Source organism: Pinus tabuliformis, chromosome 6, assembly GCF_031772625.1.
Source record: "Pinus tabuliformis cultivar Carrire ecotype Pingquan chromosome 6, CPIR1, whole genome shotgun sequence".
NCBI lineage: Eukaryota > Viridiplantae > Streptophyta > Pinopsida > Pinales > Pinaceae > Pinus > Pinus tabuliformis.
This window is the reverse complement of record NC_142292.1, coordinates 828,777,024-828,849,112: the sequence shown is the minus strand read 5'-3', so window position 1 is coordinate 828,849,112 and position 72,089 is coordinate 828,777,024. Positions and strand designations below refer to the sequence as shown.

Below are 72,089 nucleotides of genomic sequence, written 5' to 3'. Positions count from 1 at the left end.
GGGGTCAGCCCCTAGGTGAGCGGAGTGGGGGCTAGCCCCAGGGCACATGCGCCTACACATGACTACACTCTTCCAGAATTTGGGCGTGCATGGAATTTTTAGCACCAAGCCCATTTCTATGCACTGATATGACCAAGTGTAGTTCGGTTGGGGGTCGACCGACAGGGGCAGGCAGTTAGCCCCTGCCCTTGGGCACGTGCCCCCATATGACCAAATTTTTTGGAAAATGGGGGTTATTGGGTATTTAAAGTGTCTGACATCATGCACCGTGGGGCATGATTGTAGGTTGAAATTATGCATCAGTTCTAGGTTTGGGGTGAATTGTAGTATGGTTAGCTGTGGAAAATTGAAAAAACTTGGAAGAAGCATAACTTTCTCAGTTTTTGGTCAAATGAGGTGCAGAAAGAGCCCAGATGGGGGTGTTTGATAGTTTTGAATCCACAGGAGACATAATCTTTACATTCTGAGAACTTTAAATCCATGTAAACAAAAATTTGAGCACTAAATGAAAGAGGCCCATCATTGGAAGTTGGACCAAGAGATGTAGCCCAAGAGGAGTGAACTCCTTTATCATTTTTTTTGTTATGTGTTTCTGATATGGTCTATTGTCTCTATTTTATGTTGTTAACTAAGTTTAAAAACCATAATTTTATGTGTTTTTCAAAGTGATCCATTGCCTACAATACATAAAAATTTACTTGCAATTTTACCATCACCTTCAAGTTTGCATTACAGATCAAGCAGGGTGATTGGGCTTTGTTTTATGACTCCATATTTAAATATTTCAAGGGGAAGTTGTGTACCAAGTGGCTAGGTGTTTATGAGTTGGAAATAATCTTTGACAATGGGACTGTAAAATTGACAACCATTGATGCGTTTCAGATACCTTTTCTTGCCAATAGACACTGTCTTAGGTTGTTTATCATAAGCCTACTTCTAAGGATTCATTTGTCAACATTGTTTCGGATGTAGTTTTAGACGTTGAAGCTGTTGGGGAAAGCGAAAATTTTCCTGCACTACCAGCCACTTAGTCTTTTCATTATTATAATAAATAAATAACTTAATAAAAATGTCTGATGGTGAAAACCCCATTGGGGTGCCATTGGATGAATGTGGTGGCTGAAAACCAGCTTGATGGAGGATAACATATATTTTTCTTCCTCTATAACAATGTTCGAATATATTTTCTTCTCTATTACTAAATGGTTTACAGTGTTCAAAAAACTCAATGTTCATCAATTATCACAAGTTGCTACACTTGTTACATGCTTTCTGTTATTTAAAGATATAGAAGCATTCAACAACTTCTCTTGATATAGTTCCACAAAGTTTTGTTGATACATCTTTCTACATTTGCAAGCCACACTATAAATTCACACAGTTTCATTGATACATATAATAGACATTTTCATTTGTTCACCATCACAAGCTGACATATGTGTTTTTGCATTTTCATGGTTTCCAATTATAGCCTTGTGCTGATACACCTGATTTTATTGATGTGTAATTTTGTCACCACATCATTATAATTGAAGACTTCACCAATAGACATTTGCCATGAATCATACATTGCACAACATTGATCAAGTCATTATCACTTGTACAGTTTCCACATCATCATAATGTTAATCGATGAGAGGTACATTTTTTGTCATCTACATGCATTTCTAGATTTGAGGTTGACATGACCCCTGTCACATATGCCAAGAATGGTTATTATCATTAAGTTGGGGGGGAAGGTGAATCGTATCTATCATACGATGCACCATACCACTGTCCCAAATTAGTAACTACCAACTATACCTTTTATTAATAATGACCAGCGGGCGTTACTCCTCAAAACCTAATGTGACAACCTTGAAATAATTCCCAATACTTTTCAATTATGGCATAAAACCGTCGAAAGGGTAAGAATTTCCAATTCTAGTAGATCGACATTTTATGTTCTAACGAACATTTTCATGAACCAAGTATCGACCTTGTAATATTCTTATGAGCAACCATGGGAGGAGCATCAATCCACCACAAACTTGATTCTATCAATGCTCTGTTACACCATATAGAGGCCCTAGAAATATTTTAGCATGTGGGTTTGTTGGCCTATTTCGAGAAGTTGGAAGGATTTAATGAGAAAATTTCTTTAAAATTTGTACAGGCATTGAAAGAGCAGGCCTCAGTAATAAGAGCATTTATGGTTGTTGTTATAGAATAAGTAGTTTCTAGGGTGACAAGTTTGCCTTAGATGGGAACACACTAGTTCTACCAAAAAATAACAATCCCAAAAGCCAAAGCCACATTCTTGCAAGAAGGTGAGGAGGTAAGGCATAAGGGAAGAGCAATTGACAAAACCTTCCTTCCTCATTCTTGGGACGACATGTATTATTTTATTTAGAAATTTATAACATGTGAAGGTTGCTTTGGGATTGTGTTTCATTACCACTTTCAGTTGTTAGCACATTTGCGCAATGGGCAGATGATAAATATGCCCTATTATTTGTTAAATTCATAAAAGCATATGGAAGAAGTATATGTAGGAAAATCATATTGAAACCTGCATAACTAATTATGAGTTGATCAAATTGATTATAATTTACTCATTGCAATATCTAGGGAGCACATGGACCAGAATGCTAGCAAAGTTATATGTTCTAGCCCTTGAGGAGGAAAGGAGTGGAGTTGAGGAACAAGAGGAGAGTTTTTAAATAGAGAAAAAAGCGACGGTTACACCTCCTAGGCCTTTTCGGTGAAGTCTCTGAAGTAGGCATTTTGTAAAGACTATTGTTGACATACTTGTTAGGGAGAAAAGGGAGTGTACTGAGGAACCAATAGATATTTCTAGTGGGCAGTCTGAAAGTGTCATGGGTGGATGCCTTGTTAAAGAAGAAGCATCTAAAGAAAAAGCACCCATTGAGGAAGAAGCACTGGAATAAGTACCTAAGAAATAAGCACCTCTATAAATGATGATAGGGAAGAGGTCACTGAGAAAGACATTGGGGGTAAAAACCCTAAGAACAGAATAAGAGTAATTTTTATACCATCAATTGCCTCAATGCCTGAAGTCCATGTTGCTACAACTAAATTTAAGGAAGCAAAGGAACAATTGAGTGAAGGAAAGAAAGAAGAATCCATGCATGAGCATAAAATCTTCCCTTCACTATGTAAGACTAAAATTGACCCTCTCACTCAATAAATTAATGAATTAAAAGAGAAAAATGAAAAATTGAAGAAACAACTTGCCATTTGCAAAGAAAAATTACAATTTAAGAAACAAACAACATTGTAAACCTTAGCAATGGTGGCACCTACTGACACAACTAAAAAACTATGCATGGGTTATAAAAAACTCTTAAGTAGGCATGTTGTGAGGGGCCAACAACTATCTCAGTTGGAATACAAGTGGAAGAATAGAATGTGGAGTTCCAAACCACTAATCCACAAGAACCTATTGACAATGTTGTTGTTACACAAGAACCAGCAGTTGAAGCAATGTGGGACGAGGAAAATCAGTCTGTTGTTCCACAAAAACTATTGACAACTTTGTTGCTCCACAAGAACCAATAGTTGAAATAGAGAAGACTGAAATAAATCAAACTGCTACTCCACAAGAACCTATCACTGATGCTACTAACACATAAGAACCAACAATTGAGATAGTGTAGTGGAAGGAGAAGGAAAATGAATAAGGATTACAAGAAGCTGCTAAATTTTCTGTTGTAACAACAATGAATATAGCTCAATCAGAACGTGAAGATCCATTGAAATCAATATTTTTCTTAAGGAGTTAGATAAATGGAAGAGGTTATAATTCTCATTGAAGAGTGAGGTTATCCCTCTAAGTAAACATAAAGAGATTGTCAACAATCTTAAGAGAAATTGGGTTGAATAGTTGTTGGTTCAAGATTTGGTAAAGATTCAAGAAGAAAGGAAGCAAGAAATACTGCAGGTAGGAGAGTTGCAAGAAAAAGTAAATATGTTACAGCAAGAGAAGGATTATATGTATGACCTTGCAAATAATGCACTGAGTTGTAGAACCCCTTCTCCTTCCTACTCTCTCTATCTGCAAGTAAAAAAAATCCCCCTTCCACTTAAAAATAATCAAAGAGAAAAGACCATATGTGATAAGAGAGGTTCAATCCTTCCTGGAAACTTTCTAGAGGGCCAATTTTTCAAAGAAACACCTACTATGTGAGTTGTATCTACATGATCATGCTTGTTTTGGAGCATGAACTTTTAATATTACACCCTATGTTGGAGATATCCAGTTAAGGGCCTTCACATCATTTATGAAAAATCAAGTCAGCTAGAAGGTCACTTGTAATATTGTAACATCAAATGAGGAAGATGTGAAATTTTTATCTGAGATGAACCAGGGCCCGCTCAAATAGTTTCTATGGCATGCAATAGAATGTGGCAATACCTAGCCACTAAAAAGTTGTTGATGGAATTCAGGACCAAGGTCCTGGAATATTGTTTCAGGAGTATAAAGGTGTTAAAACATGATGCATTAGAAGGAAGTAGGCTCATATGGGAATCCTGTATAGAAGGATTGAGGAATGAGGACCAATATTTTTTCCAAAAATTTGTACATGCACTTTCTAGGTCACATCAATATGTGGAGTGTATAAAAAAATGTGGGCTTGGTTGGCCCTGGACGTAGGTTTAGGTTTGCACTCATCTTGCTTCCTTTCTACAAGTATTAGCGCCCATATCAGATATATGATAAATTGTGGGAATTGGAATTATTTATCTCCCAAGGATACAGAGCACCCGACGAAGATACAATAGGGCATATGATTTTTCAAAGTTCCATTGAGAGCACATCAGAAATCAGTTACAAGGATCTACATGAGGACATGCATATGCTTAAGTCAAGGGGAGATGTTAGGACGCAGGGTTGGCATTCTTTTACACCTATTTTCCCTATATTTTCCTACCATTTTGAATTTAAATGTTATTCCTTGTCATTTTTTCAGCCATTATTCACTGAAGTATGTACCCTTTTGTATGTCATCCTTATTATCTAGTTTTGCTTTTAATTTGACATAAAAGCTAACTGCTTTAGGCTATTTTATAATGAATTGACGAAGGTTTGTTTTAGGTGGTTTGGCTTGTTGATATGTTGTTATAAGATGATATCTTCCTAGTTATGCCTTTCAAAAGATGGAACGAAGACTCTACAAACATTGTCGGATACAACACCAAGGTTATTTTGGATATTGTGCTCTCCTATGATTAGCAACAAATACCAACATAGACAGATACATGTTCAGATCCAATTTTATCATTGAAAGGATACATTCATGGATAACGCAACTGACTTAGTTGAAATAGTTAGTATTTCCAAATGATAAACCATTGTAGTTTAGAAAATTTGTTACAACTTTGTTTCAATTAAGATAATTTGTTGAAATACATATTTTATATAATCTTGATTTGGATCATATGAGAATCGACAGATTCTCATGATGATCCTACTTTTCAAAAATAGGAATGTACTTTGAAATTATAAAATACTATACTCTCTTCCTCCGAGGCATGCATAGATAAATAGTAGAGGAGGGGGTACTAACATTGTAATATTGTATTGCAAATTTCATTAATGCAAATATTTAACATTTGTGGCTCCATATTTTTTTCCTGATTAGCTTGTGTATTGTTTAATTCACTGCCCCCTACTAAGGAGGAAGGACTCTCATTCTTAACAGGGATCACTGGTTAGAGAGGTATTGAGCAGTATATTTTTTTCCTCTCATTTGCAATTTATGTGTGATATATTGTCACTATTACAAATCTTGTTCATGCATTGAATAGTTGCAGGATTGTAGCCTCTATTATTTTTTAACAACATAGGTATTGGACCGATCCCTTAAATAGGTGTGATGGTTATTTGATTACTATTATGGTTCTTTGGTTTGTTTATTAAATTTAATGGGTGTTTCAACAATTGTTTAAATGTTGAATGATTTCCAGGAATGTTGTTTCTTCTTAATAAGAGTAAACATGTGACAGAGTGTGATTTATTTTGAAATGTGTGTTCCTTTTCTTTCTAAAGTGTAAGCAAGGTTGGAGTCTAACAAAAAGTGTGTTGGAGTGCTGATATTGATACTTACATTGATTGGTTTTGAGCTTTTTTTAGTGCTAGTTCCCATTTGTTCCTACACATATTTTTCATAGTAGCCTTCAAACAAAAATACTACCCAGATTGACAATTTATGTGTGATTCAGTTTGTTGTTCCAAAATAAAAGGATAATTGATCTTTCAAACAATGGTGTCCTTTAAATTAAGTTACCATAATTAAGAGGTATAACAAATTATCCTCTGAAACGTTATTTACCTTGAGACTCAACTTTAAAATTACTTAATGTATTCGATAATTGGACCTTTTTGTTGAAGAGTTACTAATTGATTAAAGAATGTATTTCTCTTAATATCCCCATAATATATTATCAATTCCTCTGTAAAAAGGGACCAAGACATAGTACAATGTTTTTTCCTTTCACAAATCCATTGGTACCATACATGTTCATTATGTTCTAAAAACATGAATGTAATATTTACATTTTCTAAATTTGCCACTTTTGTAGATCAAAGCATTTCTCCACCTATAATATCCATGTTATGGTATCATTACCATTAAACTTACTCATATCAAATTTCAGAATGTAGTAGTTTGTGCTGACTTGAAGCCCTGATGAAGGGCATCATTGATTGAAAAGTCATGATTATGGTTTTGTGATTCAATATTTGTTCTCTCCAATTGTGATAAAATAATCCCTATATGTGATTGAGTCTCTTCATGATTCTCCTTATGTTCATTATTCCTTAGATCTCCATATCCTTTTTAGGGAAATTCTATAATAGCATGGTTTGTATTTTTTTTCTTCTTGATTTTCAGTCATGCATTTTTGTATTTATACATTGACATTATATATTTCTTCTTTGTTTTCCTCCATCTTTTGTTCCATATTTCCAACTGATCCTTTCACCCCTCATAATTCAACCCTCATAGTATCACTTATTTTCTTAAACTGACTTTCCAACAGTGATAACCAGTACTCGAAGTCTTTTGTTTATTCATATGTCCTGAATGATTCTTCAAGAGGTTTAATTGGCCTTGTATATTTTAAATCTTTCTTTGGAGCCATGTGAGAAATGATAATAGTACTCTTCATAAATTTTAGTCACCAAAATAAATGGATCTTTTAATAAAAAAGTATGCCACTTGCAAGTTACGTGCCTTTAAAACCTTAATTTGGAGACTATTTGGATGGCTAGCATTTTTCTTGATATGTCTTTGAGATTTGAGTCATTCTAAATATGAAATTTTGTCATGTATTACTTTGGTATGTCTTTTCTACAATTCCAAAAGTCTAAAAAAAATATGATGTGCCAAGTGAAAGTTATGGTAACTTTCAAAACTTGATGATTTTTCCCTCTTCCCAAGAGAAAACTTGTATAGCATGCCACATGTCCAATTTTTTAGATCTGATTTTGAAATTTTTACTTGAGTCGCTTCGGTATGTCTCCTCAGATTTTTGAAAATTTCAAGTCTGAAGTGTCCTAGAGAAAAGTTACAATGAAAAATCCATGATCACTCTTTTGAGATTGATTTCAAGATCATTCACAAACCCTTACTTCCACGAGGTATATCTCCAATATATGACAGTGAAACAGAATATGATTTTTTTATTAGAAGTACCTTGATATGTTTTTTTAATATGTTCAAAATTTCATTGTTTATGTCTTCACATAAAACATATTATAGCAAAAGTTCCATGTTCACTTGTTTAAAACAAATATGGAGACCATTCACAAACCCTAACTTCCACAAGGTATATTTACAAATGTATAACAAAAGAGTATTTAATTTTTTTAACAATTGTACCTTGAGATGTATTCTAAATACAGTAAAAATTTCATGGACAAAAATGTCTTGGAAAGAAAATTACAATTAAGATTCCAAGATGACTCATTTGAAATATATTTTAGGACCAACCACAAACCTTAACTTCCATAGCATATAATGTTTAGAGTACAATTAACCAAATCTGAAATTGTAATCAGATGTTCCCCAATATCTCTCCTCAATATGTTCAAAATTTCATTGTCTAAAATGTCCCAAAACAAAATTATAGAAAAAATGCCAACATGACATGTTTAAAGCAGAAAAACCCTACATTATTATGCTTTGATACCAAATGTTATGAACAATGCACCTTCAAAATGATAAGAAGTCAATAATTAAAGTCCACTTTGAAGGAGAAACCTTATTTTACAATGAATACAATGTATAGGATAATATTTGATGATCCTGGGACTAGGTCTCCTTTGTGTATATTGTTGGATTCATAATTACATTGAGAGATGAGGTGAATCAATATAATACAATTCTTTTACGAATTGATAATATTCAAGCATCATAAAATATCAACCACATGATCAAACCACAAAACACAGTATATATTTGGAAACCCTTAAGGGAGAAAACCATAAAAAATATTTTAATTAGCTGTACTTTGTAGGCACCAACATGATGGAGACACCATTCCCCCCACCTTTGTAAACACCAACCTGTTGGAGACACTAATCCACACGATTTAGTAGGAAACAACCTATAGGAGACACCAAGACCCTCATATTCAAAGGAACCAACCTACTAGAGACACAAATGCCCACTACTTTGTAGGAACCACCCACAGGAGAAACCAAATCCCTTATATTTTCAAGCAGCATCCTGTTGGAGACACCAATACCCACTTATCTCTGATCTAGAATTTTCCTTCTATGGTCCACTTTTCTCTTGTTTAATTCTTTGCAGCTACCTCATCATACATTTTCTCTTCTTTAATTATTTATAAGCAACACAATCCTCTCAAAACATTGATCTTCTCTCATCTCCTCACTCCATCTTGGAAATATCATATGATCTCTTATAATTTTGTAGTTCCTTTTCCTCTACACAACTCTATGTTAGTGTCTCGGCACCTCTCTCTAATGTCTAATACACATATTACATGTATAGTTATCATTTCTTTTATTTCTTCAACAACACCCTTTTCACACTTTGCACAACAATACCTCACACACTTCTCAACACTACCACACTACCCACCACTCTCACAATTCACTGCAGACTACTCTCACACTTCACTACACACCATTACCGCAGTGCACACCACTCTCATCCTTTAACAATGTGTTTTATATATTTAAACTGACATCGCTTTTAGTTTTATTGGATATCTAGCTTGGTGGTTTTCAATATGAGCTCATTATTTCATGTATAATGCTTTAACATATTTTGGCTCCCTTAATTCCGACCTCTTTGAAACATAGATGTTTGAGCACCTCACATATGCCCACAATGTGACCAACCTCTTTATCACATGTCCATGTGTTGTATTATACCAAGACATCGGAACGGTTTATCACCTAGGCATTAAGGCAACTAGGTGCATTAAGGCAACTAGGTGCCTAGAACTATATGTTGTGACCAAGTTCTTATCATATTAACATCCAGGCTATCAAGAAATTTTAAAAGTTTCCCTTGTAAAAACATCACTCCAGGATTCTTATGCTCTAGGGGTGCTTAGACCTTAGGCGCTACACATTAGCACCACATGACCAAGTGTTGTGACTAGCACTTACCATATCATACATTAGGTTTCGCCTTATATCAGGCTATCATATCTCATCCCATATCGGGTTTTCAAGTGAAAACAACTATATGGAGGAGTGTTGCGAAACCCCAAAATGGTGATAAGATCAAAGACCCAAGACTACCACCTCATTCCTTTATTTCCTAATCATAGTCCAATATGTGGAAAATGCTAATGTGCCCTCTACCACATGGCACTACTAATACATGTCACGTGTCACTAACCTTTACATAGCTAGCAAGCCAAAACTCTAAATGCAAGTGACATGTGTACTCCACCTAGCACTTCTCTCCCTAAAATTCCACATCACCTACTCCACCTGACATGCCATGTCAATTCTCATGTCATCAATCCATATGGCATGTCCCAAGCATCAAGATATTGAATATTGGGAAAATCCATGAAAATTTGCATACCAGATGTTCTAAGGCCTCGATGGGTCTTGGACCTTAGGTGTTGTACCATAATGCCTCGTAACTAGGGTCTTTTTTGGGGGCATGTCTATCATATATCAAGGAAATCTTGTGAATATTTGTATTGAAAAAATCTCCTACACACCCGATGTTTTGGGGGGCTAATGGGTGGAACCTTGTATTGAAACTTTGACTGTCGATTCCATCAACTTCCATATAAAAGGTATGCTTGTTTACTAATGGTTAAACCATAAAACATTACATTTTTGGGTCACTTCATGTGAAAAAAAAAAATTTGTTTACACTGAATATGGATTTTTCTCCCTATATTTCTTATTGGCCTTGAACTCGCTCTATCTGTCACACCTAGCCCCACCAATGCCACATCACCCTCTGCCAGTTTTGTATCACCTCAAGTGGTTTCAAGGGAGTCAATGGTGATTTTGGTAAGGACGGGGGGGTGGTCAATCCCCTTTATCATATGCCACGTGCCCTCAGCAATTTACTACATTAGTGTCATTTTAGACCCCCTCTTTGGTTAAGCTTCGAGCATGTTGGGACCCCCCAAAATGAATAAGAGTCGTTGATCTTTGACGAATTGTGATGCATTGATTTAAGCTACTAGATGACTTACCTTAACCGGTCTAAGAAACTCACCAACTCAAGATTTGTTGATCAAATATGTGTTGATCTACTAACTCCCCCTAAACTTAACATCAATGAGAATAAATTGTTCAATAATGTCCCCCTTCGTCATTGATGGAAACCCATGAATTTTGAGCTATGCTACTGAATATTGAAGAGATCTCCCTATCTATAATCTCTCCCCTGTTTCCATCAATGGAAAAGGGTTATACCTACTAAGTAAGAGACTCCCCCTATCTATCAATGATAAAAAAATTCACCTAATTGTATGCAATCCTTCTTCACTTTGTCTATTATTTTTCAATCTATGTAATTCATCTGACCATAACTTCACTCCCCTATCAATAACTTATATTTTCTGACTGCAAATACTATCCATGTCTACAATTTCTCCTCTTTTGTAACTATTTTCCTTTGAAACTTCTCCCACGTCTACAACTTCTCCTTTTTTTTCATATTCTGCTTTTCTTGAAACTTAAATCATCTTTGACATCAAATGGTTTTTTCGAACTTACACTTTTTCTCATATTTACTTCTCATTTATTGTAAAGTGATTCTCCACCTAAATTGATGGTTCTACTTAATAGCAACTCTCCTTGTTTTTATGATATAACATGAGCAAGGAACTACTCCCCTTGCACTTATGCTTCAAGATTTTTTATATTCAATTCTTTTTATTTTCTCAACTAGCTTATTCTTTCGCCTTATATGTCATTGTTTATTTGAGAATTTTTCAATAGCTAATTTTATTTCCAATTGAATTTAATCATTTACTTCACTTTCTTTACACAGTAGCTACTGATTCATATCCTACAAACTTTGCATTTCATCTTTCTTCTCCTACAACTTATACTATGATGTTATAATATTCTTAATGTGATTTGAGGTGTTGCAGTGTTTCACTTCTTATATTTCTGTTTTACTGATCAAATGAGAGGGATAACACTCTCATATAACAATATTTTCCTTTACCTTCATCAAGGACATGTACATTATTTGAATTCCCAGTTGATTTTTCCACCAATCTTATAGATACTTCATTCCTTATTTTACAACCTTTAGGATAAAATGTGACCTCATAACTTTTATCAACCATTTTATTTACACTTAGAAGATTGTATTTCAAACCTTTGACAAATAGGACATATTGAGCTTTAACTTTTTCATTATGAAGGGTAACTATTCTTTACCCACTATTCTATATGATGTATTATCTCCAAGAGTGACACTATTGTTGGGTTGTGTTATATTCTTTCCACGTAGTTAACAGGGGGTTTGAGGGGCACCCTTAACCCCACTTTATGGGGTCTAGGGCAGCACCCCAGAAAATTTTGGTTTTGGACCCTATGTTAGGTTGGGCGGACCCACCTATGGTTTTGTGCATGGTTTTCGCACATGTTGTTTTTGGACACGATGGTTTTCGGTCCATGGTATTGGACGCGATGGTTTTCAGTCCATGGTATTGGATGCTTCGGCATGTATAAATATGTATTATAACATTGAAAGGAACATAATGAAAAATCAAGCTGGTAGTCCCGGTTTTGGGATCTAGGGGAAAATCTCTGTGTATATGTGTTTTATGTGTTCTGCTCTCGCATTATTTATTTTTTGTGTTTTAGAATTTGTATGCAGGTAATTTTTGTACGGGGTTAAAACCAACATTTGGTATCGGAGCAGTTTTGGCTTCAAGGGGACGCTTTTGTTGCTGAGGGGTTTCGCTCGGGCCTATGGTAGACCCTGTTCAGTGAGAGATCTGCGAGATCGATTCTAGTGGTGAAAGAAGATGGCGAGCAGTGGAAAGATAGAGATTGAGAAATTCAATGGTCAGAGTTTTGAGTTGTGGAAACTCAAGATGGAGGATCTGTTGGTGGATAAAGATCAGTGGATCGTGGTAGATCCGGGTACTAAACCATCGGGAGTGTCCGATGAAGAATGGAAGAAGTTGGATCGGAAGGCAAAGAGCACAATATGATTGTGTGTCTCAGATTCAGTATTGCTGAATGTATTAGGGGAAGCTATGGCAAAGGCTTTGTGGGACAAGTTAGGGACTTTGTACCAATCTAAGTCTTTGGTGAATAAACTGTTCCTGCGGAAAAAGTTGTATAACCTGAGGATGAAAGATGGAGACTCGGTGACAGAGCATTTGAATTCGTTTAATACTGTGGCAAGTCAATTAGCATCTGTTGATATTAAAATTTCAGATGAAGATAAGTGCATCAGTTTGTTGTGTTCTCTACCAGATTCGTGGGATAGTTTGGTTATTGCAATAGGTAGCAATGCAACTGCCTTGCATTTTGATGAAATAGTCTCATCCTTGCTGACGGAAAAATATGGAGAGCCAGAATGGTTATGCCTTGTCTGTACAAGGACGGTCCCAGAACAGAAACAAAAATAAGTCATCGAGTGGGAGATATAAATCTAGAGGGAGATCTAAATCTCCAGGAAAACCTGTAAAGGTGGTGTGCTAGAAATGCGGAAAGGAAGGGCACTACAAAAGGGACTGTAAATCTAAAGCTCGTGATAAAGGAAAGGGATCTGATGATGCTCCTTCTGCAGAGGCGAAAACCACCTCAGATGAAGGTGGGGACGTGTACTTGGCTTCTTCAAGTACACATGTAAATCATGAGGCATGGTTGATTGACTCAGGTGCATCCTTTCACTTCACTCCCCATAGAGAGTGGTTCTATGAGTATGAGAAATATGATGGTGGTGATGTCTTCTTTGGGGATGATAGGAAGGCTAGAATCATTGATCACGGAAAAGTAAAGTTGAGGTTGCAAGGTGGAATGGTTATAACACTATCGGGTGTTCTGCATATTCCTGCATTGGCCAGAAATCTGATTTTTGTAAGCAAGATGGATGATGCAGGTGTAAAAACAGTGTTCAAGAACGATACCTACAAAATGGTTCAGGGAGCACTGGTATTGATACGGGGAGTTCAAATTGGAACTCTGTACAAGCTATAAGGTAGCATTTTTATTGATGGGTGCAACAGTTTTGTGGTTCCTGAAAGTGGGATAGAAAATATAGTGGTCTCTGGAGAGAAGACCATGCTATGGCATCAAAGGCTTGGATATAATTGAGAGAAGGGCCTTCGAATACTTCATGGTAAAGGTACAGTAGAAGGTATGAGTAATAGCTCTCTGGATTTTGATTTCTATGAAAATTGTGTATATGGGAAGCAAAATCAGGTGAGTTTCCCCTCTAGTGGTAAGAGGGTGAAACAGATATTAGAACTTGTGCACAGTGATGTGTTTGGACCTGTGAAGGTTCCATCACTCCGTAAGTCTGTGTACTATGTATCATTTATAGATGACTTCTCGAGGAATACATGGATATATTTCCTTAAGAAGAAATCTGAAGTCTTTGACAGGTTTAAAGAATTTAAGGCTCTGGTGGAAAACCAGACAAAGAAGAAGATAAAGGTGCTAAGGACAGATAACGGTGGAGAGTTTTGCAGTAAGGAATTTGAAGAATTTTGTAAGAAGTGTGGTATAGCACGGCAGAAGCCTACTCCATATACACCTCAGCAAAATGGAGTTGCAGAAAGAATGAACAAGACGTTGATGGAAAGGGCAAGAAGCATGCTCAGTGGTGTCGGGTTAAGACAGGAATTCTGGGCAGAGGCGGTGGATACTGCATGTTACCTGGTCAACAAGTCACCTTCATCAGCGTTGGAGGATAAGACTCCTCAAGAGTTATGGACTGGTAAGAAACCCTCTCTTTCACATCTGAGGGTATTTGAATGTGATGCATATGTACATGTTCCAAAGGAGAAACGAACCAAGTTGGATAGCAAATCTGAAAAGTGCATCTTTATTGGGTATAAGGATGGTTTAAAGGGTTATAAGCTTTGGAACCCAGTAACAAGGAAGGTTATGTATAGCCGAGATGTGGTGTTCAGAGAGGTGAAAGATGTTATTAAACATGAAGTCCAACCAGAGGAACCTGAGAAGATAGAGTTTGAGCTAAATGAGGAAGAATCAAACTCTACAGCAGAGGAGGAATCAGAAGATGAAGAGCCACAAACTCCGGTTGTGAGAAGATCAGTTCAAGAAAGAAGGCAACCAGAAAGGTATAGTCCATCTGCTTTCTGTTCAAATTTTGATTTGTCTGTTACTGATGATGATCCTAGAACAATGAAGGAAGCAGTGGATTCAGAGGATGGAAAACTCTGGAAAGAGGCCATGGTTGCTGAAATGGCATCTTTGCACAAAAATGAGGCTTGGGATCTGGTGGAGTTGCTGGCTGGAAGGAAACCCATTGGCAGCAAATGGGTGTTCAAAAAGAAGACAAATGCGGAACGAAAAGTGGAGAAATGCAAAGATCGGTTGGTAGAAAAAGGTTATTCCCAGTTGCCGGGAATTGATTTTGGTGATATTTTTTCTCCTATTGCCAAGGTAACTTCTATTAGATTACTTTTATCTGTTGCTGTTGCTTTTGATTTTGAGGTAGAATAGATGGATGTGAAGACAGCATTTCTTCACGGGATCTGGAAGAGGAGATCTACATGAAGCAACTTGAAGGCTTTGCGGTGAAGGGTAAGAAAGAACTGGTATGTAAGTTAAAAAAGTCTCTATGTGGGTTAAAACAGTCACCAAGGATGTGGTATCAGAAATTTGATACATTTATTCGGGGACTTGGCTTCACCAGAAGCAAAGCAGATCACTATGTGTATTTTAAATTAATTGGTGACCATGTTATTTATCTGGTCTTGTATGTGGATGATATGTTGTTGGTTGGAAATGACAAAGAAGTTATCTAGGATTTGAAGACCCAATTGTCCTCCAAATTCGACATGAAAGATCTTGGTGCCGCAAACTATATTTTGGGCATGGAAATTAAAAGAGATCGGGAAAAGAGGAAGCTTTGGTTAAACCAGAGGAAGTATGTCGAGACAATATTGTAGAGGTTTAATATGCAGGATAGTAAACCGGTGAAGGTTCCTATTCATGTAGGTGTGGGGTTATCCGTTGAACAGTGTCCCAAGACACAAGAAGAGGAAGAGGACATGCCCTGTGTTCCATATGCAAGTGCAGTCGGTAGCCTGATGTATGCAATGGTCTGTACTAGACCAAACATTGCACATGTAGTGGGAGTATTGAGCAGTTTTATGTCAAAACCAGGGAAGGAGCACTGGACAGCAGTGAAGCAGGTTTACAGGTATTTGCATGGCACTAGTGATTATGGTTTGTGCTACCAAGGAAGACCAGGATTGGGCAGAGTGTTGGATATTCATGGCTTTGTTGATGCCGACTGGGCTGGAGATCTGGATCAGAGAAGATCTACAAGTGGGTATATGTTTAACCTATTTGGAGGTGCAGTCAGTTGGATGAGTAAGAAACAATATGTGGTGGCACTGTCAACTACAGAGGCAGAATACATGGCAGCCACTCATGCAAGCAAGGACGCAGTTTGGTTGCAGAGATTGTGTTCAGGTATGGGGTTAGTACAGTAAGCTATAAGGATAGAATGTGACAGCCAAAGTGAAATTTTCTTGGCAAAGAACCCTGCATATCATTCAAAGACAAAGCACATTGATGTTCGGTATCACTTTGTGAGGGATATGATAGAAGACAAAAAGGTGTTGCTGGTAAAGGTGGACACTTTGAAGAATACTGCAAATGCATTGACAAAATATGTGAGCTCTAAGAAGTTCTCTTGGTGTAGAGAGACAATGGGCATTTCAAGGCTAGAAAAATGACTAAGCTCTATTGTGGCCCCCTGTGGAAAGAAAACAACAAGTGGGAGAATGTTGGGTTGTGTTATATTCTTTCCACGTAGTTAACAGGGGGTTTGAGGGGCACCCGTAACCCCACTTTATGGTTTTGGACCCTATGTTAGGTTGGGCGGACCCACCTATGGTTTTGTGCATGATTTCCGCACATGTTTTTTTGGACAAGATGGTTTTCGGTCCATGGTATTGGACACGATGGTTTTCGGTCCATGGTATTGGATGCTTCGGCATGTATAAATATGTATTATAACATTGAAAGGAACATAATGAAAAATCAAGCTAGTAGTCCCATTTTGGGATCCAGGGGAAAATCTATGTGTATATGTGTTTTATGTGTTCTGCTCTTGCATTATTTATTTTCTGTGTTTTAGAATTTCTATGCAGGTAATTTCTGTACGGGGTTAAAACCTACAACTACTACCTTTGAATTCCTTTAGAGAGAGAAATTGTCTTTTATCTCTTGTCATATGATGTGAACACCCACTATCAACATACCACTAAATTTCTTGGTTTCAAACATATATAGATGATCCACATTCTTCTTGATTTTCTTGCTTTCTTCTTGCTTATTTTGCTTGGGAGGTATTATTGAGTTGCTTCTACACTCATTTGCATTGTGTCCATAGTTATTGCATTTGTAACATTCAACATCATCTAATAGGGGAGAAAATGAATTGTATCTTCTAACAACACCTTCATAAGAATTTCTATATTTGTTTCTTACATGGCCATTCATTGAGGTTTTATGAAAGCCTTTGCTTCTATTTCTAACTTAATCATTCCTTTCATGGGCTTTGCAATATATAACTTTATGACCAAAATTATTACATGAAAAACAATAGCCATAGAATAAATTTTGATACCTGGATGAGAAGGACCTTCTTGGGCAAATAGTTCTTCTGAACCCATCCTCACTGTCTTTGTGAGGAAACTCATATCTCTATTAATTTTTTACTTCCTCTTTGGTGCTACTTGTATTGTTGATGGGGGCGTGTCTCTTCTGGTCTTAGATTTATTTTTAATTATGCCTACATTACTACTAAATACTTTGAGCACATTAGCATAACTACTAGGTTCTTCCTTTTTTGGTGTCTTTGAGCTTGATTCTCCTTTGAGTGTCTCATGATCTTATTGATTTCCAAGACCTGTTTTGATAGAATGAGATATTTGGAAGTTGAGAATGGTATCAAATGTTTCAGTCCCTTTTATAAACTTTAAGTTCATATTCAATTGAGAGTTTTAATTCTTTTGATCCTAGGGATACAACCTCTACTTCTAGCTTCTCACAATTTCTTTCCTCTTCTTTTAACTGACTCATCAATATATCTTCTATTTTCTTAGCCACTTCTAGTCTATCTTTAGGAGGATGATAGATGCTTCATCAAAATCAAGATCTTTCTTCTCATATTTTTGCAATGGATTCTTCTATTTTTTATTCTTTCTTATAATTATTTCTATTTATTCTAAGGCACCAATAATTTCTCCCTCAAGATCTGCCTCTCCATCAACATTTTCTTCCTTTGCATCTGATTTCTCTTGATTAGTGTATTGAGTTTCCATGGCCATGAGTATGAATTCTTCTTTGTCTTCATTAGATGCATTTTCATCATTCTCTTCTAATGAGCTAACATCTTCTTTGAAATAAAATCATTTCTTCCTAAGAGATCATTCCCTTTTTTGGTTATAAGACTTGCTTCTATCTTTATATTCTTCTTTGTTATTACCATCTTCTAATTTTTTGTGTGGACATTTAGAAGTTCTACAACAATTAAAACATTTGAATGACAAATTAAATTTATATTTACCATATCCTATTTGCAACTTTCTCACAAATTGAGTTTCTTCTTCATCTGATTCAGAGTTGGGATGATCATAGTCCTTGTGTTTTTTTTTCTTTCTTTGATGCTTTGAAGGCTGCTTCCTTTAATCCTGAATTTTCTTTTCCTGTTCTCATCTCATATGTAATGAATATTCCATGTAGTTCATATATCTTCATATGTTATAGATATTTCATGTATTCAATGGTTGGAACCCTTGCATTAAATTTCAATGGAGGAGATCTCAATACTTAGTGAACAATTATTGATTCAGCAATATTTTCACCAAATCCTCTAATAGAATTTGCAACCTCATCTACACAAAGGAAAAATCCTATGATATATTCATTTTCCTTCATATTTAAACTTTCAAATTGAATTCTTTGAGTTTGAAGCTTTTCCCACTTTACCTTTTCATCTCCTTCATAGATGCTTTGAAGCTTGTTCCAAATTTCTTTAGTGAATCCACACTGAATTACCTCAAAAAATTTAGTTTCTATAAGACCACATAAAATTGCATTCATGGATTTGAATTATTTACAAAATCCCTTTACCATCTGGATCCATTGTAGGAGTTGTTGGAACTTGATAACCATCCATTACAAATAGCCAAATATTAGCACCAAGAAACATTAGGTATGTCCTTATCTTGATATTCTAGAAGGAATAGTTTGTCCCATCGAAGAATGGGGCTCTTTTTGGTAAAGTACCATCCTGACTGCCCATTTTGTCCCTCTGAGATCTACCTTCTAGTAATTAGATGAATTCTGAAGGAACCCACTCTGATACCAATTGTTGGATTCACAATTATACTAAGAGCGGGGGTGAACCAATATAATGCATTTTTTTTTACTAATTTGTAAACATTTATGCATCATAAAATATCAATCACATTATCAAACCATAGAACATAGGATATACATGGAAATCATTAAAGGAGAAAATCACAAAACTTATTTTAATTAGTTGTACTTTTAGGCACGTTACAATATTTTCAAACACCAATCTACATGAGACACTAGTCCCCTTATCTTTGTAAGCACCAAATTGCTAGAGACACCAATCCCCACTACTTTGTAGGCACTAACCTACAAGAGACATTAATCCCCTCATATTTCCAAGCACCAACATCTTGGAGACACCAATCCACACTACTTTGTAGGCACCAACCTATAGGATACACCAATCACCTCATATTTGCTAGCACCAACCTATTGCAGACACCAATCCCCACTGATATCTAATCCATAATATGTTCTTATCTAGTCCACTATGCTATTCTTCAATTATTTGCGGCTACCTCATCAGATATCCACTCTTCTTTAATTCTTTGCAACCAACTCATTCCTCTTGGATCATTGATATTCTTTGACTCACTCCATCTCAGCAATCTCCTACAATCTCTTATAATTTTGCAGAACTTTTCCATTGCACAACTCTATGTTAATGTCTCCACAATGAGGCTTTTTTGTTTGATACACATCTTACATGTGCAATTATTAGTTATTTTCTTTCTTCACCAACAACTCTTCAGAACACATATATCACACACTTCTCAACACTACCACACTACACATCGCTCTCGTACTACACACCACTCTCGCACTACAGACCACTCTTGCAATTCATTGCAAACTATCTAACAAACCAAGCCATTCTCAAACTTCACTACACACCACTCTCATCCTTTAACATTATTTATATATTTAAGAAGGTGCCACCTTTAGTTTTCTTTAATATTTGGCTTGCACTTTTAACATATTTTAGCTCCCTTCAGTCAAACCTATTTAAAACATAGGTACTTGAGCACCTCACATATGCCCATATATGTGACTAGGCTCTTTATCACATGTCCACTTGTATTACACCAACACATTGGAATTGTTTAGCACCCATGCATTAAGGCAACTAGGCACCTAAAACCACATGTCATGAGTAGGTTCTTATCATATCGACATCTTGGACTATCGGGAACTTTTCTAACTTAGCCATGTAAAACATAACCCTAAGATTTCAATGCTCCATGGGTGCTTAGTCCTTAGGATCTACACCTTAGCACTTTATGACCGATGGTTGTAATTGGGAACTTACCATATCAATATCGAGTTTCACTTGTATTAAGCTATCAAGCGAAAAGAACTACCCAGGAGAGTGTTGCAAAACTATGACATGGAAATAAGCAAGAGGACCTCAAGCCTACTACCTCATTCCTTTATCACTTAATCATAGTCTGACACATGATCAATGTCGACATGTCGTTTTCCATGTGGAACTACTAACACTTGCCACATGCCACTTACCTTTACACAGTTGGCAAGCCAAAAACTATAAATCTAGGTGACACATGTCCTCCACCTAGCACTTCCATGTCACTTGCTCCACCTGACATGCCATGTCACTGCTTTTGTCATTTATCTATCTATCATGTCCCAAGCATTGATATACCATGTATTAGGAAAATCCATGAAATTTTTCATACCCGATGTTTCAAGGGCCTAATGGCTCTTGACCCTTAGGCATTATACCTTAGGGCCTTGTGAATGGGGTCTTGGCTAGGGGTCATGTCTATCCAATATCATGGAAATCCCATGAAACTTTGTATTGAAAAACTTTCTTACATGCCAAATGTTTTGAGGAGTTCAATGAGTGGAACTCTATATTGGAACTTTGACTTCCACTGCCAACAATTGTTATGCAAAAACTCTATCCATTTACTCATGGTTGGACCATAAAACATTGGATTTTCAAGCCACTCTATGTGATATGAAATTTGGTGTTTTCATTGAATTTGGAGATTTCCTTCCTTTAACTTTCATTGGCCTCGACCTCGCTCCATCTGTAGCACCTGGCCCCACCAATGCCACATCACCCGTTGCTTGTTTTGCATTGTCTCAAGTAGTTTTGGCGGGAGGGGTGGGTGTCAATGGTTGTTTTTGTAAGGAAGGGGGAGGGGGGAATGAATCCCTTCATTGTATGCCACATGCCCTCGGTGGTTTATTGCCTAATGTCATTTTGGACCCCCTCTTTGGTTAAGCTTTAAGAACGTTTAGACCCCAATACCAGTCGTCGATCTTTGATGGCTTGTGATACATTTATCCAAGTTTCTCATTGATTTCCCTTAACCAATTCAATTTGATAGCTAACTCAAGATGTGTTGATCTAAGATGTGCAGATCTGCTAACTCCCCCTAACCTTAACATCAATGACAACACAGTGTTCAACATATATATAGGAGACAAAGGGTGAAATTATAACGAAAGGTTCTAGCCGGCATTAACAATATAAAAATAGAAATATAAGAACTCAATATCTAGGGCTTAATAAGGGTTTCAAGTTTAATATGGGGCTTATATAGGACCTAGCAAAATTTTTGCTCCTCATCTATGTGGTGAACACTAAAATAAATTACTAATTACTGCAACCTGTGATTTAATTTCAAAATATCATTCTCACCTTGATATGACTTGATGTCCACCTTTGCTTCTATCTTGAAGAGGTATTGTGAATGGTTTAAAACACTTAAAATTGGCTGCCTTTTATAGTTTATTTCTTTGACTCCTTTGGATCCTTCTGATCCTCGGATTTTCCATCTAATTTGACCTTTGAGTTGAAATTTCTATCTTCATTTCCAAACTTGTTTACTAGAGATGCCATAAGGAGGTTCATATTAAGGCTAATATCTATGACATGTGCTTCTATCCTTAATAATCTCTCCTTTGTCAAATCTTGATGGTTATTATAAATAGATTCATTGGCCATGGTTGGGGTTTTATTGCTTCCCACTAAGACCTTTTCTTAGATCTCATGCAACTTCCCACAAACACCTAAAGAAATGTGATCTAATACCAATATGATTTATAAACTACCACATATATTCTATTGGACAATCCATCATAATAGATCTATTAAAATAAATTGAATCTATACTATGAAGGGTTAATTCCTTTAAATTCCAATTCTATTATTATAGATTCTTTTGTTTATGCTTGCAATAGATTAAATGCAAAAAATGGATAACAATAAAATAAAAACAAACACCAACCACAATGAACACTAAGATATGCTTTGAGAAACCCCTTTCAGAGGAAACCAAGTTGGAAGTGGAGGTTTCTTTACTCTTTTTGTTTGGAATGGAAATAATGCAAATACAAAGGAGAAAACACTCTTTATGGAGTTGCATGAGACATTTGGTCCATGGGAAACCATAGAATAAAAACCCCCTATTTTCTACATTCTCTCTATCCACTCTCAACTACTATGCTCTACTATGGAACAAAACACACTCAAATAGAATGAAACCCCTTTGATCCCTAGTGGCCCGATTATAACATAGTTGAATAGCCAACTAGCAATTAAGTTTGACTCCTTCAACTCTCAATTAGAGTTACAACTTTGACCCTTCTAAAGCTCTTCACAGTCTCCATTCAGCTAGCCCATTTTCCATGATTAACGAGGTTGACATGGAATACTCTTATATCATAGTGGACAAAATAGGAAGATTATCTTCTAGGTGGTATAACTTTTGCATATGGATTTTGTTTGATGTCTTCATTGCGCCACTTGAAATGTATATGAGTGTATAACTATGCTAGAGGATCTCACACAAACAATAAGTCTTGGCTAAAAAAAAGCTCATTTAGTGCCTCAAACTATCTCTAGAAGTTTTCATACTCTAATTCTCCAAATTGGGGCCCATTTGTAAAAGTGGCCCTCTAAGCTACTTCCTAAAAATTTCCCACTTTGAAAGCATAAATATGGACGAAAAATAATATAATCCATATAAATAATACTTAGAAAAATCGATGTATTGGATTCCCCTAATCAAGACCTCTTTCCTAAGAATTTCTTCCACAAGTCCATGGGTGAAATTCAAGGCATTGATCAAAAATACATTAAAAAATAACCTTTCCTAAATATTTTACTTTAAAGATGAAGCATATTTCCTAATCAAACATAAACAAACTATATTTATTCAAGACTTTTCAATGTAGGTCAATCCTTGACATTGTTGATATTTTGGGAAAAGTTGAATGATCTTAGAAAATATTAGTTGAATTATCCTCACAACACATGAGAGATAGGAATATAGTTAAATGCATGAGGTTCCTTTTAGTATAAATGCCTCCCTCTCCTCTAATGGATTGGTGATTACATAATAGTCAACAAAGAATTAATAGATAATATTTAGGGACTTGTCTTTTGTTGGTAAAATTGTAGTTCATAGCAAAGTCCTTCATATAAACCACATTTATTAGGTGTCTTTTTGGTTTCCTTCTGCTACCCAATCCAATTGTCTAGGAATACTACTCACAAGTTTTCTCTAGTTGAAATTTGGGGGCAAACATGTTTTTCCTATAACTTTATGGAGAACCTATACCTTGCCCAAACACACAGAGGACATAGTTTAACTAATTTCATGCTACAAAGAATGTCCTATTAGTGAAATGAATTTTGAGATCACTTTTGGTAAGGAATATTGAGAAAGATTGATTATAGACAAAAGTGTTATAGGAAATTATAAATTAAAACCAAGGGACTGATCAATAGTGGCTTGTTGAGTCAATGAAAGTGAGGCAATGGGATCTCATACACCAATTCAGTGTGTAACTTGGTTGTGACGTTAATTAGATTATTGTACAACTTGAGTGGGCCTAACGGTTAACAACATGTGTTTCTTCCTAAGAGGTCAGATTTTCAAATCCAAAGGCGAGGTAGAGAATGTACACCTCTATAGACTTTAGTAATCAAATCACTATGTATAGGTGCTTCCTTTATCCTATAAAAAAGAGGGTATCATACAACAATTTGATGTCTAGCTTGGTCGTGACCTTAAAATTATATTATTATTATTATTGCTCCCACCAAGGCTCCAGTCTCACAAGACTTGAACATCATAATAAATTAATCTCACCTCTCCCCCAACTCACACATGACATTTTATTCGAAGGGTGACCTCCTTAATGTGGTGAGGCATTCTATCAATTAAATGTCTCATGTAGAACAGTTTTTGCTTGTGTGTGTTCATTGTGGCATCCTTACCCAACATTTCTACCTAGGAGAAAACTAACCACTAAACTAGCCATTAAAACATTAGCCCTCAAATGACCATTCCACCATAATAACAAAATTATGGTCTTCCATAGAGGCTTTGAATGAATCAAATATGTACATGGTGAAAAGTAATAAAACACATCGAAACATATATACATGGAATAACAAGAATCCATAAAGTCCAAGACTAAATTTAAACATAATCACAAACAATATTAAAAATGCATATATGCATATATTTGCATAATAAAAACACAGAATTAAATCTTGAATTCACAAATACATATATAACACTTTTCTTTTAATAGAATTTAGTCAAAGAAATTGGTTGTGTGCAAGCAATTTTCCACCTAATTGTATGCACCTAGTGCAAATTCCACCCCCAAGCTAGACTATGAGGCCACCACAACAAACTAACCAAGCTACAAACTTTTTAGCTCACTCAACCCAACTCATTTTCTCTCATATCTCAATCAATTTGCTCATTTCATAATGCTCCAAGCATCTCATCTAACCATTAGAAAACCACGACACTCTCTTCCACTACCCTAAGCAACATAAGGAAGATTTTTATATTTCTCTACTCAACATTGGCTTGGGGATATATGTTCCAATGCTCTTCGGAGTGGATATAACAAGTCCAATTTGTTTATTTCCCTCCAAGAATAGCCTACAAGAAATAAACTTAGCTCTCATGAGAACAAGGAGCAACAATAACATGGTGAGTGAAGGCTTCGTAACTTGCTCAACCTCTTTGCTCACATGTTGTCATCTATCTCTAATCCCAAGTTTGTGATTCTGCATTCACATTATGGATTTTGTTAATTCCTAGATTAATTGTTGGTTAGCAAGGAAGAAGGTAGCATGAGAAGGATAGAGAATGAATGTAAGAGAATTTTGAAAGAATGAATGCTAGTGAAGGGTTGAGGGAAATGATAGTTGGCATTCCTTCTAACAAGAGAACAAAGTACTCTCACTATAATATACCTAAAAGTATATTACAATAAAATTAAGCTAAAATGATGTAATGATAATTGTAGGTAGATCATTATTAATATGTAATAATGCAACGGATGATAAAAAGACATAAAATCTTAGGGTGTCATTTGGAAATAGAGCATCAGTTTCTCATAGGCCCCCTTTCTCCACCCCTTTATGGAATCATAGCCCCTCTTTTGATTTTCACATCCATCTTGGACCAAGTTTGACCATCTTATATTATATTCCATCATTAATATTTCCATATATTGAGTTCATCATGGCAAGCTTACCACATATCAATCCATCTAAGTATATTTTCATTTGTACATTTCTAAGGCCATTAGGCCCCTTTCATTATTGACATTGAACTATGGCTACTATTTTGGATTATCCCAATGACCATAATTGTTGTAGTGTAGGTTGATTTTGAAGAGAAACAAAGAATTGGACAAGGCAAAAGTTGATTATGATTCAAAATTTTCATGAAAAGGATTTGCATAATGTTAAACTTCAAACACAAATAAGGAAGAATAAATTATAAATGTGTGGAGTGTCATAATTGTAGATCTAAAATTTGTTCTCATTTGTCATGGTTTGCAATAGTGGATAAACCTACCAAGTATTGTTACCTTAAACATACAAATATGTTAAAAGAAATTATGGGAATAAAGAATCCCAATGGAAAACTTATTGAAGACTTTGATGAAAAACCCTAAGATGTTTGAATTACATTTCCAGAACACTCATCAAATATACCGTAACAAATTACAAAAATTGTCATGGTTGCCTAAGAAGTTTGTTAGAAAAGTCCATTGTAAGATACAGAGCACTCAGTGAGATATGCTTGACAAAATCGTTTTAGAAGAGGAACTTCTTAAAGCACACGAGTCGTTAAAAAAATATTGTTATCCATCACACTTAAGTATAATTCCCTCTTATGATGTGATTATCCCTCATGGATCAATCTTCCTCTGCAAGGAAGCATTGCATTTGAATGGTAACAAGTGTAATGCTTAGTCAATTTTGGTGTATTAGATTCCCCCCTAATCAAGACAAATTTGGTGTGTGAATTCCCCAAAATCAAGGCTTCTTTGTTAAGTTTTTTTTCACAAGTCAATTGGTAAAATTCATGGCATTGATTAAAAGTGCTTTAAAAAATTCTCTGTAAATTTTTTTACTTTGAAGATGAAGCATATTTCCCTTTGGATTATCAAACCTAGACAAACTAGGTTTTATTCAAGCCTTTTCAAGGCAAGTCCATCCTTGACATTGTTGGGGGCCTCAAAAAGAGTTGAATGATCCTTAGGAGTTGAATTGAATTATATCTATCAAAGCATAAGAGATGGGGATAGAGTTAAATACATGTTGTTCCTTAGTATAAATGTCTCCCTCTCCTTTAATGGGTTGGTGGCTACATAATCTTCAACAAAAAATTAAATAGATAGTCATTTAGTGATTTGTATTTTATTGTTAAAATCATGATTTACAACAAAATCCTTCATATAAACTGCATTTGTTGTGTTTCGTTGGTTTTGTTCTACTACCCAATTTGGTTGTTTGGGAAGAAATTTGGGGGCAAACATGTTTTTTATAGTTCCATTGAGAACCCATAGCTTGCCTAAACACACTTGACTAATGCCATACTAAAAAGAACCTCCTATCAACGAAAAAAATATCTAGATCACTTTTTGGTAAGGAATGTTGGAAGAGATTGATTAGAGATAAAATTAAAAGAATAAATAAATTCAAATCAAGGGACTAACCAAGAGCGACTTCTTGAGTTGGTGAAAGTGAGGTGTTGTTATTACTCCCACCATGGTTGAAGTTTCCGCAATAGCATACTCACACTAGTGTTTATGCCAATTCTTTTGAAAAATGGGTTTGTCAAATGCATGTCTAGGACATCAAAATAAATTAACCCCTCCCCCAACCCACATGTGGCCTTTAAGTTGAATGGTGACTTCAATAGCATGATGATATGTTCTTCCCATTAAATGTTTCGCATAGAGCAACTTTTGTCTATTTGTGTTCATTGTGGCATTTTTATCAACAATTCTAGCAGAGGGAAAGGTAGCCACTAAACCAACCATTAAAACATTGGCCTTTAAAAGACCATTCACGATAACAAACAAATATGGCCTTCCTTAGAGACTAGGAATGAATCAAATGTGTACACGGTGAAAAGTAATAAAATAAATCAAAAGAAGCATGCATGGAATAACAAGAATCCATAGAAACCAGATGTCCATGACCAAATTTAAACATTATCACACACAAATTGCAAAATACATATATTTTCATAAGACATAGCACTTGTCTTTTAAGAAAATATATTCCAAGAATTTGGTTGTGTAGGAGTAATTTTCCACCGAGTTCTATGCATCTAGTGCAAATGTCGCCCCCAAGCAATGTTATGAGGTCACTTGGGCAAAGGAACCAAGCTACAAACTTCTAACACACTCAACCCAACCCATTTTCTCTCACAGCTCAACCAATCTACTCATTCCATAGTGCTCCAAGCATTTAACCTAACCATTGAACAACCATGGCACTCTCCTCCACCATGCTACACAACACAAGGAAGGTCTTCCATTTCTCTACTCAAACATAATGAGTCCAATCTATACAATGAATTATGGCAATAGAAAACAAGAAGCAAGTTTAACTCTAGTGAGAAGGAGAAACAATAACATAGTGAGTGAAGACTTCCTAACTTACTCAACCTTTATGCTCGCATGTAGCCACCTATCTCTTATCCCAATTTTGTGATTCTACTTTCATTGTATTTATCTTTTTAATTTGTAGATTGGTTCATGCTTGGTAAGGAAGAATGCAACATGAAATGGGTACATAATGGATGCAAGAAAATTGTGAAAGAATAAACCCTAGTGACAGAGTCGAGGGAAATGACAGTTGGCATTCCTTCTAACAAGAGAACAAAGTACTCTTAAATTGCCCCATAATGATTGTACTCAACCCATTCTTTATTAACTATGTGAGAAGACCTCCCCACCAACCTCTATATGCATTTAGTGATTGTACTTAGAAGTCATAGAGGAGACTGGGTTCATTTAAGGCATTGGATGGGAACATTCTTTATTAACTATGTGAGAAGACCTCCCCACCAACCTCTATATGCATTTAGTGATTGTACTTAGAAGTCATAGAGAAGATTGGGTTCATTTAAGGCATTGGATGGGAACATATAAAAAATATTAGGCTATCATTTAAAAATAAAGCATTAATTTCACTTAGGATTCCTTTCGTCCTCCCCATACCAATGGAATCATAGTCCCTCTTTTACTCTTCACAATCATCTTAGACCATCATATATTTATTCCATCATTAATATTTACACAACTTAAGTTCATTATTCCATCATTAATATTTACACAACTTGAGTTCATCACAACAAGCTTACCACATGGTCCATCTAAACATATTTACATTTCTACATGCCTAGTTATTGACTAGTGTAGGCATTCACTAGTCATGCCTTAGCTTTGAATGCTAAGAAATCCATATGAACATATTCACATCATTTATGCGATGGGGTTATTAATTTAAGCTCATGCCAATCATTATTACCTTGGATTTGAAATTTATATGTCTCATCCAACACATTCCAAGGGTCAAAACCTAAGTATTACGTTCATAGGGTTATTAATTTAAGCTCATGCCACGTAAATCCCATCATTATTACCTTGGATTTGAAATTTATATATCTTATCCAACAAACCTAAGTATTACATTCATAGGGACCATTCAGTGAAAAAATTCAAGTCACCTTTCTCATTTAATGATGTGATTATTTCTCCAAGCCATTTCAAAGCAAGCAATGCTTTTGTGCTTCATCATTATTACCTTGGATTTGAAATTTATATATCTTATCCAACAAACCTAAGTATTACATCATTATTACCTTGGATTTGAAATTTATATATCTTATCCAACAAACCTAAGTATTACATTCATAGGGACCATTCAATGAAAAAATTCAAGTCACCTTTCTCATTTAATGATGTGATTGTTTCTCCAAGCCATTTCAAAGCAAGCAATGCTTTTGTGCTTCATATAATTTGGGAAGCATGAGAAAGGATGATTTTCTGGCATTCTGATGCTCTAAAGAGAGGTTTAAACTTCCTGGTTATTCATATATATAGTTGGAAAACGAAATATTTTGCCATAGCAAGCAATGCTTTTGTGCTTCATATAATTTGGGAAGCATGAGAAAGGATGATTTTCTGGCATTCTGATGCTCTAAAGAGAGGTTTAAACTTCCTGGTTATTCATATATATAGTTGGAAAACGAAATATTTTGCCATTGCCCATATGGGTAGGTACATTTATAAAGGCTTTCTCGAAAAGGGATATTTTGATGGATGAATCTATGGGATGGGAAAAACAAAAATTGGAAAACCTCATCCAATGTTTTACGAAAATTTGAACTCATTCATTTGATTGGTTTGTAATGTCTACAAGAACTTTGGCAAATGATTCTCTTTGAAAAAGTGTATAATCTTTAACACACACTTGGTCTTATCTATTGTGACCAATTTGGATCTACCAAACAGATCGATTATATCAATTTCAATTTCTGTGTAGAAAACTCTCTTTCATTAAAAAAAAATTGAATGACTATTGGCATTTAATTAATGTTGAAGCTAAATGGATACTTAATCTACACATAATATGATCTTTCAATCCTTTAGAATGACCATGTTTGTTTGGTTATCAAATGCCAAGGCCTTCCTTCTAAAGAGCCATTGTCGAGGATGGGTTTCACAAACCACTCTTGTTTGTTTGCATTGTGGTGGTATAAATAGTGTTACACACATATTTCATATTTTACATGTGCAAATATGTTCAAGAATACCATGTAATTGTGGTGGTATAAATAGTGTTACACACATATTTCATATTTTACATGTGCAAATATGTTCAAGAATACCTGGACATGGTGTTGAATACATGGTATCAAATTTTCGTTTGTAAGAAAATAGTGCTGATTCATTATCCTTAAGATAGAATCACTCTTAAGACAGTGTGTGGAATACTTGGTATCAAGTTTTGCTTCTAGATGAATTGAATCTGCACCTACAGGCTGCCATAGGTTGGTTTATCCATCATCCTTAACGTAATAACATTGTGTGGAATACTTGGTAGCAAATTTTGCTCATAGATAAATTGAATCTGCAACGCAATATGAAGGATAGACCTTTTGATGTTAGAATTTGGAGTTGAGGGAGAATGCCTGAGTTCTATACAGGCAATTGGCATATGTAATGCATCATAAATAGCCCTTGTCTTATAATTGTTATCCGTGTGGGATTATTCTCAACACACCCTAACAATAGTACAACTATTAATGACGAACAAAATCCCATCATAACGATGTGCCACTCTAATAATAGCTTGTCATAATTGCTTGTGATACATCACATACTTAACAACCACAAGCAATAAAGAGCTAGAGAAGTGAAGAACAATGTTATCACATCAACCCACTGCCTTGAATTGATATAATATTTACAGGACTGTAATCAAATCTCCTAACATGGTTCTTCTCTATTTCTCCATGTCTTCCAAAAAGGTCCAAATCCAAGGTACAACATATACACTTTATACCTGTATATTGATAAAAGCATACTGAAATTACCTACTTCTCGACCTTAAAACCGAGTAATATTTTAAATGGCTACACCAAATGCAACTCATGAGGATCAACACAACCTTATTATTTCTTTTGAGTTCGTGCCAAAGAAAGCAATCGCCTGATCCCTTCAGTCCACATCTGCTGATCTTTATCATTTCTGCACTCAAACTCCATAAGTCCACGAGCTGTTTTAAGACCAAAATAACGTTTTTGTTCTCCTCCCTCTGATAAGTCTCTGCCAGGCCATGCTGGTATGTCTTTGCATACATCGTAGACAATACCTGGCCACATGTTCAACGAGTGCCTAATTCTTAGAAGACATGGCAGACAAATTCCTAAAATCACCACCCCAGGAGGAAAATAGATTTTTGAATGATTACAATATACTTTAAAACAAAAGGGCACAGCTAGCTTCACTACTCACTCTTTTTCTTCTTTGAAAATGTACCACCGATGTGCTTGCTCTTGAGTTTCACCACCACCTGCATCGCATTCTGGACATTTAAGAAACATATATCCACTATCAAAGGAGGACTATTACCCAAATTTCCATGCAAACAAATTTGTCAACAGCTGGGATGCAACAGAGAAAAATGAGACAGAATTTCCTCAAGACACAATGTGTACCTGCTACTGTGCAGAACTCAAATATGACATTTAAATGAGAAAATACAAACAAAAAATTGTTGTGTTCACCTGTGACCTCTTGTTGACATAAACGGCAACCTGTTTCCAGCGAATTGCACCTGACATCAGGAAACATAACTAATCAGTTAAAACCCAAATTTATTGGAACTTCCCAAACAGACATTATCTTGAATAATAAAACTACCTTTTCCTGTGCGCTTTAGAAGTTCCGCTCCTCTTTCGAGAAAATCCTGGGAGCAGATCTCTGATTCATTATCCTCAGAAGCTAACACTTCACTGAACCCAACTACCGGATTGGGCCCCTTTTCATATGGAATAACAGCTGCATGGTTCCATATTTCTCTCTGTGCTCTTGCTTTCAGAGTTGCCGCTCCACGCAGTGCTGGTTGGACAGGATAAGGGTTTATGAGATATTCCAGAAACATGTGAAATATCTATCTCTTAAAGTCCCAAGTTCCTCACTCCATACAAAAAGTCCCAGTGTCAAGTCATCTACCCCTTCGAAGTTGATCAGACATTGATTACATGAAGGAAAATAAAATTTAATGAAAGGATTTGGCACAGCAACCCACAAACTTGTAAGAATACTGTGTACAAGATCGAACAGGATATTATTGAAGTCAACTTTTGGCTGGAAATAACAGATTCTAATTTCTTCGTGCAAATATAAACTCAAAAGAGATAGTGGAAGCAACGATCAATGCAATCAATGAAAGCTACTCTATTTAGTTTTCCGAAATGGATGCCAATTGCTACTCCATTTAGGTTCGTTCTTCAGGAAGAATTGAGTACCTGTGGCTGCCCCGGCAGTTAGGGTCATAATATCTCCAGGCTTTTTGACATTGACAGCAGAGCTTACCACGGACGCCATTTGTTCCCTGTCTGCTCCCATACACTCTGCAATCTCAACGCACTGTGCTGCTACAAGTGCAGCTGCGGATGCAACTGCCATACTTGTCTTTGATTGACTACTCTCACCACTACCAGAAGATGTAGCAGTTGCAGCTGCAACTGCAGCAACCGCAGAAGCTACACCAGCAACTGAAATAGCAGCATGAACTTGTGCATTATGAACGCGGGTCTCTTCTTTTTTCTTCTCTTTTATATCTTTCAGCCACCGTCCTACTGTTTTTCCCCCAAAATGTGTTTTTGTTGAGTTGACAGTCTTACAGAACTGCCAATAAATTAAAATTTGCAAGGTTAGAGTCTTCAAGCAAACACTAGGTATCCTAGTACCATAGCACACTCTAGATGAGCTACCCAACAGGTGGCATGACTGGAAAAATAGAAGGGGGCTGTAATAATCCCTCCGCCACTCCAGATAAAAATTCTTGACATTAGCTGTTTCAATGAAATTTTATATAAATTTTAAACTCCCAGAATGAAGCTGGAATGTGACCCATATAGTGAAGATAATATTAAAACATTCAAGAATCCCAGTAGCAAAGTTGTTCTTATGTTTAATGGCAAAGTTGACCTATTGTGGTGGATAACAGCTACTCCATTCAACACGCAGAACCTTCATGGCTTTCATTGGAATGTCGAATATCTAACGCCTGCTAGTCTTTGAATCAAAAGCTTATATTTTTATCTTCCAGCTATTTTTATAAAGAGATCAAACATTCATAAAAAGGGAAAATATCTTCATTGTGCTCAGATGAAAACACCAATGCGTTCCAAGATTGAAGCAATGATAGAGGTAAGGCTCTCCGCTGTAAATTTATTATACTTTTCATTCAAATGTATAAGAACCAGAACGATTGTAAAGGAAGCTGAATGTAGATACCATAACTGTACCCAGTAGCAGAATACAAAAATTGAAACAAAGAACCATATAACGAAACTAAACCTACACATCAGAATTGAAAGCTTGTTGCAGTAAACCAGGCTTGAAGAAGATAATGTCAACCACATAACATATCTAAAATTCTCTTGCACAATTGCTGTCTAGGTGTGGCAACACACAGGTGATAGACTCATTGTTGAATACATTCAAGAAACATGATTTATTAGGTTTCATGATCTGCTCCAGAAAACATTGTAAAATAACATACCTTGAAATCATCAGATCCCCTTGGTGAAACTGGAGGACTCCCATTAAATGAGCCAGCACTTCGGATACTCAGTGGACCACTGCTATGCAGACTCTTTCTTGATGTCAGATGGCATTGTTCCTGTAAAGGAAATTAAGTCATGAGATTCCAACAAACAGCTATACAAAAGATAATGACAATCTTGACATCAAAGGCTCTGACAGAAACCTAGAAAAGATCTCTGGAATCTAAACGTAACAATAAAGGCAACAATTAATACTTCAAACTCCATAGTCGAGTAAAAATGTAGATCAGACTTGTAAGGTTAGTTGTATTTAAAGTCAATTTAACCCTAAATCTACATTGATATCATTTCAAACATCAAAGCAGCTGAAGCATGCAAGGTACATATCAATCAGACAAATTAATCCACAGAAAATGTCATTAAGCCCATCAAATACAAGAAATCTGACTGCAAAGTAAGGATACAATGGAAGCCTACTTGGATCCAAATTACTATCCCCACACAAGAACTGTAAATATGTTACTCCCTTTTATGATTTTTTACCATCATTCAAATAAATTATATATTTCTATTCAACTTTCCCACTTATTCTTAAGGGTGTGAAGATGCCCTTGCATCTTCTGATTTACACTATTATATCCTCTAAAAAGAATAAAGACACATGTTATGTCAGAAATAATGAAAAACCCCTTAAAGACAGTATAACCTTATGCAAGCAGTAAAGAGCTTTGAGAAAGACTGCAGATATCCGTGCACTCTACAGGGGTGTTGCCCTGCGGAAGTGGCAGGATAGACAGATAATGCAACAAGTACCTGCTGACACGGAACAGTTACTTGAGCAGTAATTAGCATACATGCTTGGCACCCTGTGGCCATTATAGTGTTATTTTGTCCTCATTATAGTTTCGAGACATTGCCTTAATTTTTTTGACAGAACCAGCACGGAATACCAACAATGGCTAAATTACTTATTTATCTTCAGGTTTTAAGGAAAAAGGGTCTAGAATACACTCGTGTGAATAAAAAGACAATTAATGGTTCAGATTCCACAGCTAAGTAACAGGATTAGTGGGTGGAAACCAAAAAGGTCGTAGTTCTAATAATTTTCATTCAATCGAAAGCAATTTCAATCTACAACTGCCAATATTTATAATCTATACCAATCACTCCGCAATGCAACCACCACATGGAGCATTCTATCAGAACCTCGTTTGACACAACAATAAACATTAGACCACCAGCAGACAGCATACCTTACCAGGTAGTTTCACTACATATATACATTAACATTTTCGATTGATAAATTGTGTATATTGAGAATCGCTAAAACATTACATCAGAAGGAGCTTATACAGTTCGTTATGCATCAAACAAGCAAACATCCGAAACATCTGGCTGTGCTAATGAATAGACAAATCCGATTACCACAGAAAAACAGAAGCAACCTGCCTAGATCCACATTACTGCTTGAAGCTAGCATTTGCTAAGAGTATCGGCTTGTAGTCTGGTATTAAACTGATTAGCTTGTTTGACATATAGGGGTTTCTATTTCCGCTGACTGAGCGTAAATAAATGCTCTTACCAAATACTCGTTCTTTGATTAAAAACAATCTAAATTACAAGGACAATGACGGATCTTGCACCAGAGTTATACAAACGTTGAAGAAAAACAAAGCTTAATGTACAGACCATAAGCAACAGTACGAAAGATCAAGAGAAACTTACAGATTGTGATAAAATTCTTTCCATTACTAGCTCTGCGGTTGCATTCGATGCATATGTAAATGGGACTGTAGCCAGAGATAAATTTTCTGCATTTCTACTTGCTCCTTGGGTTGCTGGTGGCGGTGGAGGTGGTGGTGGTGGTGGCACCTTTATCTCTACACCACGAGAAACTTGTCCATTCCCTCCACTATTGTGACCTGTGAATGAAGCCAATGCTTTTGAGACCTCCAAAGCCGAAATGCTCCAAGACCTAGCCAGGAATTCCATAGGCTCTCTAGGCGTTTCTGGAGGCGGAAACGCCAGGGCAGGCAAGCACATAGGAAACTCTTCTTCGATATTTTCCAGAGGTGGACATGAGTTCATCCGAGAAAATGTACCAGAATCCATCCTACAGCTTTTTCGTGATGGCATTACACTTACAGTCTTCCTTTGCAGTCTAACGCCTCAAAGCAGATCTTAAAATGTTAAAACTTTTATGAATTTCATTCGCATTCTAAATAAACAGATGGCTACCATTTCACTTCTCCAACAAGCTCGGCCATCGAGAAAAAGTACAGACAGATAATAAGCTACCGTATCAACCAACTCCGTTCGACAGCCTTATTTCACTTCAAAGACTAAGTTATAGCTATGCAAAAACAGCAGAAGATTGGAATATTAAACAGTGCCAGGCAAACTTTAAAGTTAAAGACGCCGCATAGGCTTTAATACACCGGCCTAGCCTTTAATACATCAGCGGAATAAAGGTTAAAGCAAAAAGATAGCCAATGGATGGCTTAGAAGGCACCGAAATGCATTAAACATATTCCAGTAGCCTTATTAAATACTTGAGCAGGATGAGCTTCAATATGCCTTCTGTTAAACACTTTGCTGACAGTATTAGCGACACATGTCCAAACTAACTGTCCGCTGGAAGGACTTGTCATACAATTGTTTCTTCAGTAACGGTAAAATATTTTCTTACACTTTCGCAGCCCTGGAATTCATAAAACGAGCTCATTTTACCAGATCCAAGCCGTAAAATGAAAAAGAAAACATCATATCCAGCATCGCTTTCAAACGACAGTGCCGACTGTAGAATTGAAGATAACCCTCCAGGTTTTCCTGGTCAAGTTACAGGACAAAAAATGGGAAAGCATAAGTAAAAAAATGTGCACACACGCGCTGAATGAATTCCGAGTCTGTTCTTTATGACATTCCGAGCCGTAAAATGCAAAAGAAAACAACAAAACGAATATATCAACGCTCTGTTGACCAAAGCGCATAGCTGTCAAATACGAAATACATTCCAATTTCCGAGATCTTTATCACCAAGATGCAAGCCGTAAAATGGATAAACGATGCAGTAAATATACGGTAACATAGTAACAGACGTGCGAAAAGAAATTCCGAGTGATTTCCTGTATCAAATCCTAGGTAACATATGCAAAAGAAAACAAAAAATCAAAGTCCGCATTGTTTTAGTCAAAGCGCAAAACCGTAAAAACGTGAAACTCATTTCGAGCAGTACAGTATCAAGCTGCAAGCCGTAAAATGCCAGTCTTTTATTCCTCAGATATGCGTAAAATACAAAAGACGTGTGCACAATTTCAAGAAAATTTCAAGAAAATCAAGAAAAGCTAAAAGAACCTTACCATCACGATTACACGATAACCTGAAACCGCGAACGGTTGCCATAAAGTGAGGGTTTGGTCCCCCAAGCTTTTTCCATGAAATTACATGCAAATTTCACTGTTGCGAGTCTCTATAACTATCTGGACTTCCATCCATATAGAGACACGCACAGACTTTTCGCCTTGCTGCCATGAATTATTTTCTACTCGCTTCCCATCGACTTTGTCTAGAGGCACATAATACAAAATAGTTTTCGTAACAACTTTGTCTGTAGCCACATAATACAAAATAGTTTTCTGATGTACAGCGGCTGAAAGTATCGAAGTTGTAAGGTTATTTTTTATTTTATCCGAACTAACGATGGAGGTGATTCTGAGCTTCTTTCGGCATAAATGTCTCCCTGCTTTTTGGTTTCATCCAAAATAATGGCGAAGATGATTGTGATCTTCTCTCGGCATAAATGTCACCCCCTTCGTGCAAACTTCAAACTTTAATTACCAGATACATACATTTGTCATACACACAGGGTGTGGAATTTTGTGCTGTCGAAAAATAAGAAAATTTCAAAAAATAATATTAAAAGTTATATATTATATACTTTGTTCACTAGCCCCCTCGTGCAAACTTCTGGAAAGTTGAATCACCAGATACATTTGTCCTACCCATAGGGGTGGTTTTGGAATTTTGTGCTTCCTTAAAATGAGAAAAATTTAGAAATAAATATTAAAAATTGTTTATTATATACTTTTTAATTTTTATTTATTTATTTGATGCGAAGGGCTTCTCATGTATTAAAATTTGGGAATCAATTTTTTTAATGTTTTTAAAAGAATTTATGCAGAGTGTGCGAGGGGGAAGGGATTCTCATGTATTAAAATTCGGGAATCAATTTTTTAATGTTTTTAAAAGAAGTTATGCAGAGTGTATGAGGGGGTCTATATAGGAGTGTAGGAAGCTATCTAAATAGATAGTGATATATACCCTTGAACTTTGGAAAAGATTTATTATTTATAGAATTGTCAGGAGAAATAAATATAAATCCAAATTGAAGGTCTTTTAGATATGGATGATTTTTCTAGAAAGAGTTTTAGAATGAGAAATCTTTTTATCACTTTATTTGAAGCTAAAGTTAAAAAGTATTGTATTTTTATAATATGTTTAATACAAAATTATGAAATTACAGTTTTCGAGGATTTAGGGATAGTGCAATAATCATTTAATATATTATTTTTAAGTTTTCTCTTTAAAAAATAAAATAAAAAAATAACCATTTAATAATATTAATATTAATTTTATAAATTTAATATTTTATTTTATTTTTAGGATTTTTATTTTTTTGAATTTAACATCATCAAATCTTACTTTGATTCTTTCTTTTAATCATAATTTTCCTTTACCTCTAGATTATCTATTTCTTATTAAGATTTGATTTTTTCTTTTAATCATAATTTTCCCTTACCTCTAGCTTATTTATTTCTTATTTTAATATTTTATTTTTTTGATTATTTTTTCCAATTTTTGTCTTTTTATTATTTATAGGTCTTTTTATCTCTCATGGTTACCATTTGTTTGTTTTTTAGTGTCTAATTATGGGTGGAGTGTCACCTATGTTGGACAGAGAAATTTCCTACACAGTTATTTTGATTTTTTCTTTTAATCATAATTTTCCCTTACCTCTAGGTCATTCATTTCTTATTTTAATATTTTGTTTTTGTGATTATGTTTTCCAATTTTTGTCTTTTTATTATTTATAGGTCTTTTTATCTCTCATGGTTACCATTTGTTTGTTTTTTAGTGTCTGATGATGGGTGGAGTGCCACCTATGTTGGACAGAGAAATTTCTTAACATTTTTAAAGTATTGAAATTTCATTAATTCAAATTTACAATTCCAATTCCAACAAATTCTTATTGAATTATAAATTTCAACAAAAAAAAAATATTAACATATAATCACAGAACACATTTAAAATATTTAGACTACTAATTTTTTGAGGTTTTCTTTTTTTTTTAGGTTAATTTGGAAGAAACGTTGTAGTGGTCCATAAAATGAAATGTTAAATTAAAAATAAAAATAAAAATCATAATAGTGTTGGATTTAAAAAGTAATGACTTCATTCAATTTAATTTCTTATATTGTAATTTTGTTTTTATTAATAAAATTACCAAAAAAAATCATTATATGCATATCACATTAAAATAAGTTTAAATATATAATTAATAATCATATAAAAATGTAATAAATTCAACTAATAAACAAATAATTAAAAATAATAATATTTCTATATATAAAAATGTGAAATATATATAAAATATAATAACTATAAAGTAAGATCCATTTTCCTATATAAATTCAAACACTGATTGATATTCATAACCATTGTATTTTGGAACTTCCATATTTAAATTTAATTAATAAATATATAAAATTTTAATATTTACAATAAATTATTTTTTAAGGGATGTATATTGCATTAAAAAATTAAATCAAAAAATAATAATAAAACATGTCAAAGAAAAAAATAGATGCGTAACTATATGTTTTATTGGTGTTTTGATAAAATTGAAAAAAATAATATTTCTAAATATAGAGATGCAAAATTTATATAAATATAAATAATATTATTAAAAAACCAACATAGATCCTACACGGGTTTTTGGAGAGAAGGCTATAAGTTGTTATGTTAAGACACTTGTGTTGTGAAGTCACTGGTTCAATTAATGCCGGTGATATATTGGACATGATGAAGATGTAGTCCTACCAAACTTACAAAAAAAAAGAACCAGTGTAAATACCAAATGTTGAGAGAAACCAAATCCCTTGGAGCAAAGGTTTGAGCGTAAAACTTGATAATAAAAAAAAGTACACCTAAAAAACTTTGATTTTTCTTAATACATGATAAATTTGGAATTAAAATGAATCTATACTAATTATGTTTTAAATTATGTCCTTATAAAAATTAAAAATCATAATTAACATTCAAACAGATTTATTTATATGTGGATACCATTCACAATACAATAAAATATTAAGAAATTTTTCTAAATTTTCATATACATATAGGTAAAATATTAATGTAAAAAGTTGAAAAGAAAAGTTATAGTCTAATATTTTTATAATTACTTAAATAAATATAATTAGATTATAAATGTAATTAGATTGTATTATTATATAGGAAAAATTATAAAAATGATTTAGTTTTAAATTTAAATTTTTATGATTTATATTCGTTATTTCAAATAATTTTATTGTTAATTTTTTTTATTAACATTTTAAACCAATTAATATGATTCATCATTTGATCTTTATATATATATATATATATATATATATATTATACATACATTATATATCTATTTTTCTTCACTTTAGCATTATAGAAAACAATTTAAATCTATGCATATCGAATCTATGCATATCGTGGTCTTTCCGAATAATTAAATTTCAGTTTTTTATTTTTAATTGTCATTACAATGGTTTCTAAGAATAGTATCAGTTTTTTATTTTTAAATGGTATATGGAAAATTTTAGGGATTAACATTCGCTCAGTGGGCTAATTTTCCATGATTTTTCCACAAAAAAAGATTTGACAATTTCCAATTTTTATAAAAGATGATTTGCCCAAATTTTAGGATACAAAATTATTTTACCTTAAAAATCACCAACATTATATAGAAACCATATAAAATCATTATAAATTTGAATAATTTTACAAATATACAATAAATATTTTATAGTTTAAACATTATAGATTAATAAAATTAATCAATATTTTTAAACTTAAAAAAACTTTCATCATTAAAATCTTCTCTTCTTCACTGCCATTACAGTGGTCCAAAATAATATTATAAAACAGGCTACTAGAGCAGAAAACATAGCTGATTTTTTGGAGGGTGTGTTTTTCACAAATCCAATCAGATTTTCTTACACCTTCTGATTATTAAAATTAAAAAATCAAATTGTCTAACCAAAAATAAAAACCTAAAAAATATGATATAAAATTACATTATTAAATTATTGCTAAAGACGAAAATGTTGTTCGATGTGACATCCTGGTTAGGGGTCCACATTCTAATGAATGGTGTGGGCCCTACGTTGCCCGTAGAACACGGCGTTTGGTCGATGGACCCCTTCAGTGTGAGGGAGACACCATCCCCTCTTATACGGGACACCATGGTTGTGCTTACGTCAACAAAGCAAGAGGGCTTGAGGGCCCCACTGCCTTATAATTCATTCCATTTCGCGGGGGAAGAAGTCATTCCCTTTCTTCAGGGAAAGAAATGGCCCAGAACCGGACTCCACCATTTAAATGGAGAACATGAGTGACTGATTTTTATGGGTTGTTAGGTTCTTACATTACATATATCTCTATTTAATTAAATAATTTAATTGGACTATGATTTGTCACCATCTGACCTAGAAAGAATTTGTTGTCGTGGAAAACCATTGTGTTACCCCTTTTTCATGTAACCGCCTCATGAATAGTTACATGTTTCTAAGGTCCACCCAATTTAATAAAAGGAAAGTGACACCGTGTAAAAAACAAACTTATTATTTTCTATTAATAAATGCCACCTAAGCTTGATGTCATTCTATAAAACTTTGGCCGCACAAAACTCATCCATATGATGTAATGTGTACGTGTGCAATGATGACACTAAGCAAAGGAATATACCCGTGGGTGGAGAGACTCAAAGCCCTACACATGTAAGGGATGATGAGGCCTCGTGGACAATTGAGTATTATTTATTTCTTTAAAATGCGGTAATTGGTGTATTGAATTTATTTAATATTAATAAAAATTGTGAAATGGTTTAGAGGAATTATTTAGAGTTATAATAAGAGTTATAATGACCCAGTGGTCTTTACAATTTATTTTGCAACCCATTTTTATCCATCATAATCTTGGGAAAAATAAAGACGTACATGCCAATTATAGTATTATTCATTTCACTAATGAAATGCGTTAATTGGTGTATTTAATTTATCTAATATTAAATGGTTCATAGGAATTATTTAGAGTAACTCCTCCCACACATGATATATTCGAAATCTTATCATAAAATTTTTGATGCGCAATATTTATATCAATGAGAATTATGTGTTGAGATTGGGCTGAGAAATTTTTTTAAGACGAAATAGGTTTTTTTTATATTTCATGTAATTGGTTGAATATTGTTTTTTTGGTTTATATGTTATTTATGGTTTATTTTTATTTTTTTTTTGTTTTTCATATTATTTTTTGGTTGATTCTTCTTCATTGTGTATTTTATTGGATTTTTTTGTTTTTGACACTCTTCAATTCTCATTTGTTATTCGCTTCTTTGTCGATATGCTCTTTGGTATTCTCTTTGACATGTTTTTTTTCATTCAATTTTTTATTTCATCTATTCTTATTGTTGTTCAGATATCATTTGTTTTGACTATCTTTGTTGATGTGCTCTTTACTTCTCCCTTTGTTGTTGACACTCCTTAGTTGTCATTTATTGTGTCTTTCTTTGTCAACTTGCTCTTTGTTATTTATTTCTATTTAAGATGGATCTAGGGTGATGATTAAGATGGATATAGGGTCATTGTTGTTCATTTCTATTTAATATGGATTTAGGCTGATGATTACTATAACACAAAAAACAATGCACATCATAAATACTCACTTTGTTAATACACTGAAATCAATGCATTCTCAACTATGTGACTTGCTCTTTATTGTTCATTTATATTTAGTTCATTTTTATTTAATATGAATCTAGGCTAATAATTATTGTAACACAAAAATCAATGTGCATCTTCAATATTTTATTACCATTTCAATAACATTTTTGGTGAATTTTCATGTGATTTCAGTAACACTTTTTAACATATTTGAATGGTTGGTTTGTCCACAAAATGACCGTTAAATATGTATTGTAGTAACACTTCAACTAAAAATAACACCTCTTAACATGTATATATTAAAATCAATACACACAAATAAATATTATATAATATATTTTTTTTTAAATATTATAATATTATATTATATTAAACCTGCATTTTATATTATATAATGTATTAGATGCATAATACATACCATCAAGATATAAATATTATATAATATATTTTTTTTAAATATTATAATATTATATTATATTAAACCTGCATTTTATATTATATAATGTATTAGATGCATAATACATACCATCAAGATTGTCGATAGCATAAGAAAGGAGTTTGCCTTGATCCACTTAAAGCCTTTAAGGAGATTGACACTTATAAAGAACGGAGAGTCTAAAATAAAATAAAGTAAGGTATAGTTATAAACTTGATAATATGATACTTTGCTTGACCATTTTTATTAGGCATATGTAAATTTAGTAAAAGTCTATTCCCAATTTTTATATTTTCATTGTTTTATAGGTTTGTTGTTACAAAATTTGATTCATTGTATTACAAAGTGCAACTAACATTTATGGCAAGTTTGTACTTCAAAGGTATTTTTTTGGATCAAGCTATATTTTGATGGCATGGCAATATTCCAGTTTGGAAAATAGCATGGGATGTCAGTCTAGATGGTTACGGTGTTGTAGAATGGGATGCATATACACAGATTCTTAGAAGAGTCAGTCTCTGTAGATCTGAGGAGGGTGATCACATCACTTGGGCTCGAAAGTTGTAGTCAAATCTGGTGGAGGTAGCGGACACCTACAGATATCTTATGTGCTCTCAATTATCTCTTATCCATCCATGTTGGTTCAAAAAAATCTGGAAATTAGATGTTCCTATTAAGATTATCCTATACATGTGGCTAGTCTAGCAAAACAAAACACTAACATGGGAAAATCTTTGTAAGAGGGGTATATGCGGCCCTGGAAGATGCCCTCTTTGCATAGAATCAAATGAAACTAATGTACATCTTCTTCTGGAATGCCCCTCTGCTATACTTGTCTGGGACAATATCTTCCTCTCCCTTAATATTCCTTGTAGAAGATTTCAGAATATTGAACAATGTTTATGCTGGTGGATCGAGCGTGGGGGGAAATTTCAAGCTACACCTCTCTTTACTTTCTGGGAAACTTGGAGGGCCAAAAATGGATATATTTTTTAGGGTTTGCATATTAACATTCAAAAATTGTTCGCAACATTGTAATTTGGATGGAGACAATAAAGGTACACTCTCTAAAAGACAAGGACCTTTCACATAGGTACACCCCTCTTCACATACATTACCTAGCTAGGTTTTTCGATGGAGCTACACAAGAGGCAATTGCGGCTGTGGTGTTTGGCTAAGATTTGATCGTTGTCGAAAATACAAGGTCTCATGGAATGGAGGCTCTGGCACAAATATGAGGGCAGAAGTCCTGGCCCTATGGGGGCTTCTTTGGTTTTCCAAAAGATTATCGATAAATAAAATACATGTTTATGGGGATTTTAAGGTCCTTATTGATGGGATAATGACTAATATAATGTTTTCCCCCTCACCTCAAAGGATAGATATCTCAAATTCAACTACTCCAGCGGTCCTTCTCTTTGATCACTTTTCAACACATCTATAGGGAGTCTAATTTGGTTGTCAATTCACTATCCAAGAAAGGCCACCTCGTCAACTTTGGTTATATGCACTACATTCACCTAGAGAATGACATGACCAGAGATGAGCGTTGTATCCCCCTCCCCTAACGTTTTGTTTTCTATACTTGTCTCTTTGGGTTTGTTTGTTTAATTCTACTGGCAGTTTACATTTTGATAAGGCTGTAATATGGATGTATTTTTTATTGCAATGATTTTGGATTATTATAAAGATACTATGTTTATAATGCATATATTTCTCCACTAGCTTCTATTGGGAGATCTTATGTGAAAATGTGAGCCATATTTGAAGCATATTTTCTGAAAAAATGTACTGGTACATAATATAAACCAACATATTTTCTTCTAAAAAAAACTAAAAAACTAAAAAAACCAAAAAAAAAAATAAAATAAAAAAAAACAAAACAAAACAAAACCAAAAACAAAACAAAACAAAAACAAAAAAACAAAAACAAAAAACAAAAAACCAAAGAAAAACAAAACAAAAAAACAAAACTTTACTTCTCATAGATTGACAATTTAATAAAAAAAAAATAGCATATCAAATCTCATTGATCGACTACTCGGGCTTTAATTTTGTTATTGAACTCCATTCCGTTGAAGCGTCATCAACGCACTGCTACCATAACATAAAAAAAGTCTCAGCAGTACAACAACGTCTTCAAGTCAAAAGTCATCTGCATGTAACTTTCTCCAAGTACTATTACACATCTAGATGGTATCTTCAATGTTAGTGCATGTTGAAATTGAATTACATCTCGTTCTTGAACACACTTAATTGCAAAGTTTTAAGGTTCAATTTTTTCATTCAAATAATAACAAGAAGGAATTATTAATGACTTATCGACTTATATGGTATTTTAGTGACATGATTGATAATAATAAATATAAGGAGATGAATATTCAAGCACTTTATTCATTTCTCACTGCGTAGAATAGATTATATGATGAAATTCACTAAATATGACAATATTGTAGCTTGTTGCATCTCAAAAACCAATTAGTGGATATAGAAGAATTTTGGGTGCTTGCAAATAAAAAAAATATAGACCTGTGACAATTCCTTCCATTCCCTTCACTCACTAGATCCCTGCATCAATGACCATTCCCTTTTTTAGTAGCTCCTGCCATCAATGTTGCCACTCTTTAAGCTCCAATCTTACAGGTGGCAAAGGGTTTTTGAAAACTATAAATGGTAAAAACCTACCGATATGGATTACATAAAAAGATCGACATATTCCCTAAAAACATTTAAGTGTGTTAATGGAACAATCAACCTTATTTTAAATTAATTGCACACATTGTTTTGTTTTCTATTGTAATTAAACACACTAAGCACAACATTTCTATGGGTAAAACAATATGCAAACTATCCATTAATGCACTCTCACTAAGCATAATGCAACAATTTCACTAACCCAAAATCCAAAGTTAAAAATACGAAACAAATTTGCCAAAATTTCTAGATCAGAACAGAGCAAGCATTGATCACTTATCACTGACTCAAAATTTTTCCAATAACATTGTATCCACATGAACAAATTGTGTTATGTCATCTTTGTCCAAAGTCAACCTCTACAATAAATGACCTTTTTCAAAATGCACATGTGCCAAAATCTCTATTATGTCAAATTTGAGTTGTGTTAGAGACGAATGTTGCCAATAGAATTGCACCAGTCATAAGATTATGTTCTTTTTATTTGTATTTAATCAAAATTGTTGAGTGTTTTTCTATCAAAATTTTTTAAGGGAAGTATTATAGGGCTCTAGTGCATCTACACTTTAATGTACTTTCAACAATCTATCTCAATTTTTGAACCATTCGACATTCTATGTACGTAATTTTCCTAATTGCTACATGGATCATTATTCAAGACTTAAAAATGCAAATAGAACAGATTAACACTGTGACCTTTGTATTCATAAACTCATATTTGAATATAGGTGACTTTTTATTTGTTTTAATTTTTTTATTAAACAAACACTCAAATTATTTACACACATTTATAATCACTTAAACATCTCCCTCATACTATGTTATAGAAAACCTCTCAACACAATTAAAGAAAAATAATTTACACATATTTATAAATTAAAATATGAAAAATATACCTTTAAAAGAAAAATATTTATCAAACAATAAAAACATTGTAATATTGTTTAAAAATAATAATAATAAATAGCCAAATCTTTTTTTTGAAAATTCCTTTCTTAAAATATGTGTAAACTTAACTAAATTATATATATTTTTATTTTACTACAGTCTTTTTATTTATCTATTTTTCTAATATAATTTAATATTTAATATAAATTTTACTACATAATTTTAGAAATTTATAATAATTAATAATATAATACCACCTCATTTTAAAATTCCTGGCCCCAAATTATTTATCATTATTATCACTATAAAAATTAAAATATATATATATTCCTACTCACAACTTTTAAGTTAACCCCACCCAACTCCACTCAAATAATAATGACAAGTACTAATGAGTAACTATCTACCGCACATCATTTTAACATATTTATATTTAATATTTCAACAATTACGGATATTATTGTTAAAATAGAATTTTATTTTACTTTATTTATTTTTTAAGAATAGAATAAGAATAATATATATACATATATATTTTTATTTTATTTTATTTTTATTGAGGTGATTTTTTTTATTGAGATGGTATATGTTAAAGCATAAGTATAAATATTTCATGTAAGAGGACTAGTTTAGTGAAATCTCTTTACTCAATAAAAGGGAGGTGTGGATGTTCCACTCTCCTAATTGCACACATTCTTTGTAATGATAATCTACATTAATTTATAGTAGGTAAACTTATTCATTCAAGGAGATATGTTGAAGCCTCTAGGAATGGGGCAAATTCACTATGTTTATGGAAGGTTTGTTGGTGATGTCATTCTTGCTCTGAGCACGTAGAACCTTTAATGTCTTGTTATTCACATTCCTGCTTTTCACTGCTATTTTTATTTTACATTAAGAGGCAGGTCCAAGTCCCCCTGACCTGACCTCCCCTATGGACTCAACTCCCTCATCTGCCATTATTCTTTTGTTGATGTTGAAAGCCACTCCTTCTACTTCACTATATGAGGGTGGCAAGCACAAGATTGTCATCTACATCGTCAAGGTGATAGACTCCAATAGTTCTAATTGAATTGGTGGAAGTAATGAGGATTCTCCCCACATTGTTATCTTGTTTCCTTGTGTTTGGGCTCAGCTAACCATCTTCTTAATTTTATTTTGCACTAGGTGCTACTATGTTGGTTTCCCTATTTATATTTTTTAGAGGATTATGTTGGTTTCTTTTTGCTTTCTATATTGGATTCTCTGTTTGGCTAGTGTCTGCGGGCTTTATCTCTCTGGGTCGTTCTTTCCCTTACCTCCCTCACTTTCAATTCTTCCTGGTCTCCCTTTCACTCCCTTGCTTCGAATTACCTTGAACTATTTGTGCTCGTGGCTCTTCTATATCTTGGTTCCATCCTCCTCCACCTACTCGCTTAGCTAGCTCTTTCTCTTCCTGGGTGGTAGTCTTGGGACATCTAGTGTTTTTGCTTTCTTACCTTCATAGCCATAATTCCTCACTAGAGAACAAATAGCCATAGAGGCATCTCTAACAGAGTTGAAGGCAATGCTTGTGGAAGACAACGAGCTCATCTTGATGCCCATCATTTCCATACTCTGACACATAATCATATTCAGTTGGAATTTGATCATGCTTCCTCGAAGGCAATGGTTGATCGAGATAAATTTTCAAATGCTAAAATTCTAGATAATGTAGTAGAATGGATCCCTAACCCTGGCCACACCAAGGGAAGACAAAGTTTATACCTCTGCACCGTAGAGATATACGGCATATAAAAGCTCTCTTAGGCAAGGTTTTGTTGCAAGGAAACGATGTCAAATGAGAGCTCTCACTCTAGCTAAATGATCCTTAGGAAAAGCATCATGATATGTCCCATGAGCATCATGATTTGATGCTTCGGTTGGCACATATCGAGGATATGCTCTCTCCATGCAAAGGTCCATCTTCTCCTGGAAATTCGACAACACCTATTGATGTTTCCACATTTCCATGACTTTCTTCATGTCTCTTTATTTTGACATTGCTATATGTTTTCTTGTTTTCACCTATTCCATCAATAACATGCCTGCAATTTTGTAAAGTATACTTATCTAATAAACTCTAGAAACACAGATGTTAACAACATATATCTGAAATGATTTAAACATGATCCTTTTTATTGTTTTTCTTTTTGTGAATAAAACACTACTTTTTCGTTAACAATCTAGTTTCCAGTAACAAACTATAACAATAAAATAACATACATAAATGCAATTTCTAATCGATTATAATATAATTTGAAAGTTGAAAATAAATAAACAAACAATTTTATTTATATATTCTATTTATTTTTTTAATTTAAACCCATAAGTAATATATTTTTAAATACTAAACCCTAACTCCAACCAATTTTTAAGATCTTGATATAATATATTTTTAAATATTAAATCCGTAACCACAGCTAATTATTAATATCTTGACATTGTAAATGTCAAATTATAATGAATAACTAACTCATTTTTAATATCGTGATATAATATATTTTTAAATATTAAATCCATCACTACAGCTAATTATTAATATCTTGACATTGTAAATGTCAAATTATAATTAATAACTAACTTTATTGGTAATACATACAACTTCTTCTCACAATTTTTGTAGTGTAGATTTAAATGACATTTTGTTAAATTACGAATGATGGTTTTGGATTTTGAAATTATTAGAGAATAATATTTTGTTAAATTATGTAGAGATGGTTTTAGACTTTCAAATTATAAGAATATGGTATTTTCATAGTTTTGATTTGCTTTTAACTGAATTAAGTAAAATAAATTTAGAGGGGAATGGTTAATGGAGAAAAGGTCTTAAACGCAAATAAATGTAGAGTTTATGACATGGGTTAATGGGTTAAGTAAGTCATTGTTTATTTTTTTATCATTGTTTATTTTTTTATTGTATTTTTAAATAGAATGGGTAGGGGATTTTATAATAATGAAAATCTAGATTTTGGGTCAATATTTTTATATCTAGAGTTATTTACAAAAATGAGATCTTCGGAAAAGTAAATTGAATGTTTATTGTTTCTATTGCTTACATTATTTTTAAGAAAAAAATACGATCTCCATAGATTCTACAGAAAGCTCTTAGCAAAAGACAAAATATACAAGCTAACATAACAAAATTTACATGACAAAAAACTAACTAAAATCCAAAGGAATATTTTTATGACCATAAGGGTGGTCACCACGGGTGACGATCAAATTCTTCTAGGCCATGAATGTGACGAGTCTATTTGCGCCTACCACAAACTCCTACAACGTTTCCCTCCTCAATATCCTTTCCTGCACATTCATTTGACATTTCCAAAGCTACCACTCGCTTAGAGAGTTGCCGCACCTTGGAGCAGTCTAACCAACGTGGACTCTATATTTGCATGGTGCTCAAGGAGCTTATCCTCCACAAAGGATTGAAAAGAACCTCATTGACACTCAATTAATCCCTCTATCTTGTTGATTATAGCGACCAGAGCTTACGTCAAATCCAACAACATGTCTATCAGTTCTGAGGCTTTAATAGTCTTGCGAAGCTATTCAAAATTTCCCTAACCTGTCATGGAAACCATTGCGAAGAGAACAATAATATGCTAACCATCCCTGGGGGAATTGGAAACAAAGAAGACCAAACTACCACCACCTATGGCACTTGAATTTCTGACCCCAACAACAAAGACCTAAGATAACGATTGATAATGCCAAAATATTCCATAGAACCATATATAGATGAACCTGCAATTGAAAATTGAGCCTAGCAATAACCAAAGATCACCCATTACGATGAGAATCACTCCAGGATAGGGACGAAAAGACCTGGAATTCATGTCGGACATTAACATTGAACTCTCCCTAGTGCGAGGTGAATGGTTCATCGTAGTCGAATATATATCATTAACTTAGCTCCAGAGAAATTTAAGGTGAAATGATAGGATAGAGTGAACATTAATAGCCATATATTTGTCAGATGAGACCTCCTATACAAGTGTCTCTTTGAGAGTTGGTCTCGACCGCACCATCGAGAATAATCCATCAATTTGTGGAGAATCAAGGTTTGGGAAATGAAGGTCATAAAACATTCCCCTTCATGCCAAGGATAATAATGGTTGTGATTCATTTATGGAACTGGATATGAGAGTAAGTGTGTAAGGGAAGAATCAACCTCATTTTAAATTAATTCCACACATTGTATTGTCTTCTATTGTAATTAAACACACCAAACACAAAATTTATATGGGTACAACAATATGCAAACTATCCATTAATGCAATCTAACTAAGCATAATGCAACAATTTCACCAACCCATAATCCAAATTTGAAAATACAAAACAACTTTTCCAAAATTTCTAGATCAAAACATTGAGCATTGATCACTTATCAGTGACTTAAACGTTTTCTAGTGACACTGTATCCACATGAACAAATTGTGTTATGTCATCATCTTTGTCTGAAGTCAACCGCTACAACAAATGACCTTTTTCTAAAATACATGTGCCAAAATTCTACTATGCCAAATCTGAACCATGTTACAGACGAATGCTGCCAATAGGATTGCACCAGTCATAAGATTATGTTATTTTTCTTTGTATTTAGTCAAAATTGTTGAGTCATTTTATATGAATTTTTCAAAGGGAAGTATTAGAAGGCCCTAGTGCATCTACACTAATGTACTTTCAACAGTCTATTTTAATTTTTGAACCATTTGGCATTCCATGTGCGTAGTTTTCCTAATTGCTACATGGATCATTATTCAAGACTTGAAAATGCAAATTAAAGATATTAACACTGGAATTTTTGTATTCATAAACTCATATTTGAATATATTTGATTTTTTGGTATGTTTTAGTTTCTTTTATTGAGCGAGACACTTAAATGTTTACACTCACTGAGAATCACTTTAACATCCTCATACTATACTATATACTATACTATAGAACACCTCTTAGCACAATCAAGAAAAAATAATTTACACATATTTATAAATTAAAATATGAAAAAATTGAAAAGAAATATTTTTCAAATAATAAATAATAAAAACATTGTAATATTGTTAAAAAAAAATTAATAAGTTAACAATTTTTCTTGGAAAAATCCATTCTCACAACATTTATAAACTTACCATAAAAATTTATATTTTAAATTTACTACATTTATCTATCTAATTTTTAATATAATTTAATATAAATTTAACCATATCACTTTAGAAAAATACAATAATTAAAATAATTTAATATCACCTCACTTTAAAATTCCTTGTCCAAAAAAATCTGTATCACAACTTTTAAGTTAACCCCACCCATTCAACTAAAATAATAATGACAAGTACTAATGAGTAACCATCCAACATACATAATTATAATATATTAAATTAAATTAATCTCACATATATATTTAATATTTCAACAATTAAGAATATTTTTGTTAAAATAATATATAGATTTGTTATTTTTTAAAGAAAAATAATTAAAAAATATAATAATAATAATAATAATAATTTTATTTTATTTTTGATTGGGATGGTATATGCTAAGGCATGGGTGTGAATGTTTCACGTGAGGGGACTAACCTAGTGCACTCAACAAAGGGGGGAGGTGTGGTTGTCTTATCCTCCAACTGGCATACATCCCTTGCAATGATAACCCATATCAACTTGCAGTAGGTGAACTCATTAATCTATCAAGCAGATATGTTGAAGGCTCTAGAAATGGGCAAAGTCACTATGTTTATGTTTGTTGGTGATGTCATTCTTTCTTTGAGCACGTAGAACCTTACCGCCCTAATGCTCACCTTCTTTCCTTTCACTATTATTTCTATTTTACATTAAGGGGTAGGTCCACATCCCCCTAACCTAGCCTCCCTCATGGACTCAACTCCCTCATCTGTCATTGTTCTTTTGTTGATGTTGAAAGCCACTCATTCTACTTCACTATATGAGAGTGACAAGCACAGGATTGTAATTCACATCATTGAGGTGATATAATCCAATAGTTCTAATAGAATTGGTGGGAAAAACAAGGATTCTCTCCACACTACTATCATGTTTCCTTGCATCTGAGCTCAAGTAATCATCTTCTCAGTTTCATTTTGCATTGAGTGTTGCTTATGTTGATTTCTTTATTCATATTTTTTAGAGGATTATGTTGATTTCTCTGTGTTTTTTATATTGGATTCTTTTTTCGGCTAGTGTTTGTGGGCTCTATCTCCCCAATTTGTTCTTTCTCTTACCTCCCTCACTTTCAGTTCTCCTCACTATCCTTTTCACTCTCCTGCGTCAAATCACCTTGATATATACATGATCATGGCTCTTATATATCCTAGTTCCTTCCTCCTCCACTTGCTTGCTTAGATAGATCTTTCTCTTCTTGGGTGGTAGTCTTGGGCCATCTATTACTCCTACTTTCTTACCTTCATAGCCATGATTCCTCACTAGCAAACACGTAGCCATAGGGGCGTCTCCAAGAGAGCCAAAGTTAGTGCTCGTGGAAGACAATGAGCTCATCTTGTTGCCCATCATTTTCGTACTCTAACACCTAATCATATTTAGTTGGAACCTGGTCATGCTTCCTTGAAGGAAAAGGTTGATCGAGATAAGTTCAAATGTTAGAATTCTAGATCATGTGGCAGAATGAATCCTTGACCCCAAGCACACTAAGGGAAGACAAAGTTTATACCTTTGCATTGTAGAGATATGCTGGCATATAAAAGCTCTCTTAGGCAAGGTTTTTTTGCAAGGAAACGATGTCAAAAGAGAGCTTTCACTCCATCTAGATGATCATTAGGTAGAACATCATGATATGTCCCACGAGAATTGTGATATGGCGCTTCGGCTGGCACATATCGAGGCTCTTCTCTTTAAAGGAAAAGTTCCAACTTCTCCTAGCACTCTGACAACACCTATCAATGTTTCCACGTTTCCACGATTTTCCTCATGACCCTCTATTTTGACATTACTCTATGGTTTTACATATGTTTTTTGTTTGTTTGTTTTTTTAATCTAATCCATCATCAACATGGATGCAATTTTTTAAAATATGCTTATCTGATAAACTCCAAGAATGTTGATGTTATCAACATGTATTGACAATGATTTGAACATGGTACTTTTCATGCCTTTTTTAGGAATAAAGCACTTTTTTTTCGTCATTGGTCTAGTTTCCCCTATGATAAATCACAACATTAAAGTAATATATATAGATATATATGATATAGTCTCTAATTAATTAACATAAATTGAAACTTCAAAAAAATATTACCATATATATATAAAAATTTATATCTTTTAAATATATATATATATATATATATATATATATAACCCATCACTACAACTAATTATTAATGTCTTGACATTGTGAATGTCAAATTATAATTAACATACATACAACTTCTTATAAATTTTGTAAAAGTCGATTTAAATGATAGTTTATTAAATTATGTAGGGATAGTTTTATAAATATATATTTTTAATTTAACTCTATTACACAAAAGCACATTACATCGGAAAAATAGATACATCAAAGTATGTCTATTGCATTTCTTGTTTTAAATATCAAAATGATTCATGGGTTTTTCTTTTTTCCTCTTTTTCTTATGAACATCAATCCACCCTATAAATCTATTTGTCACAACTGAGGATAATGTTGATTCCTCATTTTTTTGAGAAAGTACCATAGGGACCGTTCGGTCGAATTTGATGGCTCTTTCTCACTATATGAATGGTCATATTCATGGTTATGCTTTTGCCTGCAAATTGCACGCAAAATTATAGGTTAGGTTCTCTCATTTTCCTTTGTTGAAATATTTTCCTCTACTTGGGGTTGTGTTAGTGCTACTGGGGGCTGACTTGGATCCTGAAATGTTGATTTGTATGGAGACCTCTTCTGTTGTTGGGAGTTGTTCACCTTTTGGCTAGAAGAGCTCTGAGCACCTGTTGTTTCCTTCGGGTCTTGCCAACCACAATTACTTCTTTTCTGCTCCCTATTGTTGAAAACCCCTTTTGAAAAGGGACTTTCATTTTGAAGGTGCCCAAGCTATTGGCAAATTGTACACCTGAACGTAGTGTTTTCATAGTCCAATGGTTTAACATACGCCTTACCCCCCACTTGAGGACAATTTTATCTGGAAAACCTTCTATGACGTTCACATTCACACATATGCAGAAGAAACTTACAAAACTTTTTGACAATATTTCACTATCTACTTTAATGAAGCAACCTATAAAGTCACCAATATACTCTAATATCTGTGGCTAGATCAGTTGAAGAGACAAGTTTAAAAACCTAACCCAAACAAGTATTGACAGAAACTTCAAAGTAAGAAAGTTAAGAAAGTTAACATGGGCTAAGCACTTAACCATTTATTAAGGATTATAATTTTGATATAAATCTCATGTCTCTCTTTTCTATTCAAGTAGTAAATCTAAAAAGCTTTATAAAAATAAAAACTTGTTATTTTACTCCTTATAAATGATCACATTACAAAATTGTAAAAATTCAATTCACTTATTCTTAGCTGTAGTAAATCTAAAAAACGTTATAAAAAATAAGAACTTGTTATTGCACTCCTTATAAATGATCATATTGCAAAATTGTAAAAATTCAATTCATAGAATATTCGTATTCTTGGCTGTAGTAGGTTAATCAATTTAAACTTTAAATACAAGATTATTAAAGATAATATTTGAAATTTGAAATTATAATTTTTAATATTTGAGATGATAATGATTAATGTTTATTAAAATTGAATATGGTTTATATTTAAAATCTAATATATATTTAGAATTTTTTTAAATTTCATTTATGTTAAAAAAACATTAAAAGAATTATTTTAAGATTTTGTTGATTTAAAAGATAAAAATGATTGGTAAGTGATATATTTTGAAATTTAAATATAAGTAATATAAGTTGGGCAATTTAAAAGAAAGTGTTTTTTAGCTTCAATTTTCGTAGAGTCATGAAGGTGAAAAATTCTTTCATCCCATGATGTTTTAGGAATTGAACAATGCACAATTTCATTATGGAGCTCATAAGAATTTGTTTGTATTTTAATAACGTCTATTTTCTTCTATTAAACTAGTCAAGATATAGAGATACTTTTGATTTTCGATATTTTGATGTAGTCATTAGGTGTGACTTTTTGGAGTTTCTAGCAGATTTATAGCTAGAATCTAGCAAACAAATTTGAGGTCAAATCTTGATTTGTGTTGTTTAAACTAGTTTTTTGACCGCATATATGGATTCAACATCCTCAAAAACACTTGGGGCACTTCGATTGTGAAGAGTTCACCCGTCAAACTTGTGATTTCAATGAATCGATGCTGGATTCTAGGCATATTCAATTGGAAAATTAACCTAAATACTTTTCAAAAGGTTGCACTTAAAGACTACTTGTATTTTGATTGATCACCTCATAATATTTTACTTTCCTTTTTATCTCTAACTTTGTATTCATGGATCATTAATGAAAGACATCTTCAATTGGATTTTATCCCTATTAAGAAGATTCATTGATAATCTAGAATTACAAAAGGCATTATTATTATAATGTCAATATATTCCTATAAGATGTCAATGAGATAGAATTTTTCGAGGATATTCTTGAAAAATGCAATAGATTTTAAAAAATTCTCATATTCAATAATTAAAATGATTTATTGATAATATAAATTATCATTTTCCAAGGCATCTTGTAATCTTTAACCAATTTTGTGTTTCATTGTAATTGTCTTAAATCAATACTATAACCAATTTTTCTTATGTAATAATATTTTTAATATTATTTTTATTTTCCTCCTTTATATATCTAAAATTTAGTGACTAAATATCCTTATGTATAGCTGTTTTAGCAAAAAAAAAACAAAATAAAGCAAACATATTTTGCTAGAGTTAAAATTTAAAAATTGAAATTTGAAATTAACATGTGGCTAATTAATGAAAACTTTCATATTTGAATTAATTTTTTAAAGAAATATTATCTTTAATATTTTAGATTAAATTTTGAAATAGATTAAACACTAGAATCCAATAATAAAAAAGTAAGAGATATTGATTAAGTTTGGAGCCTTGTAAGAATTTCTTTCAACCAACCCTATAAAAACTTTTTAGCATCATAATCATATATTTGGTTTTGAATTAAAATTCAAAATTCATTCTATGACTAAATCCCCTCTCAAAATAAACTTACCTTCATTGAGAGAATATATACATAATTACCTTTCTAAAAATATTAAGTAAAAATAAATCATTACTTGTAATTATTTCATTAAAAATTATTTACTCATAATAAATAAAATATTTCATAATTATCATCTTAATATGATAATTAATTACGATTAAAAATAATTTAATTAATTAAATGAATTAAAATACATCAAATACTTACCTTCTTAATTTCCAAAGTTATCTTAAACATGACTACTTTCATGCATATATTATACGTCCCTCGTTAAAAGTAAAAAAATTCCGGTCACACATTCCTCATCCTATAGTCCCATCACAATCATTATTATGGAGAATCACTTTTCCGGTATCTTGACATAATTAAATTTATTGGATATTTTGTAATGAGTTTCTTGGTAACCTTGAATTTATCACAAAACGAGCTTAATCAAAATAGTATCAATCTTCCATCTAATAATGTTAACAAAGTTTTTAACTTAGAGAATCAAAATAAGTCAAAGATCGATAATAATGTAACGGGAGTAGTTATTCAAAGTCTATCTCTAATAAAAAGGAATATGAAATCCAAAGATTAATAATTTTGCAATAGTTTTTTTTGGTGGTGAATTTAATTAATTTTAATGTAAAATTATTATTATTATTATTATATATATATATAGAAAATATAAGTATATTGAAATATGGTTTAAAAAGGAGTTAGTGGAAGATGAGGGAATACATGATTTGAATATATAAGGTTAAGATTATAAAGAAATATGGAGATAGTTGTTTTTCTTGTCTTCAAAATCTTGAAGAAAGCTTATACTATTGATGATAGATAAGATTTAGTGATAAGTGTTTATTTTAAAGTTAGCAAAATATATGTGTTTCTTTTTATTTGTTTGAATAATTGAATATGATATAAGAGATATCCTATGGAGTTAGAACCAGAGTATGTAATAACTTATTCTAAAACTAAGTAAGATCTCTTATGAAAAAGAAACATGCAGCTAGTTTATCAAAGGTATGATGTCAAAATATAAAGACTTTTAAATAAGAAATAATATTTGTTATAAATCTCATAATAGACCAAATAGGAGAAGATTAAGAGTAATTTCAATCCACTTCTATTGCAAGCTTAAATATACAATTGTCATTGGGTAGGTGATGATCTATCACCATCCTTGGATGATGAGAACAAACCCTAAATCGCCCAAGATGAGATCAAAGGCTCTAGCATTTTTGTCCCCCAATATAACTTATAGTGATGAAAAAAATAATTCTGAATCCATAGATAAGTGTTGACAAGGTTAATCCTATTTGTGGATAGAGACAATCCATCTAGCCCAATGAGTGGGTTTAGCAACTGAAGTGACAATCAATTAGACATATTCATAGGTTATAATTGAAAAGTAGAATGAAAGAGATGACCTACCTCGTTTTGATGTTATTCCAATTTCCTTTGTTGAGGGCCTCAAACCGCTTGTGTCACGGACTTGTTCCTGCTTCTCTCAGCGCTTATGTACCTGCACAAGTGATCAAGAGACAACAAAGCATGCCAAAACCAATAGCAAATCCAATAAAAACCTACTTAACTGATCAAGGAATGTCAAGCTAATAAATACATGAACATATATATTTTGGGAAGATGAACCAACAATTGTATATTATTTAAGGAATAAAGGGAATCTTGCAACCATAGCCTTGATGTTGAAAGGCTTTCCTCGAGTGGTAATCCAAGTCCAAGCCAAGAAACTCTCCAAACACTCCTTCTCCAAGTCTAATGAATAACCTCTAGGCACAAGCTCAGCATAGGGGTGCAAATGGACATAGACCAACCATTTGGGAATGGGAGAAGAGGAATTTATAGGCTGGGAGAGGGAGTTAGGACTTCTCCAAAGATAGTATTAGGCCCACATCTCAAGGAGGTAGCTCATAGGGATAAGACAAAGAGGTCAAGTTAGGAGGATTCAACCTCATCTATGTGAAACCACCTCCAGCTTGCTGCTCTGGAAGCTTCTAGATCACGAAGCTTCTCATCCTCTTTGGAAAAATTATTTTTTTGGGATCATTGCGGGTATGCAAGGGAACAAAGTGATGCCATCGCAGGTCAAACATAGTGTAACATGCGACCATCATTGTTTTAAGCCTCATAAGAGTGATGACTCTCATTTTAGGGTTTTAAGAGTTATTTCTTCAGGGAAAGCTCAAGACATTTTCCAAACAGAGTCTCAGAGCTATATACATGGATGAGTATACTATATAATGGTCATGTTTTAGGCACTCCAGGGTATGCCACCGGGAAGTGTAGGAGGCGTGACAAAATAATGTGTAACAATAAGTACAAAATTAATGAAGTTTTGGAGAAAACAATATTGCTAGTGAAGTCCAATATGAATCACTTATGTTGTACAAACCTCATCCATAATAACACTATGTATATCTCTTTTAGATATAAGCCTAAGATAAATAATATATATATTGGATGGAGGAATAATATTTAAGCCAAAAAAGTGCTTAAGAGTTGTTTTAAGCCAAAAAATTGCATAAGAGTTGTGAATTTTGCATTAAAAAAGTTTTGGTAGTCATGTTACTCTAAATGCATTGAATATTGGAGATCAAGAAAGTGATGTGTTTACATACCAAGCAAATAATTAATTAGGAAGTAAATTTGGTATAGGAAGTTAATACTGTGAGATAATATCTTGTAGATAAGAGGGTACAAGCCAAACTATGCAAAAGTAATAGCATGAGGGGTTGATATTCAAATGTAATTTTTTTAGAGAGCCTGGTTAATATAAGATTTCTTACAACATAGGACCATTATATTTTTTGAAGCTCTATACGCAAAAATCACATCCATACAATAGAGTCGGCGACAAAACCTTATGAAAAATGTTGATCTTAGATCAAACATCTTGAAACTTGAGATGAGAGAAATGTCTCTCTAAAAGAGCTAAAGTAACATAAACCTAGTTGATTTTATTTTGATAAGAATTCGACTATATTGAATGTTCGATTAATAAACAATACATCTAGATATTTATAATACATGATAACTCATCTATTTTTCCTTTAATCGAAATTAATGTTAGAGAGCTCATTTTCATAAACATCAAATGTCTTAACATTAGTGTTCTTTATGTCAACTTCTATTCCAGGGGAATAATATAATTCACTGAGAATATCCAAGTGATTTTGGAACTATAAATGCTTCAAGATATAATGATGATATCTATAAAAAGTGTGTATGCTTCTCCAACTCAAGTCACACACACACACACACATGAAACATAGATTGATTGATCATAGAAAAGGAGGATAGGAGTTTAGAGGATATACAGGTTTTCAAGAAATAGACATTAGGGAAAAAACAAAAACAAAAAACAAAAAACATGCATGTACATACACTCACTCGTTTGCACACAAAGATAAATTGATTTACCATGGAAGAGGAAGACAAGGGTTTATAGGACATCAAAATTTTTCAGAAAAAGTTAAAAAATTTATGCACACATGGGCGCTCACACACACACACAAAATACATTTATTAATCATGAAGAGTAGGATAGGGGTTTAGAGGAAATAGGGTTTTTCAAGAAAGAGAAAAAAATCCACACATGCACATGCACAGAGATACACATAGATTGATTGATCATGGAAGAGAAGGATCAGGGTGATCACATATGCATACATGCACAAAAATTGATTGATCATGGAAGAGGAGGATAAAGGTGAGCACATACACACATGTCCACATGCATGCACACACACGCATGCAAATAGATTTATTGATCATGGAAGAGGAAGATATGGGTTTAGAGGAGATAGGGGTTTTCAGGAAAGAGAATTGTTTTATAGTGTCTCAAGATTAAAGGAATGATCATAGTGGATTTAGAAATCTGAGGATGGAAGTTTACAAGGAAAAAAGGGGTTTTAGTGGGGTGGGAAACATGAAAAAGGTAATGAATTATTATAATAGATGTTAGGGAGGAAAACAACCACACCTATCATGAGAGTCAAGATATAATATGGGAAACCATAAAATCCTACTTATGCAATTAAATCTCATTGTAGATAGTAGAAGAACTTTAGGAAATGCATTATTAGAATATTGTGAAGAAAATGTTAGGGGATTGAGGAAAAAAATAGATTACTTAATTGAATATATCTTAATATAAAACTTGGAGCTAAGTTAGCATATATTGAATAAGATAAGTAAAAAAGAGGTCTTAGAAGGGTGCGCGATGGGTTTAGGCTCTGACGGCACGCATCAACAATAACCGCGAAGGGAAGATAGCCGCAGTTCGCTGCTACAGGACCACAGGATGGAGCAGTTTTCGGCAGATAGGGTTGCGAGCGAACGATAGATCAACACCAGCGACGGGAGGCTACATTCGCTGTCCGGCATGGAAGGCTTACCGGAAACGGATCTTGTGGATTTCTCCGAGGATCCGTTGGAAGGTCAGGTCGTTTTCACTAACCCTAAATCTGCCTCCCCGGGTTTCGTTCCTTCGCTTTCTGATATCTCTGATGCCCAGAATATCCTCCCGGTCATCTCCTTGCCGGATCCCTTTTCAACCGGTCTGGCAGCCCCGCTGCTCTCTCCTGGCACAGCTTCTTTTCTTGCTTCTCATCTGCTAGATCCCGCTGATCTGGATCAGATCCCATCCCCGCCTCCTGATCCACAGCCTGCACCTGAGGTTCCATGGACAAACCCCTCTCCAAATTTGGGGGCAAAACCCTCAGGCGCATTCAGCACCCCAGTTGTAAACCCTAAATCCTCTGGACCACCTCCACCCGGGGTCACAAACCCTCTATTCGAGCATCCGTCGGCCCCTCGATCCAAGAAGCAGAGGTCAAATTGCGTTAGGGCAATTTCGAAAGATACCACGGTTATCTTCGGTGACTCCCCGGATTTTGAAGCAACCATGGCTCTAGCTCGCACAATGTTGGTAGGGCACGTGCGGGGGCGTTCCTACACGGTGGACAGATTGATGCGCTGGGTGAAAGAAATTTGGGGAGTACTCCTCACACAGGTGCCGGAGGTTGAGGTTCTACCTCGTGGGTGGTTCTCCCTCCAATTCGCAAACGAAGAACACACAAATGCGGTCCTCGAAAGATACTGGCATATTGAAACTGCTCCTGTACTTCTGAAGAGATGGAGTCCGTTATTCGATCCTGAGCATGAGCAAATTGCTGCAGGGCCTTTATGGGTCCGATTACCAGGGCTCCCTACACAATATTGGAACGAAGAATCATTCAAAAAGATCGGCAATGCACTTGGGACATATCTGGATCATGATCGTGGTTACCTTGATACCCGGAAGAAGACTGTAGCTCGCATTCTGGTGCATCTGGACACCAGAGAAGGATTGGAGGAAAGAATTACATTGCAATGGGGTAAGCTCAGGCGTTATCAGATGCTGGATTACGAAGGAGTACCCTTTCGGTGCAATCGATGCCACCAAGTGGGGCATCTCTACAAGGATTGCCCATTAATCAAGCGACCGGACAGCACTCCAAAACAATCCCCCATAGCATCCAGGCGGACTTCCCCGATAGTTCCTCAGCCATCGAGAGGATTTTCCGTTTCCAATGGAGCTCAGGTGTATTCAGAGATGAATTCCCTCGAGGTGCCATCGCCTCCGCTGACTCGGGCTCGGGCAGCTGCTGCAGCCGCACAAGCTTCGGGTACATGTTCTAACTCTCCCTTTATCTCTATTGCACAATCTTCTGATTATGTTTCCTCTGCATCATGTTCCATGGCTTACTGCAATATTCCCTCGCCCCTTCCTCTTCCTTCTATCGCCCCTCCCACTCTGCCATTCATCATGTCCCCGCCCCCGTCTCCGTCCTCTGAGACCCCTGTTAATAAGATTCCCCAGCACCCATACTCCCTCCGCCCCCGGACCTCCCTCCCAGAATCCTCTGCAAACCATATGGGTTTAGGCATTGTACCCTCGGGCGTGAGCTCCGCTTCTACTAGAGGAAGGAAATCAGATTTAAACAAAGCCATCAAAAGAGCTGGCGCAGAAGTTGCATCAGGTCGACAATCGACCATTGTTGGGGCCCTTAGAGCTAATCCCCCGAAAAGGGGTCCTCCATGAAGTGCCTCTCTTTCAATTGTAGGGGTTTGGCTAGCTCCCCCAAAAAACTAGCCCTCAAACGACTTTTTGAGGTCGAATCCCCTGATATCATCCTCCTGCAAGAAACCCTAGGTCCTGCGGAATCCATCTCCCTCTCTCTGCAAAATATCTCGTCCAGATGGAAGTTCATAGCTATGGATGCCATCGGCAGATCTGGAGGACTGGCGATTGGATACAACCCCAAATCCATAAGACTGGATTCCTCTTGGGGGGGTCAGGGTTTCCTGGGGGCTGACATATTCTCATTGGACTTAGGCCTCCCCCTCCGCATCATCAACATTTATGGCCCTTGCCAACAGAGAGAAAATTTCTGGAGGATGCTTCTCAGCAGGAACCTGATGAATCTGGATCGTATCATTCTGGGGGGGGATATGAACTTTTCCTTGGGGTTTCGTGAAACATGGGGATCTCGGGCGCAAGTTGATACTATCACTGCATTCATGAGGAATATGCTGGAGCAGCATGACCTTGTTGACATTCCCATGCAGAACCCCCTACCAACATGGAGGAACAGGCGAGTTGGGGAAGCGGCTTTGGCTCGCAGATTGGATCGATTTCTGATAAAAGGGCCGCTGATTCACCAACTACACCACTTCAAGCAATGGGTGGGATCTGGGGGCATCTCTGATCACTCCCCAATTCTAATGGAAATTAAGGGACCCCTACCTAAGCCAAAAGCTCCTTACAAGTTTAATCATCTCTGGCTTCAGGATCCTAGCTTCTCTAAACTGGTCTCGGACTTTTGGCATTCTCATCCTATAGATAGAGAAGCATCGATGGCTAGGGGATTTGTTAAAAATCTGACTGAGCTCAAGCATATAGTGATTGAGTGGGCCAAGGCAAAAAAGGCCAGAGAAGAGGAGCAGCTCATCAAGATTGAAGAAGACCTAAACTCCCTTCTGGATGAGAGAAGTCTGGGGTTCATCTCCGAGGATAGCAAGACTCGACTTATTGAATTGGAGAAGGAAAAGCAAAATATCCTAAAACTCCGGGAGGAATCGCTCAGACTGAGAAGCAGGGCATTATGGCTGAAGGCGGGGGATGAAAACTCTAGATTCTTCCATAATTTTGCCAAAGGAAGGAAGGTTTCCAATACCATTTGGGACCTTCCTCTTCCTGATGGGGGAGTGGCAGATACCTTCAATAAATTATCTCAACTTGGAACAGCACACTTCAGAGGGATTTTCAAGAGCCCTGCTGGGACCAATCTTGCTGAGATTATCAATGTGGCATCACACTTTCCCAGGTTTGTAAACAACGAGGATGCTGAAGCTCTTACAGACCCTGTTTCCATGGAAGAGCTCGAAAGTACGATCAAATGGTTCCAGAAGGAAAAGAGCCCGGGACCTGACGGATGGACTATTGAGTTTTACATTGCCTTCTTTGACATCTTAGGAGGTGATATCCTAAAGGTGGTAGAGGAAAGCAGAATTTCGGGACAAATCTACCATGCGATCAACTCCACTTTCATCGCCCTCATCCCCAAGTCTGACTCCCCCTCTTCATTTGATGACTTCCGCCCCATCTCCCTGTGTAATGTCCTATACAAAATCATATCTAAGATTATTGCCAACAGGATCAGGCCAATCCTGTCCAAGCATATTGCCCCCCAGCAATTTGCTTTCTTAGAAGACAGACAAATTCATGAAGCCATTGGATCTGCCCAGGAAGCCATACATTCTATCTGGACTAAACGTCTGAAAAGCATTCTCCTTAAGATCGACCTCTCCAAGGCTTTTGACAGAGTCAGCTGGCTCTATATCAAGATGATTCTCATACATTTGGGCTTCCCTCATCCCCTCATCAATTGGATCATGGCTTGCATAACATCCCCCACTTACAGTATCCTGATAAATGGTGCAGCCTCCCATTTCTTCCATTCTGAGCGAGGTCTGAGACAAGCTGTCCTTTATCCCCACTTCTTTTTCTCCTGGTAATGGAAGCCTTGAGTCGACTGATCATCTCGGCCAAAAGGGAAGGAACTATCAGGGGCCTGAAAATATCAGAGGACTGCTTCATTACTCACCTGCTGTTTGTAGATGATGTTCTTATCTTACTCGATGGCAGTATACAAGACACCTCGACATTCAACAGGATTCTAAAGCTATTTGCACATGCCACTGGAATGGAGGTTAACCGAACCAAATCTTCTATCACTTTGGTAAATACCTCGGTCAATGAATCATATGCTGCTCGCCAAGCATTCCCTTACACCACACAGCCCTTGGACAGGGGATTAAAATATCTGGGTTACTGGCTAAAGCCCACCACACAGAAGGTGGCGGATTGGACCTGGCTGATTACCAAAGTGGAAAAAAGGATTACTTGTTGGAGCTTCAGATATCTATCCAGAGCGGGAAGACTTACCTTGATCAAATCTGTACTAGAAGCCACACCAGTTTTCTGGATGGCCCTCGCCTGGATTCCCCGGAACATCCTATCTAAACTCAAGCAGCTCTGCTCCAGATACCTCTGGGCTGGCAACAAAGAAAAGCGCACATTTGCCTGGATCGGATGGAAAGCGATTGCCCTGCCCAAGAAATGGGGAGGCTGGGGTTTGAAGGATCTACCTTCCTTTGCTAGTGCGCTGGCGGCCAAGATGGGATGGGCACTGCTCACCTCTCAAAGTTTATGGTCAAACATTACATATCATAAGTACATTTGGCCTCTCAACATCTTGGATTGGGCGAGGCTCCCATCTTGGAACAAGACAGGCATTTCCTCAATCTGGAAAGCCCTCCTTCATTCTCTCCCTCTGATCAGGAACAACATAGTATGGAGAATAAGAAACGGAAGCAGAGTCCGCATTGGATTAGATCCTTGGAGCGGTTGTGGGGGGAGACACAGGCTCCCACAAGAACTGGTGCAATATCTATCTGCCCAAGGAATTAAAGTCATCTCACAAATCGCGGACCAAGAGCAAACTGACCTTTTCCATCAGGCTTGGAAGAATGCCGCTCAACTCAACCTCCCACAGAGATGGCACGATGCATGGAGTGAATACTGTGCGGCCCTGATGGAATCTCATGTCAGAATATCTGAGGGATCGGATGAAATCATTTGGCACCTGGCGGATAGTGGGAGATATACACCAAAAGAGGGATACGTTCACATCATATGGCAGAGAAAACCCGAAGTACTTGAACGATGGTGGCATAGCTTATGGAAGCTATCTGCTTCCCCTCGCTCAAAATTGTTCACTTGGTGCGTTCTCAGAAACAGGGTACCCACGGGTGAGCATCTCATGCGAAGAGCACAATTTGGACCGTCGAGATGCGCTCTGTGCAAGGGTGCCAGTGAATCCACAGAGCACCTCTTCCTGCATTGTAACGTTGTACTACAAATATGGAACAACATAAAACAGGTTATAAAATACACGGGAGAATGGAGAGGAATCGACCTTATTAATGCATGGATTGATTGGGGCAACAGTCATAAAGGCACTAAATTTGTAAACCTGCCTATTATCATAAATTGGTCCATCTGGAAAGCAAGGAACCAACTGATTTTCGAAGAGAAGGCCATACAATGGCCACTTATTGAAGCCCGGATCATATGTGCATACAACGAATTACCTGATCCGCCTCCACCAAAATCCCGCAGACCAAACCCTCCCCCCTCCATTGATCAGGGAACTCCTTGGGCTTATTTCGACGGGGCTGCCAATGTCCAAAGCAGCGGGGGTGGGTTCATATTGCACAAATCTGAAAATCACTCCTACTTCATCAAGGCTGGTTTGGGGGCCGGGACCAACAACTTCGCTGAACTTATATCTCTTCGACATCTGCTTCATTTTGCTTTAAGTCATCAATGTAACAGCATAAACATCTTCGGGGATTCACAGATCATTATAAATTGGTTCAACAGTATCACTACATGTCATATTCACTCACTCAATAACATACTTGATGAAGTACTACAGTTCAAGGCAGCTTTTAATCACATCTCCGTTTCTCATATCTACAGGGAACACAACCAGGATGCTGATAAACTTTCCAAGGAGGCCGCGTTGATGGAGAAAGGACATTGGGAGATAACCGAGATTTTGGATCAACAAGAACAAAAGTTTTACCACCGCCCATATATAGACCCACAATATCCTACTGTGGGTCTGCATGAGATTTAATCTCAAATCAGCAGAATGTCAGCAGCAGTACACAGAACTGTGTTTTTTGTAAATTTTTGTAAACAGATGGATGCCATAAGGCATCAACTCTTTGAACTATACCGACCATACAGCAATATATTGCAACAGCAGATATATGTATTTATTTTGTAAATGTACAGAGATACCAAAGAACAATTGGCATATGCGGCATGCATCTACATATGTAACCTTTCATCTTTAATGAAAAGTTTACGGATTTTTCTAGTGGAAAAAAAAAACTTGGAGCTAAGTCATTAAATGAGGAAAGTGTTAGGGTTGTATCACATAACTAAGCTCCAGTGAAAATACCCATAGTAACACAATATGATATTATTAATGAATCCTAGTTCTTCCATCAAAAGGGAGTTCACCTCCTTATATGTCATTGTTTAGTAAGAAAATCATTTCCACTTATGTATGTGGGATAACTTGCTTTATAGAAAAAAAGAACACTAACAAATATTAAAGTCATGAAGTGACCTTATTACATAGAAAGCCTTGTCTCCTAACAACTTAAGAAGGCCATGTGATAAGGAGTTCCATCATTTGAGATGCATAAGAAGTTGGAATCGCCATTAGGGACTAGAAGAATAATTATTCTTAGTTAAAAAAGGAGATATTATCTTAGGAATTCCTATTCTTGTGTAAGAAACCACACATTGAAAGTTTATTTTCCTCATCCCTTTGGAATTTTTGGGTGAATATCACAATATATGGGAAGCTACTCTATATAATTTGCATAAGGAATACTCAAGATAGTTCAAAATCCCTAAAATATACTTTGGGGAATAGAATCATGAGGATAGGGTTTAAAAAAAAAAAAACAAACCCTCATCCATAAAATAAAAAAAATGAAGGGATGAAGCTTATTATAGGATAAGATTTAGTAAAAGAAAAGTTGGAAGAATACCTAGAATGTTCCATGATTGGTTAGTTTAATACGATAAAAATCACACATATGACCCTCATATAAATATTTGGAAGAATACATCCAGTAGCATACCACTATTCATTCTATTTTGATCCATTGAGAGTGTAAATTAACAAGATCTTGATCTAGCTCATATTTCATTATTTCTCATTAGAGTTTTGGAAATAGGACATCATTTAGGAAAATTGATCCTATAGATGAAAAAACAAGGAGAACAAAATCAAGATCAACGGAAACAATTTTTGTGGGATTTTGTATGAAGGAGCACCTCCCATATGGTCAAAATATTTAAGTATGGGTTTACAAGTATTAACAGACCCTAGATTATGTTAGTTTCCCATTCAATGTAGTTGGTGCAAGTATTGTGGGCATCTTAGACATGATTTCCCTAAAGAGAAGGAAGATGGATATTTAGATGACATATGCATGATGCTAAGACTTGTTTCTTATGGAATTTCAAACCTCAATAGGTGTGGAGAATAATTACCCCACCCAAGGAGAATAATCATGGTTTGGTACTAAAGGATAATCATATACCTAACAATCTATATAAGCAGTAAGGTATGTAGGTTAATTGGTGAATATATTAAAAGAAATTAATAATCTAAATGAAAGAAGAATTCATGTCACAATGTCAAACTATGGAGACTAAAAAATAAATTGAAAAATTATGTGAAAGAAAAAACCTTTTTCAAGTGTATGGGAAACAATTTCAACATGAAAGGGCATCAAGGTCTTTTCAATGCTTATGGATCAACCATTGTCATATGTTTCTTTGTCAAATTCTACCATAAAAAAGGAGACACCCTCAAAATAGGTCCCTATGCAAAATGATCACATGCATGGCATCTTATAATATCCTCCCCTATATGTCCCCTTTTCGAAGATTAATCAAGGATTAAAGAACCATACTAATAAGGGAAATGAAAAATTACATGAGATTTCCTCAAGGGAGAGACCTTGTGGTGGATAGCCTCTAAGATTTGATGTGAAGACCTTTTGAGATACTTGAAAAAGAAGGCATGTCCATATATTAAGTAAAAAACAAAATTGGGGTGGGTATCTTTTTGGCTATTAGAGGGACATAAAATCATTAAATCAATCAAAAGAGGTACATGGAAAGGAAATCATTTCCTCAAATTGAAGAAAGGCAATTTGGGGCTAAGGTACTCTTTGAGAAGCAATAAATGATTTAGAAGGCCCTTATGATAGGGTTAGCCTTCAACAGGTCCAAGAAATTATTTTTCTCTCTTTGGAATTAAGGGGCCCATGACTACATTTGAGGTCAAATTGCCACATTAATAGATGTTTGATAAATGTAAAAACATTAAAATTACCTTTTTTCTAAATCTTGATTTTGGGAATTTATGTCACATTACAAACATCATTATTTCCACATTGTCGAAGTTGATATATCAATGTTACTAACAATATATTGATGTTTTCCTATAGAAAGTGATTAAAAAAAGGCAATTTATCCAAAGATTGGATTGCTTTAATCTCACGGTTTTAAGATTAAAACATTAATATTTCAAATTTTCCTGTATAAAATTTATCTGGAAAAAAAAATTATCACGAAAAAAGCTTACCAAGAACTTTCCAATAAATTATCATCTGCCTACAATGGATTCCATAAGTGAAAGTTACAACCCATGAAAGCTACAAATTTGGAGGATGATGAATGCAACTAACTTAACAATAATACAAGATAAGTTAATGTTGATGATATGATATATTTAGTTCTAATATACTGCATTAAATCATCATTTATTTTTAGAAAAACTAATATACTTTAGTAATAAGGATATGCTAACTACTAAATTGAAACTTAGAGTAAACTACAAATCCATTCCTTTGTAAAGGAATTTTTACAAACATTTTGCATGTAAAGTGCATTGTCTTAGATTTTTTTATTTCTAAAAACATTTGAATGCAACTTTTATGAATTGTTACAAGGATTTTTACAAGCACTTTGCATGTAACTTATGCATTTTATAAAAGTAATTTTACAAGCACTTCGCATGAAAAATATGTGTGCCAACTATTCAAGAGATTTCATTTCTAGTACTGAAATATACCAAAATGATAAAAATACAAGTACCTATTAAGTGCATATTTATCTTTCCATAATCTTGCTTGAAACCCTTTCAGAAAACTATCATTGGGGAATTTTGAGGTCTAAAATGGGCCTCCTAAGAAAAATGTACAACCAAAATAAAGTTTATAAGAAATAATAAGATTCAAGATGATGATGTCAACCATGGGGGATGATTCAACATTTTTGGAGTAAAAAGTTACAAATATTAAAAAATAATAAAATAATAAAACTATTTTTTCAATTCACATTTTCAACTTATCTCCCTAAGGTTTTTCCTCAAATTTCGAGCAGGAGTACTCGTTGGATGCAAAATTTAATTCCTCATCCAAGGAGTACCCATCTTGCATACTTTCGATAGACCCTGCTACACGAAAAAATGAGAAATACATGAAAAATCACGTTTTTTCATGTATTTCTCATTTTTTCGTGTAGAAGGGTCCATCGAAAGTATGCAACATGGGTACTCCTTGGATGAGCAATCAAATTTTGCATCCAATGTGTGTTTTCGCTTGAAATTTGAGTAAACCCATAGGAAGATAAGTTGAAAATACGAGTTGAAAAACAATTTTTCCTTGTTTCCCTCTAAATTTTGATGTTGTAATCTAATCTTATTTTATTATTTCCAATATTATTTTATAATTTCCGTAGGAGGTCTATTCTATACCTCAAAATTCCCCTAATGAATTTTCATTACACAAAACTAATAAGCATATATGAGAATACATAGAAAAACATGAAATGAAAACTCAAAACCAACAAATGAAGAGAAACTCAAGTATAAAATAAGCATACATCTAAAACTTTAAATTCTTAACTATGCATGTAAAAAAGTTACAGGACTAAGTTTGTAACCCCCTTTATTTTCTATAAAAGCTATTGCCCAAGGGTTTTTTTCTTGTAATTAAATTCTTATAGGTTTTTCTACAAATATTTTTAAACATTTTTTTCTTGATGTCTATGGAGTAGTGGGGCAAGGGGTAGGTGGTTAAATATTTGTAGGGATTTACAATTTCTTCCATTAAATAGAGGGGGAAGACCATTCTAAGAGGACCACACCCCTATGGTGAGGGGGAAAGAACCGTTTAGAGATGAGGAGGACAAGGGAGGCCCTAAGGAAGAAAAATATTCTCAATTGCATAATTGTTCCTTAAGGAGAAAGGTGAATCCATTCACAAAAAATGGAGACCATCATATGTAAACTTCTTTAAATAGAAATATGTCTTCCACACTACAAGAAATTGAAAATATTATGGTTATGCTTGTTGAACTTGAGAATAGAAAAACAAATAAAGGAAGATGATTACCAATAAGCCATGGTTTATAAAAGAGGTCATCCTTTGGCTACAACAAATCTAACATAAGACATTAACCTATTTTTAAACAATGAATACTAAATTCAAAACAAGAATAGAAAAATCATTGAGGAGATCACTTCCAAGGATTGAGAAGTCATCCTCCATAAACAAGCTTTCCCTTCTTTCAAAGAAAGTAAAACTTTACCCTTCTTTGAGGAAAAAAACAAACAAACAAACAAACCTAGGATGGAGATGAGAGGGAAAAAATGCCAAAATATAACAAAAGAATGACACTATTTAGGTGAAGATGAGATATTTGTTGAGAAATACAATTTTAGTTGTGAAATTAGAAAAGGAAGGATGTTCAAAAGTGTACAAATGTGGATTTAAATTGTCATTTGATTTAAATTCAATTTAGTATTGTATTACATAAATGTATTAATCCTTTAATTAGGAATAAAACATAGTTTAAATATTTATTCATTCCTTTTTATGGATTCTTATTATTGAGAGAAAAGGATAAGGGCCCCAAGAAGTTGAATTTGGATGCTCACTTCCTAGGGCCATAACTTTCACATACAAACTCTATTTTAGGGATATTATA

The 72,089-nt window shown here is 34.6% G+C and overlaps 1 protein-coding gene and 1 long non-coding RNA gene across 6 annotated transcripts; both read right to left on the bottom strand.

The window, feature by feature from the left end:
• Positions 1–30,685: 30,685 nt before the first annotated feature.
• On the bottom strand, positions 30,686–36,073 carry LOC149261395 (VAN3-binding protein-like). Of its 5 annotated transcripts, none has more exons than XM_089422161.1 (7): positions 35,392–36,071; positions 33,663–33,782; positions 32,401–32,782; positions 31,793–31,990; positions 31,657–31,706; positions 31,385–31,442; positions 30,686–31,241 (listed from the first exon to the last, which is right to left on the bottom strand). In XM_089422161.1, exons 1-7 carry the CDS (start codon positions 35,800–35,802, stop codon positions 31,042–31,044), a joined length of 1,419 nt encoding a protein of 472 aa, XP_089278287.1. In that variant the 5' UTR covers positions 35,803–36,071; the 3' UTR covers positions 30,686–31,041. The 5 variants fall into 5 exon arrangements, with proteins under 5 accessions (XP_089278287.1, XP_089278282.1, XP_089278297.1 ...); XM_089422156.1 differs by having other exon boundaries at positions 31,385–31,454; positions 35,392–36,070; XM_089422171.1 differs by having other exon boundaries at positions 31,129–31,264; positions 35,392–36,073.
• Positions 36,074–36,264: 191 nt separating this feature from the next.
• LOC149261394 (uncharacterized) lies at positions 36,265–37,474 on the bottom strand. The gene is made up of 2 exons (XR_016258441.1): positions 37,026–37,474; positions 36,265–36,495 (listed from the first exon to the last, which is right to left on the bottom strand). It is a non-coding gene; the product is annotated as an uncharacterized LOC149261394 (long non-coding RNA).
• Positions 37,475–72,089: the final 34,615 nt, after the last annotated feature.

What these genes read in the sequence shown, in the direction of transcription:
- LOC149261395 (XM_089422156.1), bottom strand. Translation starts at nt 35,802, where the DNA reads ATGCCATCACGAAAAAGCTGTAGGATGGATTCTGGTACATTTTCTCGG. An exon ending in GGGGATCTGATGATTTCAAG is followed by an intron (nt 32,783 to 33,662) that starts GTATGTTATTTT and finishes ATTTATTGGCAG; the next exon opens with TTCTGTAAGACTGTCAACTC. An exon ending in ATTTTCAAAGAAGAAAAAGA is followed by an intron (nt 31,242 to 31,384) that starts GTGAGTAGTGAA and finishes ACATGTGGCCAG; the next exon opens with GTATTGTCTACGATGTATGC.